At 46.9% G+C, this 72,089-nt stretch overlaps 2 long non-coding RNA genes and 1 pseudogene across 2 annotated transcripts; all 3 read left to right on the forward strand.

Moving 5' to 3' along the window:
- The first annotated feature begins 14,931 nt into the window (after positions 1-14,931).
- On the forward strand, positions 14,932-27,501 carry LOC124656990 (annotated as a pseudogene).
- Positions 27,502-27,648: 147 nt separating this feature from the next.
- LOC124651590 lies at positions 27,649-27,959 on the forward strand. Its single transcript, XR_006987459.1, has 2 exons — positions 27,649-27,685; positions 27,809-27,959. It is a non-coding gene; the product is annotated as an uncharacterized LOC124651590 (long non-coding RNA).
- A 74-nt stretch (positions 27,960-28,033) lies between these two features.
- LOC124651589 lies at positions 28,034-32,163 on the forward strand. Its single transcript, XR_006987458.1, has 3 exons — positions 28,034-28,290; positions 28,414-28,536; positions 30,357-32,163. It is a non-coding gene; the product is annotated as an uncharacterized LOC124651589 (long non-coding RNA).
- Positions 32,164-72,089: the final 39,926 nt, after the last annotated feature.

Here is a 72,089-nt window from a genome sequence, read left to right on the forward strand (position 1 = left end):
AAACCATGCACGATAAGATCGTGGCGCGCGTGAAGATCGTAATGGTGCGTTTCCATCCGCCGTTTCGGGTTGTGCCTTTTTTTAATAACATTTTTTCACTTTCATTATTGTTGCATATGGCATTTTGGTTGGTCCATGTTGGGCCAACGAAATTAAACAACAAAATTATAGTCTATATTTATCATGAACAATGTTGATATGTAAATATGGACAACATTAATAAAATATGTTTTAGGCCATGGTAGACCCATTTTGACCCTAAAACCCTAGTATCTGGCACCACCCAACCATGGGATCACCATGAATGCACAAACCAACGTACAAAGAGCAATTAAAAAAAGGGTGGGGCACACCACCATGCACAAGTGTGCCAAATATTGGCCCCATCCAAGGTGGTTGGGTATGTTTTAGGCCATGGTAGACCCATTTTGACCCTAAAACCCTAGTATCGGCACCTCCCAACCATGGGATCACCATGAATGCAAAAACCAACCTACAAAGAGCAATCCAAAAAGGGTGGGGCACACCACCATGCACAAGTGTGCCAAATATTGGCCCCATCCAAGGTGGTTGGATATGTTTTAGGCCATGGTAGACCCATTTTGACCCTAAAACCCTAGTATCGGCACCTCCCAACCATGGGATCACCATGAATGCAAAAACCAACCTACAAAGAGCAATTAAAAAAGGGTGGGGCACACCACCATGCACAAGTGTGCCAAATATTGGCCCTATCCAAGGTGGTTGGATATGTTTTAGGCCATGGTAGACCCATTTTGACCCTAAAACCCTTGTATCGGCACCTCCCAACCATGGGATCACCATGCATGCAAAAACCAACCTACAAAGAGCAATTAAAAAAGGGTGGGGCACACCACCATGCACAAGTGTGCCAAATATTGGCCCCATCCAAGGTGGTTGGGTATGTTTTAGGCCATGGTACACGCATTTTGACCCTAAAACCCTAGTATCGGCACCTCCCAACCATGGGATCACCATGCATGCAAAAACCAACCTACAAAGAGCAATCCAAAAAGGGTGGGTCACACCACCATGCACAAGTGTGCCAAATATTGGCCCTATCCAAGGTGGTTGGGTATGTTTTAGGCCATGGTAGACCCATTTTGACCCTAAAACCCTTGTATCGGCACCTCCCAACCATGGGATCACCATGAATGCAAAAACCAACCTACAAAGAGCAATCCAAAAAGGGCGGGGCACACCACCATGCACAAGTGTGCCAAATATTGGCACTATCCAAGGTGGTTGGATATGTTTTAGGCCATGGTAGACCCATTTTGACCCTAAAACCCTTGTATCGGCACCTCCCAACCATGGGATCACCATGAATGCACAAACCAACGTACAAAGAGCAATTAAAAAAGGGTGGGGAACACAACCATGCACAAGTGTGCCAAATATTGGCCCCATCCAAGGTGGTTGGGTATGTTTTAGGCCATGGTACACCCATTTTGACCCTAAAACCCTAGTATCGGCACCGCCCAACCATGGGATCACCATGAATGCAAAAACCAACCTACAAAGAGCAATCCAAAAAGGGTGGGGCACACCACCATGCACAAGTGTGCCAAATATTGGCCCTATCCAAGGTGGTTGGGTATGTTTTAGGCCATGTAGACCCTTTTTGACCCTAAAACCCTAGTATCGGCACCTCCCAACCATGGGATCACCATGAATGCAAAAACCAACCTACAAAGAGAAATTAAAAAAGGGTGGGGCACACCACCATGCACAAGTGTGCCAAATATTGGCCGTATCCAAGGTGGTTGGATATGTTTTAGGCCATGGTAGACCCATTTTGACCCAAAAACCCTAGTATCGGCACCTCCCAACCATGGGATCACCATGAATGCAAAAACCAACCTACAAAGAGCAATCCAAAAAGGGTGGGGCACACCACCATGCACAAGTGTGCCAAATATTGGCCCTATCCAAGGTGGTTGGGTATGTTTTAGGCCATGGTAGACCCATTTTGACCCTAAAACCCTAGTATCGGCACCTCCCAACCATGGGATCACCATGAATGCAAAAACCAACCTACAAAGAGCAATTAAAAAAGGGTGGGGCACACCACCATGCACAAGTGTGCCAAATATTGGCATTATCTAAGGTGGTTGGATATGTTTTAGGCCATGGTAGACCCATTTTGACCCTAAAACCCTTGTATCGGCACCTCCCAACCATGGGATCACCATGAATGCACAAACCAACGTACAAAGAGCAATTAAAAAAGGGTGGGGCACACCACCATGCACAAGTGTGCCAAATATTGGCCCCATCCAAGGTGGTTGGGTATGTTTTAGGCGATGGTACACCCATTTTGACCCTAAAACCCTAGTATCGGCACCTCCCAACCATGGGATCACAATGAATGCAAAAACCAACCTACAAAGAGCAATCCAAAAATGGTGGGGCACACCACCATGCACAAGTGTGCCAAATATTGGCCATATCCAAGGTGGTTGGGTATGTTTTAGGCCATGTAGACCCTTTTTGACCCTAAAACCCTAGTATCGGCACCTCCCAACCATGGGATCACCATGAATGCAAAAACCAACCTACAAAGAGCAATTAAAAAAGGGTGGGGCACACCACCATGCACAAATGTGCCAAATATTGGCCCTATCCAAGGTGGTTGGATATGTTTTAGGCCATGGTAGACCCATTTTGACCCTAAAACCCTTGTATCAGCACCTCCCAACCATGGGATCACCATGAATGCAAAAACCAACCTACAAAGAGCAATCCAAAAAGGGTGGGGCACACCACCATGCACAAGTGTGCCAAATATTGGCCCTATCCAAGGTGGTTGGGTATGTTTTAGGCCATGGTAGACCCATTTTGACCCTAAAACCCTAGTATCGGCACCTCCCAACCATGGGATCACCATGAATCCAAAAACCAACCTACAAAGAGCAATTAAAAAAGGGTGGGGCACACCACCATGCACAAATGTGCCAAATATTGGCCCTATCCAAGGTGGTTGGATATGTTTTAGGCCATGGTAGACCCATTTTGACCCTAAAACCCTTGTATCGGCACCTCCCAACCATGGGATCACCATGAATGCACAAACCAACGTACAAAGAGCAATTAAAAAGGGTGGGGCACACCACCATGCACAAGTGTGCCAAATATTGGCCCCATCCAAGGTGGTTGGGTATGTTTTAGGCCATGGTACACCCATTTTGACCCTAAAACCCTAGTATCGGCACCTCCCAACCATGGGATCACCATGAATGCAAAAACCAACCTACAAAGAGCAATCCAAAAATGGCGGGGCACACCACCATGCACAAGTGTGCCAAATATTGGCCCTATCCAAGGTGGTTGGGTATGTTTTAGGCCATGGTAGACCCTTTTTGACCCTAAAACCCTAGTATCGGCACCTCCCAACCATGGGATCACCATGAATGCAAAAACCAACCTACAAAGAGCAATTAAAAAAGGGTGGGGACACCACCATGCACAAGTGTGCCAAATATTGGCCCTATCCAAGGTGGTTGGATATGTTTTAGGCCATGGTAGACCCATTTTGACCCTAAAACCCTTGTATCGGCACCTCCCAACCATGGGATCACCATGAATGCAAAAACCAACCTACAAAGAGCAATCCAAAAAGGGTGGGGCACACCACCATGCACAAGTGTGCCAAATATTGGCCCCATCCAAGGTGGTTGGGTATGTTTTAGGCCATGGTACACCCATTTTGACCCTAAAACCCTAGTATCGGCACCTCCCAACCATGGGATCACCATGAATGCAAAAACCAACCTACAAAGAGCAATTAAAAAAGGGTGGGGCACACCACCATGCACAAGTGTGCCAAATATTGGCCCTATCCAAGGTGGTTGGATATGTTTTAGGCCATGGTAGACCCATTTTGACCCTAAAACCCTAGTATCGGCACCTCCCAACCATGGGATCACCATGAATGTAAAAACCAAAATAGAAACACCAAGCCAAAAAGGGTGGGGCACACCACCATGCACAAGTGTGCCAAATATTGACCCCATCCAAGGTGGTATGCTATTTTTTATGCCATGGTAGACCCATTTTGACGCTAAAAAACCCTAGTATCGGCACCACCCAACCATGGGATCACCATGAATGCACAAACCAACGTACAAAGAGCAATTAAAAAAGGGTGGGGCACACCACCATGCACATGTGTGCCAAATATTGGCCCCATCCAAGGTGGTTGGGTATGTTTTAGGCCATGGTAGACCCATTTTGACCCTAAAACCCTAGTATCGGCACCTCCCAACCATGGGATCACCATGAATGTAAAAACCAAAATAGAAACACCAAGCCAAAAAGGGTGGGGCACACCACCATGCACAAGTGTGCCAAATATTGACCCCATCCAAGGTGGTATGCTATTTTTTATGCCATGGTAGACCCATTTTGACCCTAAAACCCTAGTATCGGCACCTCCCAACATTGGGATCACCATGAATGTAAAAACCAAAATAGAAACACCAAGCCAAAAATGGTGGGGCACACCACCATGCACAAGTGTGCCAAATATTGGCCCCATCCAAGGTGGTTGGGTATGTTTTAGGCCATGGTAGACCCATTTTGACCCTAAAACCCTAGTATCGGCACCTCCCAACCATGGGATCACCATGAATGTATAAACCAAAATAGAAACACCAAGCCAAAAAGGGTGGGGCACACCACCATGCACAAGTGTGCCAAATATTGGCCCCATCCAAGGTGGTTTGATATGTTTTAGGCCATGGTAGACCCATTTTGACCCTAAAACCCTAGTATCGGCACCTCCCAACCATGGGATCACCATGCATGTGAAAACCAACCTACAAAGAGCAAGCCAAAAAGGGTGGGGCACACCACCATGCACAAGTGTGCCAAATATTGGCCCCACCCTAGGTGGTTTGCTATTTTTTAGGCCATGGTAGACCATTTTGACCCTAAAACCCTAGTATCGGCACCTCCCAACCATGGGATCACCATGAATGTAAAAACCAAAATAGAAACACCAAGCCAAAAAGGGTGGGGCACACCACCATGCACAAGTGTGCCAAATATTGGCCCAACCCAAGGTGGTTTGCTATTTTTTAGGCCATGGTAGACCATTTTGACCCTAAAACCCTAGTATCGGCACCTCCCAACCATGGGATCACCATGAATGTAAAAACCAAAATAGAAACACCAAGCCAAAAAGGGTGGGGCACACCACCATGCACAAGTGTGCCAAATATTGGCCCCACCCAAGGTGGTTTGATATGTTTTAGGCCATGGTAGACCCATTTTGACCCTAAAACCCTAGTATCGGCACCTCCCAACCATGGGATCACCATGCATGTGAAAACCAACCTACAAAGAGCAAGCCAAAAAGGGTGGGGCACACCACCATGCACAAGTGTGCCAAATATTGGCCCCATCCAAGGTGGTTGGGTATGTTTTAGGCCATGGTAGACCATTTTGACCCTAAAACCCTAGTATCGGCACCTCCCAACCATGGGATCACCATGCATGTGAAAACCAACCTACAAAGAGCAAGCCAAAAAGGGTGGGGCACACCACCATGCACAAGTGTGCCAAATATTTGCCCCACCCAAGGTGGTTTGCTATTTTTTAGGCCATGGTAGACCATTTTGACCCTAAAACCCTAGTATCGGCACCTCCCAACCATGGAGCATCCATTAGTAATTCAAAAAATTCAGAATGAAATAAAATCGTCACATTCCATGTTTTCTTGTGTTACATACAATGTGATAAAAATTTGAGGTGATTTGGAGGAGGCCGAAAAATCACTATACTTTCAAGTATATATTTTGATAAAGGACAATTCTAAAACAAATTAATGAAAACATACAAGGTTGGGTTGATCTGCCAACCTTCAATGCATCTTTTGTACATTTTCTGTATATGAACTTTTTACAAATTCGATTTTTTAAATTCACATGTGAAATATCAGATACAAATAACATATGAAATTGCTACTCTGTTTTATTCTCATGACATTGGTGGTTGCTATTCTCATCACATAGCGGCTTGCTATTCATTCATGTAACTTATCTACTATGTTTTTTAAACTATTGAATACATTATGACAGAGATCAAATTGGTACATAACTCAATATTACTGAACTATCAAATTTTCAAACAAGCAAAATTTTAGAATTACCATTTCCTTGCAAACAAGATAATATTTATGGACTACCATTTTTCCAACAGAACATGGATGGTAGATAAAAAGGCTGACAATACTTTGTAGCCATCCATAACTTCACTTATCTTATAACAAAGTGAAGAACCAGCAAAAGCAAACACAGTGTGCTACATACCATCTAGCACACTGGTACAGTGCATACATAGCTACCATAGCTAAAGTTCACATGCCTAGCAAGTCCATACATAGTTACCGCACCATAACAGAAGGTGCACACATAAACTAGCAGTTCTTAATAACATACATTACTTAACATCATCATATATACTGATGATGTACTTCTTCACTAACTTTTTCAGGCATTCAGTCAATCCTGACCATAGTACTCCAGTACTTTCCTCAGGGCAGCATGGTTCGCCTTGTCGCGGAGATCCTTCGGGTGCACATCCTTCACATGGCCAACAAGTCCTTCACGCATACCATCCCTAGGAACCTGCTTGGAGGGATGGAACTTGCAGTAGTACCTCCCATCAGGTTTCATGTAAGCACTGATTCCCTCAGCCCAGATCTTCTCCTCCACCTTCTTCTCATATGACAGCACATTGTACTTGCTGACTTCATTATCAGATGAAGCATCTGAGTTGTACTGCAAAACAACAATGTCACAATCATATGTCACAACTATTGTACAGCAATGAGTTCAATAAACTTGTCAACCATGCACAATCAATATTGAGAAAGCTATCTTACCGACACGGCGTCCCCGGACTCGACCTCGGAGGAAATGTAGGAGTGGCCAGAGTCCTCCGAGTCATCCAACTCCTCAAACTTCCTCTTGCGGACAGAGGAGGTCTCACCAACCTGATAAGAATAAATTTAATAACAATGGTCATATATACAGATTTCACATTGCCTAATTTAAAGACAAAAAGTGGGAAAACTAAGCAAATAATAAACTCAATGATGCATTGTTATAAATGAAGGAGTACACATTGCAATTAATTGTACAATGTTTATCAAATGGATAATGCTAGTACAAAACTTTGGGAACTAATAACTCAGCATATTTACAGTTTATAGTACCATATACAGGTGCTATCATTCCATTTCAATTAATATACTAGCAGGGAGCAAATTATTATGTCAATCTAAATTGCAATCATAGCAGCATAACACATATACTACAAATCCTTATTGCAATCATTACAATAATAGGCCAGTAACATTATATTTCTCCTACTATGTTAAGGTGAAACATCTTATGCACAAATGGGAATGCCCCTGGAGCAGCAGTACCATAAATTTAATAAGCAATAATTATCACCATAAGATGTTAAGTAAGCAGCATTTAGGGGTTTTTAGCTTCTAACACCCAGAAGTGGAGGTCCTGCCAAATCATACCATTTCAAATAATAGGTACACATGCTATTATTCATACTGTGGTGATGTACAATTATAGTAACTACATATTTTCCCATAGCAGGGAACAAATTATTATGTCAATGTTGTTGCCATCATAGCAAGATAACACTCCTGGAGCACAACAACATTACCATAGATTTACAAATCAATGTGAATCCCTAAAGCAATTATGCAATCATGTAATAAAAACATACTAATGAAGCTCTGTAGCAAACAATTGATGCTACTACTAACAAATAAATTGAGCACACAGTAATCAAACCAGATAAATTGTGCACACGGTATATAAATTGGGGTCACATGACAATAAAACCACCCTTAACTACGAATGCACACGGATGTCAAACCAGATTAAAAAAACCCTTGCCAACATACACAAACCACAGGACAGTCTGCTAGATCCATTTGGTCCACAGTAAGCCCTAATCACAAATCACATGATTCGTTTATTCTTCGGTTTCATCTAACCCTAATCACCATCAAATAAGGGCAAATAAGCTGAGGAGTTGAGAGGATAGCACATACCAGAGGGTCTTCCACCGTTGGCTGCACATTCAGATCCGGCACGATCTCGCCGCCCAATCCGTGCTCCTGCTCATCCGCCGCCGTCAGCACCAAGCCTCCGCCCGACGCGGCCGCACCACGACGGCTCCATCCACCCGGCACCACATCTGCCTCCGCCACGCCGGTGTTCTTGACCAAGGCTGCGGCGGCCGCCCTCGCGGTGGAGCTGCTACCCTCCATCGGCCTCCGATTCGACGGAAATGCGCGGAGAAGAAGGGATTAAAGAAGGAGAACTGGAGGTGGAGAGGGAGTGGAGAAGACGAAGTGGCCGAGGGAGGAGGAGAGGGTTTTCTCCGTACCTGATTTGGGGGGGAATGGTGGGGCGAGGGAGGCGGAGAAGGAAACGTCGGCGTTTTATATGGGATTCTATTTCGGTACACGCACGCTCGTACGCACGTGCTCTAGGCACGATGTAGATACGTACAGAATGACGTGCGCGGGCCATACGGGCTTGTACAGGGCTCTACGATCGGTCTACGCATAGCGAAATTACGATTTTACCCCCGCTGCCGAAGAGGTATCAGAAGATCTCAGCCGTCCATGTGTTTGGCTTGTCCAGACTTTTCCCAGGGGGGGAGCACCGGAGCAGAAGCGGCAGGATACTGCCTAAATAGGCTGTAACGATGCTAATGTGGTACACTAGACTAATACATACGTGACAAACTCTTCAATATTTACATTCTGCCAAAATGGCTATACCAAAACACGTCGATGGCAACACGTTTTCTGGTCTCTTACGTCGCATGCAAGTGTTTTACGTTTGCTTCTTGTTCTTATACGTCGTATGCAAAAGAGACACTGAGCAAGCGGGTCTGCTGCAACGGCTGGCTTCGTTGTTTTTTGGGAAGTGCTGAGCGTCCCCCGGGGGATCAAATCCCCGATCCCCCGGGTCCCTAGCCGTCCGATGAGACGTTAAAAGCCGTCCGATCCCGCACAGACCAGTCAACGCTCCTTTCCTCCGGTTCCCACGTGGGTGGACCCCCTCGCTCGCTTCGGAGATGGGCTTTCACGAGAAAAAAATCCCCACCACTAATTTCTCCACAAACTCCCAGACAAAAATGATGGCGCAGCTCCGGCGAGTTGGCTTCGCCGCAGCCCCGCCAGTGGCTAGCGTTTGCAGCAGCACCACCCGCCCCTTCTAGCAACGAGGTTCAACCCTCGCAGCAGCAGCAGCTGGTGGTCATCGGTCGCAGAAGCTTCGCCCGCGCCTTGTAGGCTGTAGCACCGCGACTTGGTGCTCCTAGCAAGCAGCTTTGTAGCGCCGGAAGTCTGCACTTTGTCTCCGGTCGCCAGCTGCCTGGCAATTGTAGCAGCCCCGACGGGCGGGCGTAGCAGCGCCACCAACAGCCTGTAGCAGCGCCGGTTGGCTATTGTAGCAGCAGCGCCGCCGGCCGACGGTAGTAGCACCGGCTAGCGATTGTAGCAGCAGCGCCGCCGGCGGACTGCAGCAGCAGCGCCGCCGGCCGACCGTAGCAGCGCCGGCTAGCGACTGTAGCAGCAGCGCCGGCTAGCGATTGTAGCAGCAGCGCCGCCTGCCAACGGTAGCAACGACGGTCATCTCTTGTAGCAAGGTCGGACGCCGCCCGTAGCAAGGCCGGACGCCCTTTGGAGCAACGCCGGACGCTCTTTGTAGCAGCGCCGGCCGTCCCCTGGAAGGCTGGCCGCCGCTGGCAGCAACCCCCTACCACCATGGGAGCAAGGCGTCCTCACGGAGGTAGCAGTGACGCCGTTCCATTGCAGCAACAAAAGGCAGCTTCGGCGACCCTTTCTGCAGCTTCGCGGCCAGCGGCAGTCGCTCCTTGGAGGAGCTCCGCCGTCCTCGTACCACCACAATCGTGGCCGCCTCCCCGCTTGAGAGCGGATCGAGGTGAGGAGCAAAGAGATACGAGCGCGGGGTTCCGGGAGGAGCAAGCATGACATGAGGCGGGGACGGGGCAAGGCGGAGAGTGTGGGCACCGGTGGCAGGGCATATGCAGGCAGGGAGGAGCGGCGGTGCGATACTGGGAACTGAGAGGTGGGCTTCGGGAGAGAGAAGGCAAAAAGAAAAATGAGTGGAGGAGGAGGACGGTAGAAGATAAGGCAGAGTCCACTGGTGGAAAAAGGGGCTTTGGTCGCGGTTGGCAACTGCCATTAGTCGCGGTGGCCCAACCGCGACCAAAGTAGCGCGACTAAAGGCCCCCCCCCTTTAGTCGCGGTTCCTTACGAACCGCGACTAAAGGCCCATCCACGTGGGCCGCAGGCGAGCGCCAGGGCGGAGGACCTTTAGTCGCGGTTCTTCCGGCCAACCGCGACTAAAGGCCTCCGCGAGGTTTAGGGTTTAGCCCCCCTCCCCCTAAATCTGGTTTCTTTTTAATTTGTATTATTTTATTTCTTTTGGGTTTTAATTTTGAAGGAGTTTCACATATTCTACGGTACTGTATACATACATGCATATGAATGTACAATTTCAAACAAATTTGAAATTAGAACCAAAAAGAATTCAAGAGTAATATACAATATATATTCAATATCGGATGACCATATACAATATATATTCAATATCGGATGACCATATACAATTTTGAACAAGTTAGTTACAAATTCCGGTGCGTATAAAGATCTACGTCATCGTAATAGTGTTCTCCTCTAGGATCGATGACTTCCCTCGCCAACCATCCAGCTAGTTCCTCTTGAAGTGGTCGGAAGCGAGCTTCGGACTAAGCGTCTTCCGGAGGTTATTCCTCAGGATGTTGTTCTCACACGTCTGGTCCCGCTCATTGCAGTATCTCGGGATCCTCTCACAAACATAGTATCCACATAGATTGGTCCCCGGTGGCTGAGTATCCCCAGGTCGTCGGCACTGCCATTTTAAAATGTAGCTCTTTTTTGAATTCACCGACCTTGGTATCTACGAACCGTCTCCAAACCCTACGAGGCAAAGAAAATTAAATAAACAAGAGAGTTATTAATTAGTTACTTGATATAAGGAAATGATGAACGAAATAGGCCGATCGATATAGAGCGCAAATGAATGAAAATAATTACTTTTGCATCATTTTTCTCATGTCGCCCCAAAGCGCCGGATCCATATTCGGAGAGTCGTGGACGAGAACCGAGGAGGTCTGAACTTTAATTACCATAAGAATCCGATGGAACCTGCGGACACGATACATGCACGATCATGCATAACTCATCGATTAGCCACATACCATGCATGGAGTAAACAAAAGAGAATGTGCTCAAGACAGAAACACTCACCCAAAATGGTAAGGAAATAGAATATCACTTTTCTCTTGCTGTTTTCTAATAAACCGCCACAGGTCTTCCTCCACGTCGGCGGGGTGGTATTCTAACACATATGAATTAACGATGTGTGGGTCAATGAACCCAACATCATGGATGTTCCTTATTCGCATTTCCCGCTTCTTCATTCCGCATAATATATAGCGTACACAACAAGATAGTTAGGACAATATATATATATATATAGTGCAGGCAATGAACGAGATGGGGTAGAAATTAATAAATCACTTACGTAACGTAGCAACCGATGATAGATTTGTCGAGCTCGCGCAGATTGAACAACTGGAACAATTCACTCGAGAGGAATTTGTACCCGAGTAACGTTTGAAGTGATGCACATATTTAACTTCCGCATAGATATAGTCTTTGGCGTTTTCATGTTTTATGTAACCCTTGTACCAATTTAGCAGACCTTTCATTTGTCGAGGTAGATCCTCTTCTCGCGCAGGCTCGATGAGAGGGCCATTCTTCACATATGAAAATACTACGTCCTTCATTGGCGCCTCATCAAGGCCTAACACCGCACGAAGAGTGATACCTAAGTCGGCCGCTTGTTTTCTGGCACTTTCTACAGTCAATCCATGTGCTGCCGCAGCTGCTATGATATCGGGGGCATCCGGACCGGCGGCTTGCACTATGAGCGGGGCGATCGATTGTTTACTTTGTTCCCCGAGCTGGGCAACTTCTTTCCCCCTTTCTAATTTTGACTCGGCCTCGTCCTTCAAGGCTTTCTTCTCCGCCAACTCTTTCCTGTTCTTGAACGCGAGTGCTTGCCTACGAAGTTCACGTAAATAGTCGTCGAGCGGATTCTTCGCGGCTTGGGACGGTGTGTTCAAAAATGACTTAGCCCACTCGCTTTTCCTTGTCGAATATACCGGCTTGGGCTCGCCCTCTATTTTCTTCCGGACGCTTGCCTTCCATTTCTCTAAATCAGCAGCCGCGCCCGCCTCGACTTCCTCGACACTACTTTCCCAAGACCTCCTGGGGAGAGGCTTCAGTGATACCTCCGGTACCTTTGTTTTCTTAGGTACGTAAGGGTCCGGGTTAATAACCCAGGACTGCTTACGCTTCTTCGCCGGAGGTGGATTGGGGGGCGGTACCGGTGTCTGATCACCCGCCGGACGAGGACTGGGGGGCGGCGTCAGCTGACGTGAATGAGGTGTATTAGGTGAAGCACCACCGCCACCGTCACCGCCACCGCCACCGTCACCGCCACCGCCACCGCCACCGTCACCGCCACCGCCACCACCACCACCGTACGGGGGTGGACTTGTTGGCGCCTCGCCTGGAAACTTGATAAATTTCTTCCGCCATAGAATGAGCTGGCGCTTGACATCTCCAAGTCTTTTCACCCCTTCGGGTGTAGCAATGTCAATGTCCAGGTCCTCAAACCCTTGGACTATCTCCTCCACCGTCACACGAGCATAGCCATCTTGAATGGGGTTGTTGTGGTGGAGTGCTCCAGGTGGTAAAGCACTGCCGATGGCTACCTTCATGGACATGTTCCCGATAGGATAATACAGATGACATGCTTTCATCTCCTTTATATCGTCCACGGGGTAGCGAGGAGGCTCCGGTGCAGTAACTTCGACCACCAGCTGAGGCTCCGGTGCAGTAATTTCGATCGTCGGTGCACCAGCCACGCTGAGGCCTCCGTGGAAGCCACGCTGCTTCTTCTCCGCTGCTGGCTTCCGAGATCCATTGGATGATCTTCATGCTGCGCCCGAGCTGCATCTCTTTCGGCGACTAGTACACTCACGGTTTTCTTCATCACATCCATTTCCGTTACCAACTTCGCCACAACATCTGCATCCCGATCCATCTTTCTCTTACGGCTTCTGTAACCGTACGGGTCATCTTTCTGGGGGAACCCTAGTTTCCACGAAATGTCCCCGGGCATGCCTCGTACACGTCCTCCGTGTTCCGGATTCCCGAGGGCTTTTGTCGTGGCGTCGTTCTCTCCGTTGAACCTGATCCTCCCTCTTGAGCATCCCTCATTGCCTCAATAAGGTTTTGGGTGGGTGTAATTATTTTGCCCTGGTAAACACACTCCCTCGTCTCCGGGTTCAGCGATCCCCCATGCCCGTACCACCAGCTTTTGGCCCTTGGGTCCCATCCCTCCGTACCTGGACGGATTCCTCGCGCCCTCAGCTCGTTCTCCATCTTCTCCCACTTAGGCTGCCAAAAGCGATACCCTCCTAGCCCCATTTTATGATTGTACTCCTTCTTGGCCGCATTTTCCTTATTTTTTTCGATAGTTCAAGGAACTGCTCCGATTTCTTTTGCTTCACAAATTCTGGCCAATCATGTTGCAGTTTCTCATATTGTCCTTTGAAATCCGGAGTCTTGCCCTGGTTGACAAAGTCATGGGCTAGATTTTGCTTGTATTTCCGGAATGCGTTGGCCATCCTAGAAAGAGCGAACTGTTTGACTAGCTTGCGCCTCTTCTTGTTTTCCGCAATCTTGTTACCCTCCTCATCGTATTTGCGGTATTCCGGAGGTAGAACGAAATGTTCCATAAGCTTGTTGAAGCAATCTTTTTTTCTCTCTGTTCTACAAAAGTGAAACCAACACGTGCCTTCTTTGGCTCATTCCACTCCTGGCGGGTGATCGAGACGTTGTCTCTAACAACGGCTCCGCATTGGCTGACAAACTTGGTGGCGTTCTTGCTGGGCTCCGCCGGCCTGCCGGTTGCTTCGTCGACAACATCGATGGTGCATGTTTCTCCTGCTTTCATCGTCTTGGTTGCGCCACGCTTTGACGACGACGTACTCGATTTTTTCGACGATCCGGCCGAGGGCTAAAATAAGAAAGAGAGTCGCGCGCGTTAGTACACACACATTTATTCAAATCAGTTAGTTGTATCACCAGACGCTCAATATGTATATATATATATATACCTCGGCGCCGGAGGTGGTTGCTACTTCCAATTGAAGATCGTCGTTTATCGACGTTTCTTCGACATCATCTGCTTGCTGACGGCGCCCTTCATCTTCACACTCAAGGTTCGGATAAGAAGCGATATCATCTTCTTCTTCTCCGGTCGGCACAAAAGGAATATCGCCTTTTATGATGCCGAACATATGGTCTTCAGCGTCCGGATCATAGTTGTCCGGAATCGGGTCAGCTCTATCGTCCGCCATATGTCAGTCCTGAAAACATGTAGTCAAAACAAATTAATTGTGTATATGCCAGCATTATCACATCTCTTCTACATATAAAGAGAGAGGGCGACGAGGGAGGCGAGAGAGGGGACGCGTGTATTAGATGTGTATATGCGGACGATCGACCTCGCAGTGACCGCGTGACCGAGAGACCGGTGGCGGTGGCGGTGGCGAAGTGGTGGCGAATTAAAGGGTGGTGGCGGTGCCGACAACACATAACCCTTGCCGCCCCCTCTCGATCCCAAAAAAACACCGCGCGTATAAGGAGGGGGCGACGAGCGCTGCCGGCCCCATCCGTATACGCGCGGTGGTAGCTGGTCACCGCGGCAGCGCGTTCCCATGCCGAGGTGGGCGCCGTCGGTGGGGAAGGACGACGGTACGGGGAAGAAAAGTCGACGAGCACGGCGGGTCCGCGTGTCGAGCACGTACGGTGGTTTTTTTAGTCAATTTTTAGTTTTTTTAAGTCAAATTTTAGTTCTTTTTTGAGACACCGGTCAATTTTGTGAGGGCCACCGGTCAATTTTGTTTAATTTTAAGTCACTTTTGTTTAACAAATTTTGTTTAACAAATTTTAAGGCAATTTTGTTTAACAAATTTTAAGGCAATTTTGTTTAATTTTAAGTCAATTTTGTTTAATAAATTTAATGCAATTTTGTTTAAGTAAAAAAAAAGGGCCGCCGCGGGCCGGCCGTCTCTCCTGCTCGCCTCTCCCTCTCCTCTCTGTAACGGCCGCGGCGGTGCGGGCGGCGGGCGAGGGCGGCGGGCGAGGGCGGCGCGGGCGGCATGCTTTGGGCCGCGAGGGCGGTGCGGGCGGCGGGCGAGGGCGGCGGCCGCGCGCGGCGCGAAGTGGCGCGCGGAAGCAGTGTACTGGCGACGACGTACGGCGACGGGGCGACGGTGAGCGACGGGGCGTCGGCGACGGGGCGACGGCGAGCGCGGCGCTCTCGGGCAGCCTAACGGCGACGAGGGCGACGACGAGCGCGGCGCGGCTGCAGGCGGAGAAGAAGCAGAGTGGCGCGGCGGAGAAGAAGAGTGGCGCGTCGATTCGCGTCGCGCGCATTTATAGGACCCCCCCTTTAGTCGCGGTTGGGGTCGTCAACCGCGACTAAAGGTACCTTTAGTCGCGGTTGGCGACCCCAACCGCGACTAAAGGCTTTTTCGCCGGGTTTTTCGTTCCGCGCGCACAGAGCTTTAGTCGCGGTTGGGGAGGCCAACCGCGACTAAAGACATTTTTAAATTACTTTTTGTTTTTCAAAATGTTAAAAATACGAAAAAACTCAGAAAAATAAAACTAATTCAATTCAAATTCTTAAAAATACAAATAATATATCAAAAAAATCAGAAAAATAAAACTAATTCAATTCAAAATTTTAAAAATACAAATTATATATCAAAAAAATCAGAAAAATAAAACTAATTCAATTCAAATTCTTAAAAATACAAATAATATATCAAAAAAATCAGAAAAATAAAACTAATTCAATTCAAAATTTTAAAAATACAAATTATATATCAAAAAAATCAGAAAAATAAAACTAATTCATTTCAATATGTTAAAAATACAAATAATTTATCAAAAAATTAAGAAAAATAAAACTAATTCAATTCAATATGTTAAAAATACATATAATATATCAAAAAATTCAGAAAAATAAAACTAATTCAATTCAAAAATTTAAAAATACAAATTATCAAAAATTCATAAAAATAAAACTAATTCAATTCAAAAGTTCGTTGGCCCCCTCTTCCCGCCTCTTTCCGCCGACCCCCTCTTCCCTCCTCGTCTTCCCGCCATTTCTTCCCTGTCTTCCCGCCTCTTTCTTCCCGCCAATTGTTTCCCGCCAATTTCTTCCGGCCTCTTTCTTCCCGCCAATTTTTTCCCGCCAATTTCTTCCCGCCACTTTCTCCCCGCCTCTTTCTTCCCGCCTCCCTGTCTTCCCGCTCCCATTTTTCCCGCCATTTGTCACTACATATAGGTAGCCCGGCTTGGCCAGCATCACATCTCTACAATCTCTCATCACTCTCTCATGGCTTCCACCGCACCCACTCTAACCTACCAGCAGGTGGAGGAGCTTTGCGCCTCGAACTACCCTTGCCCTCCGGGCTACCGCGTCCCTGCCGGCTGGAGCCTAAGCGCCGGCGGCGTGCCGGTCCCTCCCGTCCCTCGGGGTACTGCGCGCCGGGCGGCCATCACGAACCACTACTACCTCGACCTCACGCCGGAGCAGCGGATGAATCCCCGCTGGCATCCCGATAACCAGCATACTTGGGACGCCTTCTTCATCAATCGGCGTGAGAGGGCGCTCGCCAGGTATGAGGAGGACGGTCTGCCTCCTGGAAACTTCCACGAGGCCGGCCGTCGGCTATGGTGGTACGGCCGGACTCTCAGAGCGTCATGGACTACATCACGGCCGGCGATATCCCCGCCTGCGCTACCCTCGGTTCGAGCCACGAGCGCCGCCCGACGACGGCGACGACAGCGAGCGACGACGACGCCGACAACTTAGAAGGCGACGACTACCGAGTACAACGGCGGCGGCTATGAAGACTACGAGTATGCATATTATACGCCTAGGCAGGAGTATGACTAAATCACTCCAAATTTCATGTATGCAGGAGTATGACTTAGTCACTCCAAATTTCCTATATGCAGGAGTATGACTTAGTCACTCCAAATTTCATGTATGCAGGAGTATGACTTAGTCACTCCAAATTTCATGTATCATCAGTGCTATCTCGAGTCAATTGAATCATTCGAAAATGGACACCAAACACATCACGGGTAATATAATTCACATGATTCATTCAACAAAGTTTGGTACAATAAATTATTACACATCATTTCTTCCCTTGTGTCCTCGCTTGCTTACGATTGTGCCGTATCCATGGAGCATCCTCATCATTTAACTTAATGCTTGGGTCGGTGTTCACTTTGAAGGGCGGAATTTCAGCAAACATATTATAATCTTCCGACATGTCTGTCTTGTCCTCCACTCCCACGATGTTTCTTTTCCCCGAAAGAACAATGTGGCGCTTTGGATCATCGCATGATGTACTGATCGTTTTCTTATCTTTCCGTTTCCTCGGTTTGCTACTCATGTCCTTCACATAGAAAACCTGAGCGACATCTTTCGCTAGGACGAATGGTTCTTCAAGATAACCAAGATTGTTGAAATCCACCATTGTCATTCCGTATTGCTGGTCCACCTTTACCCCACCTCCTGTTAGCTTGAACCATTTGCACCGGAACAAAGGGACCCTAAAGGAGGGTCCATAGTCAAGTTCCCATATCTCCTCTATGTAACCATAATATGTGACCTTTTGCCCATTCTCGGTTGCTGCATCAAAGCGGACACCACTGTTTTGGTTGGTGCTCTTTTTTATCTTGGGCGATCATGTAAAATGTATTCCCATTTATCTCGTACCCTTGGAAAGTCGTTATAGTCGAAGATGGTGTCTTGGCCAACATGTACAGCTGATCTACAACCTTATTGTCACTCATTAAATGTTTTCTCAACCAACTGCCGAAAGTCTCCATGTGGGCCTTCCTAATCCAGGATTCAGGCTTCCCGGGGTTGTCCGAGCGTAAAATATTCTTGTGTTTCTCAAAGTACGGAGCCACCAAGCTGGAATTGGTCGGAACCGTGTGGTGTGCTTCAGTCGGAGAATGGCCGTCCATACATATCATTGATTTCCTTCCGATCGTGCCTTTTCCACTTAGTCTCCCCTCGTGCCGCCATTGAGGAAGACCAATCGGCTTAAGGTCGGGAACAAAGTCAACACAAAACTCAATTACCTCCTCATTTCCATAGCCCTTGGCGATGCTTCCTTCCGGCCTAGCACGGTTACGAACATATTTCTTTAATACTCCCATGAACCTCTCGAAGGGGAACATATTGTGTAGAAATACAGGACCGAGAATGGAAATCTCATCGACTAGGTGAACCAGGAGGTGCGTCATAATATTGAAGAAGGATGGCGGGAACACCAACTCGAAACTCGACAAGACATTGGATCACATCGTTACGTAACCGTGGTAGAACTTCTGGATTGATTACCTTCGAGAGATTGCATTGAGGAATGCACATAGCTTCACAATGGCTACTCGAACATTTTTCCGGCAGGAGCCCCTCAAAGCAATCGGAAGCAATTGCGTCATAATCACGTGGCAGTCGTGAGACTTCAGGTTTTGGAAATTTTTCTCCGCCATGTTTATTATTCCCTTTATATTGGACGAGAATCCTGACGGGACCTTCATACCGCTCGGCATTCAAAAAAGATGACCTTCTCTTCTTTGGTCGGAGCGTAGGCTGGCACGACCTTGAAACCGTTCCGGATGCGGGTCATCGGGGTCTTTCAAACTTTGCTGGTCCTGCCGTGCTTCCTTTGTATCATTTGACTTCCCGTACACGCCCAAGAAGCTTAGGATGTTCACGCAAATATTCTTCGTAACGTGCATCACGTCGATTGCGGAGCGGACTTCTAGGACTTTCCAATATTCTAGCTCCCTGAATATAGATTTCTTCTTCCACATGGCTACGTGCCCGTCAGCTCCCTTCGGAACCGATTGTCCGCCAGGACCCTTTCCAAAGATGACTTTCAAACCCTTGACCATATCAAATACCTCAGCACCAGTGTGTTCCGCAGGCTTCGGCCGGTGATCTGCCTTGCCGTTGTAATGCTTGCCTTTCTTTCTTCCTGGATGACCTTTCGGAAGAAATCGACGATGCCCAAGGTACACGTTCTTCTTACAATTTGGCAAATGTACACTTTCGAGTCTCATGTAAGCAGTGCGTGCATGCATTGTATCCCTTATTTGACAGTCCCGAAAGGTTACTAAGAGCAGGCCAATCGTTGATGGTTACGAAAAGCAACGCTCGTAGGTCAAATTCCTCTTCTTTGTGCTCATCCCACACACGGACACCAGGTCTGCCCCACAGCTGTAAAAGCTCATCAACTAATGGCCTTAGGTACACATCGATGTCGTTGCCGGGTTGCTTCGGACCTTGGATGAGCACCGGCATCATAATGAACTTCCGCTTCATGCACAACCAAGGAGGAAGGTTGTAGATGCATAGAGTCACGGGCCGGGTACTATGGCTGGAGCTCTGCTCGCCAAAAGGATTCATGCCATCCGTACTTAGACCAAATCTTATGTTCCTTGCGTCAGCCGCAAAATCTTTGAACTCTCTGTCGATCTTTCTCCATTGCGTTCCATCTGCGGGGTGTCTCAACTCCCCGTCCGACTTACGGTCCTCTTTGTGCCATCGCAACAACTTGGCATGCTCTTTGTTCTTGAACAGACGTTTCAACCGTGGTATTATAGGAGCATACCACATCACCTTGGCGGGAACCCTCTTCCTGGGTTTCTCACCCTCAACATCGTCACCAGGGTCATCGCCTCGATCTTATAACGCAATGCGAGTGCATACCGGGCATTCATTCAAATTCTCGTATTCACCGCGGTAGAGGATGCGATCGTTGATGCATGCATGTATCTTCAGAACCTCTAAACCTAGAGGGCAGACAACCTTCTTTGCTTCGTACGTAGTGGCGGGCAACTCGTTATTCTTTGGAAACATATTCTTCAACATTTTCAGCAAGTTTTCAAATGCCGAGTCAGCTACACCTGCCTGTGCCTTCCATCTCAGCAAATCCGAGTGTGCAGCCCAGCTTTTTCGGACCATCATCGCATCCGGGGTACAGCGCCTTCCTGTGATCCTCTAACATGCGATCCAAATTCTCCCTCTCTTTTTCAGTTTCGCAGCGTCTCCGTGCATCAGCAATGGTCCGACCAAGATCATCAACGGGATCATCACGTGCCTCTTCTTCACCTTCCCCTTCACCTTCGAGCATCCTCCATGAAAGTATCACCGAAATGAGAAAGATAGCTTTCATCATTGAAATCATCCCCTTCTTCATCTTCTTCCATTATAACCCCTCTTTCTCCATGCTTGGTCCAACAATTATAGCTTGGCATGAAACCGTGCCGAAGCAGGTGCATGTGAACATCTCTTGAGGAAGAGTAACCCTTCTGATTCTTACACTTAACACATGGACAGATAACAAAACCCCCCGCTTGTTCGCATTAGCCACTACGAGGAAATCTTTCAAACCCGTACTCGAACTCGCCGGAGAGTCGGTTACCGTACATCCATTGCCGATTCATCTGCATTATTATAATATAAAATATATAATTAACCATCATGCATTTGTTAAACTAACTAGCTACAAACAATATAAATTAAACAATGAACTACACACACATGCATATTTTATCAATGACACATCAAAGGTTCAAGTTGCTAACCGCGATCGAGGAGGAAAAAATAAATGAGAAAGCTCAAGTGTGACTCCAACACTTCATATCATGTTTGTTTCATGCTCTTGGGGCATTTCATCAAACACCTTATGTGCATAAGAGGAACCAAAAGCAAACCTAACACTCACTTGTGAAGTTTGTGAAGAGAATGGCTCCAAATGGCTAAGTGTTGGCTGCTGGATGGGTATATATAGGGGAGGGGCTTTAGTCCCGGTTGGCCTGGCCAACCGCGACTAAAGGCCTTCGGGCACCTTTAGTCGCGGTTGGGCTGGCCAACCGCGACTAAAGCCCCCCACGTGCACCAGCTGGCCACCGTGCGCCCGGGCCCGGAGCCTTTGGTCGCGGTTCGCCACACGAACCGCGACTAAAGACCCCATTAGTCGCGGTTCCTTTACCTTCGCGACTTATGGGGCTTCCCGGAAGCCTGTTTTTCCACCAGTGGTCGTTCTCACGCACACGGAGGCAAGCCACGCGTACGGACGCGTGTCACGCGGAGGAGCCGGGGGACGCGAGCGCGCGATCCCCCGGATGATAGCAAGCGTTTTCCTTATATTTTTACGTCGGATGGGAAGGAATCTTATGAGCAAGCGGGTCTGCTCCAGCGGTTGCCTTCGTTGGTTTTTTTACGTCGCATGGGAAGGAATCTTACGAAGCACTCCAAGTCTCGCGGGCCCTCGAGCTTGGATCTGGTTCGGCGCGTCGGATGGGCAGGGAGCAGAACACAGGGAGTCAAATAGCGCGTATATATATACGTCATGACTTACACTTGACATCGAGTAAGAAAAATTGAATGTGTACAACAAATCAGTAAGACTCTCATCTGTAGTTGTAAGGAAATAATATTAAATCACAGAAATGTTGCTCCGTTATAAACCTTAGTAGGTTTCCCCCCCGTTTCTTGGGCTTTATCCCTTACCGTGTCATGATGTACTTTATCTGGATCAACAAACCCAATATTGGTTATATTCTTTCTTCTGCATTCATCGATCTTCAGTCTGCATAAGAGAGCACATAAGATATAGTGAGTAAATGCAATGAATGGGAACAACTGAGCAACTCATGAGAGATTTGTCGAGGAACGTCTAAATTGAATAACTGCCAGAGTTCAGAAATCTCAATATGGAGATCCTCCCTTCGAAAGTAATATTCTTCTGGGATATTTGCCACTATGTATTTTTTGTTCTCCTTGCACGCATCAAGGTACCACTGATGCAAATTCCACGTATGCGTTGGCATTTGACGTAGCCCCTCTTTGCTGACCAAGTCGGACCCGTAGACAAATTTAGGGGCTATATCAGCAATTGGTAGTGCAGCATCTTGGGAACTCAGCAATTGCTCCACAGTACAACCCATTTGACCCGCTAGCGCCGCAGCTGCTTCCATATCGGCCTGGATCTTTTGTCCCGGTTTGTGGCTCAAACCGAGACAAAAGGGGTGCCAGCAGAACGCAGAAAGCCTCAGATCCTTTTCTCCCGGCCCGTGGCATGACCCGCGACAAAAGGGTCCTCACGGACCGGGACAAAAGACCCTGTGCCCTCCAGCTGGTTTCGGGGCAACGTGGCCAGGCCATTTGTCCCGGCTCCAGACTGAGTCGGGACAAAAGACCTGGACGAAAGCCCTGTTTTCTACTAGTGTAGTATCGTAGTATCACGATACTATGAAAAAATATTAAAAAACATGTATATATATATTAATAATATACCTCAAAAAGTTAAATTTAATATTTAATTTGAATTGTGATCATATTCTATGTATTTCATATAGTCTAATGATGTATTTGAATAATATAAATTTGGGCTAACTTTTCCAATGCATGATACAAACAAAAGTAATTATGAACCCACAAAGCAAAAGAATGCGTATGATTAATAGTCGGTACAGACAGATTGCTAGTTTACTACTTTTTTGCACATAAAAACTCCTTTTTAAACCCATCTCGACCAAACTTATTGAAGTGTATTGTTTAAATACTTAGTTAACCTTGAGACTACAAAATAACTGTAACTCTTCAGCTTGCCATACCATTGTTTCCATATATTTTAGCATATCCGTAGGATTGTACGATATCGCTTTTATATCAAAATACTAAATATACCATGATACGTATCGGGTTACGACTAAGATACTACCAAACTAAAATACCGTCATGATATGACTACAGTAGTATCATAAAATCGTAAGATACTATGATATATCTATCCGGATAAACCATGTGTGTCCATGCTGTGATTGCATCGTTCCCTTGATGCCTACGAGTGTCTACCTCTGACTTGCAAAGCAAAAGGAAGGAACGAGATCACATGTGAGGTACTGTAGCTATGGAGAGAGCTCGAGGACCTGGTTGAATAGGTGGAGGTAAATGTGTAACTGTTGTCAGCTTCTAGGGCTTGAAAACAGCTCACCGTATACTCTCCGCACACTGATCTCGTGCAGCTCTAGCACAATACAAGATTTAAATGTGCGCCTTGGCGCACGATCCCGTGAAATTCGAACTGATCTACAGACTATAGATAAATGGGAATATAGATTTAGAAAACAAAATGAATAAGATGAACACACGAAATCAGAATATAACAATAATTTTTATGCACAATCAGAAAAAAGCAAAATATAATACACTAAAAGGTAAGCTCGCTGCAGTTTGGTCTTTAGAGGCTACACCGCACATAAAATCTAAACCTAATTCTAATTCAATGCTTATGTTATGTTGATTTTATTTTATTTGAAGTGATATGAGTAGATAATATTATAGGATATAAACGTGCAGTATTGCACGTACTTTTCATGTGGAGATTTGAACTGTTTTTACTCCTTGAGCCAATCCAAGTGGTCTTTTGTCTGATGATACGAATGGAGTGGAGAAGAAGGACCAACTTGTCATTGTGGGCTTGGAGAGTGAGAGAATAGAAATACAGTTTAGCTGGCATGCGAGCGAGCATTTTCGGTGGAGGTATGGCCGCGCTGATAGTCGATGGAGCGGTGTACCGTCGATGGTGGTGGCGGAGATGGAACACATGCATGACGGCTGTCCGTCCGCTGGTGGTGACAGAGATTGAGTGTTGTCACATCAGCGGTCCATCTAACGCTGTTGGTGGAGATATAGTAATGCCACCTTGGTGCACGATCCCGTGTAATCCTCACTGATTTACAGTTTGTGTAGCAACGATAAATTTCAGGTAGTTGAATGATATACATTGCTTAGGTTTCACAAAACTAAGTTAATAGGATGAAATTAGGATAAAACACATGGAATCATAAAGGAAGCAGCACATTCTTATAAACAATCATGGAAATAGAGAAATATATATTACAATAACCAACACTCCAGTTTTATCAGGAGCATTAGAAGTAAGGAAGGAGAAGCAAAAGCAACATATACATAAGCTTGTTGCATCATTCATGGTTTGAGGGTAACTTATTGTTTGCAAAAAATAGCTCATTTTTCAATCTTATTAGTAAGCGTAAGCATAGGCCTCTTAATCTATATTATAAACATGTATTTCATATTTTCCTTCTTTTTATCAACTTTTTTATTTGGAGCCACTTAGATAGGTTTCATGGCCCGACGATGAAATCGTGTGTGTTACACAAAGATCCACACACGTGTTCACTCAAAATTGGCGATGTACAAACATATATCATATTTAGTTTAATACTCCCCCGTTCCATAAATATTTCGTAACTTTGTCTAATTTAAATGTATCTAGGTACTTAAATTTAGATAAATGTTTTTATGGGACGATGGAAGTATGTTTTTTCTTCTATTTTTGCTTTCAAAGATGATTAGGTTACCACTTTTGTATGCAAGTTTATTTTCTTGAAAGGATCACGTTGTGTTCCATTACAACGACATGCTGAGTGTTGACTAAGTCGCAATTAGAGCGTGTGTGTTGCATCGGTACTAACCAAGCAGTTTGCAAGCATGCTGAATCGAATATGGGTAAATGAGCTTAGGGCATCTCCAACGGGGCGACCCATCCCGCGCCCGCGCGTCCGGATGGGTCCAGCCGGACAAAAACCCGGCCCAGCGCGCGGACCCATCCCTAAAACGGATGCCCGCGGCGTCCGGATCGACGCAAACCCGGCCCAAATCTTGGCCGGGTTTGCGTGGCCGCGGACACGAAAGGCTGGTCGCTCGCGTCCGCCCCTTGTCCGCCCCTGGCCCGCGTGTCATAGGCATAAATAATATTTTTCATTAAATAGAACTCATTACAATTTTTTTAGCTACTACTTCTATCCTAAATACGAACGGGGCCGGCGGCCTCGCCGGCGACTCCTCGCCGACTCGCCGTCGTGGCCGTGGATTTCACTCGACGCGGGCGGCCTGTACGCGTGAGGATTCCACTCCAGCTTACTACGGGCTGGGTGGCGCGTCGGCGGCGGCGCGGGCGTCGGCGGCGGCGCGGGCCTCGGCAGCTTGGACGGAGGCCATCATCCTCCTCCTTTCCGTCCGCGCACCTCGGGCGCGCTCGCGCTCCGCCTCCTGCGGCGGAATCATCCGCTTCCCGCATAGCTCCACCTCCTGCAGAGCGGCGCGTTCCACAGCGGTGCGCGCCTCCAGGCGGACGCGGGCGGGTGCCTGGCCCTCGTGGATCTCCTGCCGCCGGCGCATGCGCTCTTGCCGGCCACGCTCCGCCGACGCAGCATCCTCCCGGGCGCGCCGCTCGGGCGACGGCATCTGGATGAGGTGACGGGCTGCTCGCATAGCGAGCAGCTCGTTCTTCTGGCCGAGGAGGTCGCCTAAGCGGCGGCGGCCGGCCCGCCAGATGCCCTCGTGCTCCTTCGTCACGCGCGTGAGGTCGGCGAGACGCTCCTCGATGGCGGCGTTGATGTTCGCCAGCGCGAGGTCCTCCGCGGCGACGGGCTCCTCCGCGGCGGCCGCCCCCTCCTCCGCGGCCTCGTACCAGCCGTCCGCGGTCTCGTGCCAGCCCTCCGCGGCCGCTTCCCCCATCTCCGCGTCACCGGCCTTCTTTGCCGCCGCCTCGGCAGCGACGCGGAGCGCCTCGTCGTCGGCGACCCACCGCGAGTCCGTGCGCTCCTCCTCGTCCGTCCGCGGGAACCTGGCCCGGGCGGCGAGGGAGAGCTTGGCCCATGTGGCTCGAAGGGTGCGCGGCATGGCGCCGGAGAAGGTGGAGGGGGAGAGAACGGTGATGCGGTCTGGGTGAGACCGCCGCCGTCTTTTATAACCGGCGGTCTGGCGGGAAACTTGGGCGCGAGCGCGCGCCAATGGCGTTTTCGCGCGCGGGAACTTTGGTGCGCGCGGGATCTTTCCCGCGCGTTCCACCGCCCACCATGGCTGTCCCGTCGAGGCCTGCCATGGCGCAGCGCCGCGCAACGAAGACGAACCACGTGGCGTCTCTTTGGGTCGCCGCGTTGGGCGCCGCGTGCGACCCAAACGGACACGCGGACGCGGGGCGCTGTCCGCGTGTCCGAGCGGCCACGCAAACGGCCCAAAACAGACGGCCCAGCGCGTCCGTTTGGGTCGCCCGGTTGGAGATGCCCTTATAGAAGAAAAAGGACAAGCCACGCTCTGTAGCTCTCTCTCTCCAGTCTCCTCCCCACCGCTCCCTATTGAGTGGTCGGCAGCTCACTCCCCACCGCTGCTCTCTCCCAACCACGTGAGGCCGCCCTTTCCCTTCGTCCCCATCGTCGGCAGGAGACTCACACGCCCCTGCTCTTCTCCGCTCTCCATCCACGCCGCGCTGGCGCTGCTCGGCGCGGGAGCCAAGGGCGACACGCTCGACCAGATCGTCGCCTTCCTCGGCCCCGGCTGGCGGCCGCGCCCACGCGTCGCTCGCGTCGCACGTCGCGCTGCCCGTCCTCTCCGACAGCGCCGGCGACGACGGGGAGCCCACGGTGCGGTTCGCCAACGGCGTGTGGGTCGACGACGCGATGCGCCTCAAGGCCGGCTACGCCGCCGTCGTCTCCGAGCACTACCGCTCCCAGACCCGCCCGGCGTCCTTCAAAGCCATGGTGAGTCCCAGTCCGCCCCTGTCGATCGTTGCAGCTTTTTCCCAGGAATTCGCCCCAATCTCTCACAATTAATCTGCTTCATGCCCGAGGAAGCGAGAGCCGAGATCAACCAGTGGTTCGAGAGCGTGACGGCAGGCCGGATCACGGAGCTCGTGCCCCAAGGCACCATCAACAGCTACATGGTGGCTGTCCTCGGGAATGCGATGTAGTTCAAGGGCGCCTGGCGCAGCAAGTTCGACCTTCTACATGCACGCCTTCGGCCACCACGTCCGCGCGGCCTTCATGTCGAGCGGCGAGCGGCAGCCTGCCGTTCCGGCTACAAGGTGCTCAGGCTCCCGCACGCGCTCGGTAGCCGCGGCGGCAAGAGCCGACGGTGATTCTCCTTGTACATCTACCTCCCGAACGAGTGCCATGGCCTGCGAGGCCCTGCTGCAGATGCTAGGGTCCCGCCCGGAGCTGCTCGACGACTCCTCGAGCCTCATGACCCAGGTCCCCGTGGGCGCCTTCAAGGTGCCCGTGGTTCGCCTCGTTGAATCTGGTCGCTGAAGTGCCCATGTGGGCGCTCGAGCTCGGCATGCTCGCGGGTGGACGCGGAGGCCCGGGACTCATCTCCACCAGATAGCGGCCGCAGGCATCCCACATCAGAGGGCTCCACAGAGTCGGCCTCCTCTTCCCGCGGGACACGCTGATAAATCGGAATAAGAGCCGAGGGACGCCGGTGAGGACGCCCGGCTTGGCATATTGGTCGTGTCGCAGGCCTCCCGAGGTGAATCGCCGACGGCCTCCCCACCTTATTGGGTAACTGAATTTATCTTCTGCATGAGTCTTAGAACTGAAATCTGGTTTATATTCGTAGCCCCCAACTCGAACATCAAATTTACTGGTTCCTCGGTGAGTAATTTGCTGCTTTATCTTTTGCAGGTTCCAGGAACATATTGGTCTTGTGATATTCCAAGTCTGTATTTTGGCATGTCTTCTTTGGTTTCACAAACTTGTATGATTCGCCTAAAATGACATGAACGCATCATTCAAAATGGTAGTGATGAAATGCAGTGACAATTCAAACTTCCTCATAACGTTACTGGGTCTAATTCAGCAAATTAGAAACATGCATGTAATCATAGTATCTAAAAGGAAGACAAGTAGAAGCACCATGTAATACAAGATCTTCCTTGGATTATTTGTTTTATGTGTGATTTCTTGATAAGAAACTCAGGCCCTGAGTTTTAGTGGTAGGTTGGGGCTGTGTCCTTGCATACCCTTTTTCCTACACATATTTTACATTGGGGCTTATTTTTATGAAAAGCTTTCAAAATTTCAGATGAAGTTCTTTCTTCCTAAGAAAGCAAGGTGATTATGATACGCTTGATCGGAGTAAGGGTCAAATCAGAACAATGGAGCAGGTAAATGGTGCGATGGCTAGCTGCCAGGTTTTGAAGTTTCTTGTATGCTACATGACATTTGTCAATTATTTAAAATAGAAGTATACATGATTTTAATCCTAAATCAGTGTACTTTCCTTGAAGGTGTCACACCGAATACATATGATGCTAAACTTACTGGGCCTTGGTTGCGGCAGTGAAGATGTCACACTGAATACATATGATGGCCAACCTGCTGGGTTTTGGCTGCAGCAGTGTGCAACAAAGGTATAACCGAAATCCTAAACCAGTGTACTTTCCTTGAAGGTGTCACATTTCCATGGTCATGGGTTTCAAAAACATGTCAAACAGCAAGGCCTTGTGAAATGAATAATTCACATATTTGGAAGTATCATCAACAATCAATACATTTATTGATTTACATAAGAAGCAGAACTCGCAAATTATGCAGTTTAGCAAGAAGTCCCTCGCCAAAGAAATTTTGCACACATGAAAGTAAAAAAATAGCTACTATTGAGTTGAGTAAACCATGAAGGAAAAATTCATATTGAGCACATATAACTATGAACAAACATGGATAATATGCAGGCAATTACCTGGCCAGACCGATCTTGAATAGTTTTGCCACATTTTGTGACTTGCAAAAGAACATACTGCTACCTACGAAGCACCGATACGGTGAGACAGATACGGCGATACGGATACGGGGATACGCGATACGGCAATTTCTAGAAACAACAATACGGCGATACGGCGAATATACATATAAAATTAATGAAATGCTATGCAATGACTTGTGAAGCCAAAGAATAATTGAGGCGGCGGAGGAGAGAACGATTCCAGGTTGCGGGGAGGCGATTCTAGACGGTGGCGAGCGACTCCAGACGGCGACGGTGGCGGTGCACTCACTCCTGAGGCCTCAATCCAAACCACTTCCATAGTTAATGAAGCAAATAGATATATAGAGCACTGACTATTAGGGTCACTAGTGGGCTTTGATTGGGCTTCCCAACATTCATGTGTCCTAGCCGTGTCGATGATGTCCCTGGCGGTGTATCGGCGGTGTATCGGTGGTGTATCGGTATTTTTTTCTTTCTTTTTAAAATCGGAAAAGACGATACTCCTGGGATACGTGTATCGCCCGTGTATCGGGGTATCGGAGTATCGGCGGAGTATTATACGCGGACACGGCAGACTTTGAAGTATCGGTGCTTCGGAGACTGCTACTATTTTAGTAGGTCTTCCATCCAATATAGCAGGTAAATAATAGATGCGGCAAAGGTTAAACTTCTCCGTATTGGCTACAATGGAATGTCAAACCAAATAAGTATATACATGCACTTATATATAAAATAACCAAAATATATTTGGGCTCAAAAACCCAGGTCAGTTAGAGAAGCCAAATAAAACACAACACAATGGCAAGAAAAGCATAGATTGCATATACTGACCTGAAATGAATAGCCACAACAACTGCATTTAAAGGTGCAAAAAATATTAGGAAGAACAGTTGTTACTTGCTGAAAATATTAGAAATAGTGTGTAATTTAGGAAGATGGAAATAATGCTGGATAAGCATTTGTAACATTTACTTGCTGATTAGAAGCTAAAAATAATTTGTATAGAGAGAAAAATATACAAGGCGAAGCAATGTATTGTTTTCATCAAAAGGGGAGTAAAAGTGATCTCAATGCATGAAATTGTAAGAGATCACCTCACTTATGTCATGTTTGCTAGTCTCTATTCTCCCAGATCTGGCCAATACATGCAAGGACTTCTCAAGGATGAGAATTAAGTGAGATATCCTGGACCAATGAAGTTTGCATGTTGCTTCTCTTTTGATCTTCAGAGAAGTAGAACTTTTTATGTAAATTTTAAACTATATTAGAAAGTGGACGGTGAAAAGGGTGGAATGTCTAGTTTCATGAGCCGGCCCAGCGACGATAATGTGGGGTTCTCTTACATAATGGACTGAGCCACACTCGGCCCATACGTGTTTTATTTATCAACTATGGCTCGTTTTTCTTTTATTTATTTATATTTTTATTATTAGTTCTTCCTGCCTAACCCATTTTCCTCATCACAAGCCTACACCGATAGAGAAAGAAGAGGCATATAATGAAGGTCATTGGATATTTGGTTCTTCGGATCCTGTCAATTAGACTGAAAGCCACGTTTGGAATCATCCATTTAAGTCAACAATGAGAGCCAACCTGCTGCTAAACGGTATGTTCCTCTTTCCTGAGTAAGAAAAATCATAATTTATTTACATGCACCAGTTGATTGTATCAGTTAACCCAAAATTCTTATTTTTGAGTTCAAGAAAATAAATGTGATGTTTCCAATTTGATCGCGGATGTTTTTATCTTTGACACAGTTTTCTAATACTCATATCGTCCTATCTCCCTGTAGAATTTACCCTATCCATATCAGCAAGAAATTTGAGCCAAAATACCCCCCACCCCCCTTCTAGCCTTGCTCTAGTATGGAATTTCTAAATATTTATATGAATCGTGGCATGGTGGTTTGACACGGGATTATCAGTTTCTGAATCCAAATTTACTTATGCATCAAAATCTTTGACATGTACAGTCTATAGCCTATGCAAACCTCTGTTCAATATTACCAACAGTCTTGGACGGAATAGTGGTATATCTGGAAACATCAGTAAATGCAAACTTGCGAGACGTCAATATCCAGGGTACCAAACACAAAACATTAACAGCTAAGAACAGAAGTTATGTATCCGCAGTGCTTGAAGAGCATCACAAAACAAGTTTTCTTCCCATGTAAGCACCCACATATTATTATTGGTATGGTCTATATGGACCTACTATAGTATGCAGTAAAAGGTTTAACATCATTACAATAGTATCATGACGTGGATGCTCCTGCCAGCATTGCAGGCTGGCAATGTGCCATAGACACAGCTATTTTTTTTAATCGAAACGAGTGCAAGTAGTCATAAGAGATGCGTCAAACTTCCTACAATAATAGGGACAATTCTAACTCAAAACATTCAAACCTGAACCCCTGACTTGAAAGTTTTGCCAGCATGTACTGAGAATCCAAAACCACTGACACAGTCGCACACCTGTAAAAATTTCATGTCCAACACATTACCATCACCAGCACACATCAATAATTAGTTTTAATATTTCTGATGATTCTGACAAAACATACACAAATTCAGGTTTCACTGGTTTGCTCAGAAGTAAATATAAATATGGTGGAGCAGTACACCCTGATACACATTTACTCCAATAAATAAATAGAATACAGAGGCAAGAAGTGATTTCATTTTTATTCAAACAAAATGTCCAGTGATATCACCCAGAGTATCTAACAGGGCAACTATGAATTTCTGGGAAGCAATAGCTTCTTAAAACCAAAAGTTATGTATGCCAACTGTGCAGTTAACAAATAAGAATTCAACAGTGGAAACTAACTTGATGCATTGAAATTTACTGGCTAGCAAGACAACATTCAAGAAACTTGACAACTGAAGTGCCCTTTTAGAAGAGAAACCCCAAAACATGGTTCTTACCTATTCTCATCTTGCTTCCATGCCTAAAAGTTACTAAAATTACAACTGAAAACCTTGGAGAAGACACCTAGTTATAGCAGCACAATCATAAATAAGAAAACACGAAAAGGGTTACTTTACTGTCCATACCCAGAAGCAACAATACATGAAGTCGATATGGTAGTTGGTAGATACCTGTATACAACACACAATAGAGCAGGCAGTGAATGAGGTGAAGGAGATATCGACGATGTGGCAGACTGCCCTATAGCTTCAGCCTATCAATTGGAGAGCAATAGAGATGAAATTAAAATACCTACATCCAAGAAGAAGACATGAACAATACAATTATTTTGCTGAAGAGAAAACATCAGTCTCCAAGAGAAGTAAATCGTATGCTCATGAGATTTTCTGTAAACCTAGCTATATACTCTTAGTAAATATGTCTCTGCCTTGATCTCAGTTGTTTGAAACAAAAGGTGGAAGAGCTCCACTACATGATAAAATTATAAGAGCATATGGATAATTCTGAGCTTAACCAAAGTACCAAACTGTCTGGATGCCTAAAGTTGCAAAATGAAGTACATACAAAATTCTACAGCTATTTCAGCACTGGTCTCAGCAATGCGCTAGTTTGGAAGGGAAATGCTATGAATCACATAGAACTTTTCTTCCAAGCAGGAGACAAAGGAGACAAAGGACAGAGACAAAATTTAATCATCCGTATAATAGAGGAAAGCAGCAACACCAAGTTAGATCCTACATAGGAAGCGCAACTCACCTATGTATGCAGGAGGGCGGCAAGGTTCAATTATAGTGGCACCGGCCATATGATGTTGCCACTGGCTTGGGACACCTGCATCGCATAACCATACACAGCTGTTTGAAAAACAATATGTACAAACTGAAAACTTATGTAAAGTTCCATTACAATTGTTTGGTAAAACAAATTAAAGGTTTTGAATCCACTGTGTTCACAAATAAACGTGGAAATGGTAAGTGAATTAAAGCTCTAAAATGATATCCTCTTGTGTACCAAAGGAATCTCAATTATTGATCTATTAAGAAGATTCATCAACAACTATCTGATAAAATAAAGCAATCAAAACCAGCAATGCCCAATACATGTATGTCTTGGAGCACCAAGCAGTTACGGATTTAAGTAAGGTTCAGTAGCTTTTCTGAGAGAGCGAAGTAAGATACATTAGCTGGGGCATGAGGTTGATTTATGTGGCTATTCAATAAATATCAAAGCACAACATATAGGAGCTGATGAACTTTCTCAGTTTGGTAGTAACAAAGAACTGAAACCATCTAACCTTGTGCCTCTCAGCATATAGGAGCTGATGAACTTTCTCGGCCCTATGATTTAGAACTATTGCATCTGAGTGAATACCAAGCCTCGTGAGCTCCACAGCCAACGACACTGCCCATAGGGTCCAAGATCTGATTCCAAACTTTGTGTCATAAGAGCGTATACAAGTAGTCTGAATATGTGAACAACCTCCGCGGACATAAACAAGCACCCAAAAACCCTTTTAGAAGACCATACGGTTGCAAAGTTGGCTTCTCAACCTCCATCACTGCACGACACATAACAAAAACAAGTAAATATAGAACGAAATACAATCCCATAAATAAACTAATGGAATGCTTATGACAAATAATAGGTAAGCATTCCAATGTGGGAAACATAATAGTTGTTTAGTAAAAGACAAGTTACCATGTGGAATAGAGTCTCGCCATCCAAATCGGATGTGACATTATGTTTGCATTATGGGAAAACTTGTTCAAAGAAGCTACTGCTCTTCCCTTAGAACTTATGAAATAAATCCAGATTTTCCATCCATACCATTAGACCCAATCTCATGGCCATTTTGGGACCATTCATCCCGAGACTTCGTTATTTTTGGCACCATAATTGTCTGCAATAATATCCTCCTCTTCAGCCTATAAGAAAACTGCTTTTAGGCAAAACAGTAGGCAATTAGCACAAATACAACTGAGCCATCAATAAGAAATGAAATCATTGAACTCTGTCTTCAACCATGTTTAGCTGTATACAAAGACTAAAGCAAAATCAGTAATCTCATGCTGTGAACCAAATAGAAACTAAATCCCTTTTACATGACAAGAAGTCACAAATCAGAGTTTTTTTCCCATTTATCTCATACTCCCAGCTGAATAGCCATTACGAGCTCGCAGTCAGATCTAATATACCCAAAAATAACTACTGGTGAGATTTTGTTTAAAAAAGGCACATGTACTTCACTAATCAACAACTACAATCAGTAGAGGAGATTGATAGATAGATCAAGGCTAGCCATATTGTTTAAGGAGAAAATGACCGGGAAAAGTGGGATTGGCCAGAAGTAATTATGTATATATTGCATAATCACAGAGCCTCCAGCTTATCATCAGTGGCAACATCATTTTTCTCCGCGACCATTTATGGCAGGGCCTTCCCTCTTGACCTCCCAAGCCTTGTAGTCCCAAATCCAATTCAGCTAGAGAAACGATTTGATGTTAAATCATACATACAAATACATAGAGCAAACAATTGAATAAATTACATAGTAAAAATAGCCAGGCAAGGAATTAGCACCACGGAAAATTGGATGTCTCACATACGTGACTTGATCTGACACACAGCGGCGGTTCGAACCATGGCGGCGCTTCTCCCGCCGGCGACCAACCGTTCCCCCAGCCATGGCTAGGTCGCTGTTGAGCCGGGGATGGAGGCGGCCGGTGGACTCCCGTTCTCCTCCCCATGAGCCTCCCGCCGGCGGCCAACCAGCCGGTGGTCTCCGGTGCTCCTCCCCATGGCGGCGGCCGGCGATGGCGGCGGCCGGCCATGACGGCGGCCGGCGGCCTCCCGTGCTCCTCCCCATGGGCCGGCCATTAAGGAGATCTGCTGCGTGAAGCTCGGGTCATCCATTGCCATTTGTGTCCATGGGAAGGAGGAAGAAGAGACGTACAGGGAGGAGGAGGAAGAGAGGGAGACGGGAGGAGGAGAGACGGGATTGGGGGAGGGTGAGAGAGGTGGGATTGGGGGAGAGACTGCAGGCGGCTAGGGTTTCTCACTTTGGGGTCCCTTTTTATACTGCTGCGGTGCAAACAATGGACGGCCAAGATCCAGCATCAGGTAAGATCCAACGGATGAGAAGCGCTAATCGCTGTGAATCCCCCTATGGGGGGCATCGTTTATACCTTTAGATGCTGCTACTCTTCTAGCTCTCTTCTCTATTTACAAGCAAATTCAATGGATAAATGTGTATGAACAGGGGTGCAACGCGGCAAAGACTGGACTGCAGCCAAGTCTCCTCTAGTGGACTGACTCCTAGTCAAGTCAAGTGCTTCCACACGAAGGAATTCCCTAGCGAGAGGTGCTAGGCGTTCGATTTTTTTTTTCCGATTCATGTACTCGCTCTGTCTAAATTAATTGGTAAAATGAACCTACAGCACGGTATTTGAATCATAGGTAGTACTATGTTGCACACAAACCATCCCTATGTAAAGAGTAAAGTCTATTTTAAACCTTAAGCTTGTAGACACGGTCGAAATCAAACAATAAACTTTAAATCCCTAAAATTAGCACCACAAACTCCCACTTCCCGGTGATTACTTGTCAGATGCCACCCGGGATTTGTTGATGTGGCATGTCAAAGCTGGGATTGTTGACTCTGACGAATCTGAAGAGAGCTAACCCTTCCACCCCCATGGTCTTCGGCTCTTCGCCAGGGCCGAGCAGTTCAGCCAATGTCTGCAAGATGGCTACGATGTGCACCACCTCCTCGTCTAGGTTAACGCCCGGTAGCTCGCAGCCGTGGTCACCGTGTCGGCTTCGTTGTTAAGCACCGCCAACACCGGAAGCAATGTCTCCCGTTGGCACTTGTGCCTGCTCAGCGACTTCGGGTGCCGCGCCGTGATAGTTTTCTCTTGGCCGAGTGGGTCTGCGGCGCGGACGCAGGGCTCAGAAAGCAGCCCCGTTTGATGTCTAGTATCTAGTCGATTGATCCGTCGCTAGCTGATTGATGGTCTACGCATTAGCCAAGCTCACATCAAGCAAGCCAGATTCAGTATGTGCGTGTCCTAGATGGGAGGCGCTACCGATGTTGCCCTTGACGCGGGCGTCGCTGCCGTTTGCGAGGGACGGGGAGCACCGCCTGCTGCTCAGTTGGGAAGCGCCTCCTTTTCTGTGTAGTACGAGTGAGACGAGACATCAAAATTTTAAAAATAAGAGTGACAAAGGGATGAAGAAGACAAATACTCCCTCGGTCCCACGAAACATTTCGAAGATTTGTCAAAATTTAGATGTATATATTACTATTTAGTGTCTAGATACATTCAAATTTTGATAAACTTTCGACATGTTTCGTGGGACGGAGGGAGTATGAAAAATGGGCCTTGGATGTCAACGAGAGAGATAAGAAGACGGAGCGATCCCACATTTGCCAACAACCAAATTGCCAACTCAAACCGAGAATACTAAGTATAGGGTGTTGATTTCTGGGATTGGGAGTTTAAGGTTTAATTTCAACACCCTCTATAGATTCTAGGTTTATTTCAGACTTTGCTCCTATGTAAAACAAATTTACAACAGGCCACTGGATCACTCATCGGACAAGGATCGGACTGAGAAAAGCACAATTAGTCCATTAATCATGATTAACCCTCTCTCGGCTAAGCAAAATCTAAAAGCCTAGAAGTTCATATATAACACTATCCTCTTCGTGTTGGACGCACTACCAACTGACCTGGTGTCCAATTTGGTTCCCAGCAGTGGCAGAACCATTGAGAGCTACGTGGTCAATTTATCACACAAATTTTTTTGGCAAATCCTTTATCTACAAGTATAAGAGATGCAAAAATATATTTAAAATCTAGTAAAAATACATGTATTTGACATCACAAATTTAAAATGACATCACATGCTTGATGTCCTGGCTCCGCCACTGGTTCACGGCTGTCCTCACGTGCTTAATAGGCTTAATCAACACATGGTAGCATCTAATCGATGTTGGTCACAGCCAGTAATCTAATTTGATGCCAAAAAAATTATTGTTGAGTTGTTCAATTTGTCTATATCTACCACAAGCTTTTATTTTTTATTACACCGGAAAAGGAATTTGCAGGAGCGACCTCTGCATGTGTAATGTGATTAATGTGTTAGCACTAATCTTTTTTTAGATGGTGTTAGCACTAATCTTAATTAGTTCGTCAGTGTCCGGTTTGGACATTGTGTTAGACTTGTTGTCCTAGTCAATTTCTAGTCCTAGTTGGCTAGTAGGTACTAGTTTAGGCAAAGAGTCGTGAGTCCAAAGTCGTAATAGACTGTTAGCCGTGTTGTACACACACATGAATCCACGTACCAGTAGGTCTAGGATAATAGTCGGTTGGTACTAGCCGGCCATGCATATATATATATGCACATCAGGCTGCGCAAGTTGTAACCACAAGTTTTGTAACCGCGAGAGTTGAGAAATAAACACAAAAAATGTAGACATGACACGGGCCTTTGACGATAATTTTATGTGCGTGACTTCCATTAGTTTAATACTCTGTATGATCGATCCGTGGACGAATTCTAACAAAATGCAGGAGTTCTGCGTGTTCTTGTACATCGGAGAAAACGTTGTGGGTCTTGGCCCTTAAATATTATATGCAACCCATCATGTAGCGTATTGCCATTTTCTTTTTTTGGACGAAGCTCTGCACCGGGAATCTTCACCGCACATTGCTCACCAAACGTGAGCTGCAGAAGGGGTCATTCTTTTAGGTCGTAGGAAAGCTACATCAACGTGCCGGCCGTTCCACATGCACAAATAGTTCAATAATTGTATGCATTTTTGCTCTGTGGAGAGACATGGTACATGTGAATTCTGGACAAGTCTTATGTTTTTTGAGACACGTTTTGGAAAAACTTTTGTTTATTGATACATTTTGGACAACACTGAACGGAGTCGTCCCACTTCTATAAAATTTGTCAAAATTTAGATGTATCTATATGCTATTTAGTATTTTGATACATCCGAATTTATACAAATTTCAGACAACTTTTATAAGCTGGGGAAAAAGAACCTTTTTACAGACGAAATTATAAGATATCTATGTTTCAGTGGAGGTTCCATCTCTCACCCTAATCAACTAGCTACGGATTGGAGTTTCCCAAACGGAAAAGCTAACCATCCCAGCTTTGGAGCATCGCTCTTGAACAGATCAGAGAGCTCTTTCATCTGAGTGACACATCGTATGCGGAGTGTCATTGGCATGACTCGGAAGCTTATCCTGGGAAAAGGAAAAAGGAAGGCGAGAAGACCCAACAATCACCAATGCATTCACTTCCAAAAACATAAATTCAAACGTTCGCTCATTAAAAATTGGATTTTCTAGAAATCAGGTGTCTCATTTTTATTATTTCTTAGTCGACTTCTTAGTTATTGGATTTGCCTGGTGATCTGTGTTGATATGACAATTGCAAGTCGGTTGCAATTGAGCTTTATCTATTTCTGGGTGTGTTGCAACTAATATTTTAGACATGCCCTTAAAAATTTCAAAAAATGTATGAAAATGTTCATGGTGATGTAAAACAAATTCACCCTACGTGAGAGCCACCAACCGCATACTTGTACCTTCCCACCCTTGTGTGCCTATGTGCCTTTCGTCGCGATTTGACCTTCTCCAGCCACCGAAACACCATGGATGGCAGAAAGCGGCAGACGGCGGCGACCATCGCCGAGAAGCTGAAAAAAGAAAAAGGTGGTTGTCACCATGGATCTAAGCTAAAAAAAAAACAGCCTGGGACGTCACCACCAACCAGGAGGAGCTCCTACAGTTGCCGGCAGAAGATGAGGCACCGTCAGTGTTTGCGCTCCCGGGCGTTCCCTATTATACATCATCGTGTGTGCCAATCGTGCCCTATTTTGCATCATCTTTTAAACAAAAAAAATGCACAAGTACCATATATTCCAGTTTTTGGTGATTTATAATATATAGGCCAGTAGTTTTGGGTGCTATATTATACATCATCTGTTAGAGATGCTCTTATTTATTTGGTCCCGAAAGAAAGAAAGAAAGAAAGAAAATGTCATGTGGGCCAGTGCCAATTTTTTTGGAGGTGCGCCCACCCTCTAGTTTATTCCTGGATCCACCACTGAGTTGAGCTATTAAGAATGAAGATACTCACTCTGTCTCATGAAACTTGTCCGAGATTTGTCAAATTTTAGATGTATTTAGTGTCTACATACATCCAAATTTAGATAAACCTCAGACAGCTTTCATGGGATGAGGGAGTAATCGTTCTGTGAAATGAATCGGAGTGGAATCTAACATCCCACGAATGGCATCCCGGTATCCCACCACTGCAACACGATAGAGAGATCGAGATGCATACAAATATGCATGCATGAGTATTATAGTTTCCGCACTAAGAAAATTAGGGGTCTAAACAGATTGGATTTTACCTTTACCATATCCTGGCTATACCATACTTTTCGAGCGAATCAGATAATGACCGGTTGTGGATTCGAATGTGGATATAGGAGACCACGGACTTGGAATGGAAATAGAGCGGATTCGGAGCGGAAAAAAATTAACCGGGTATGTTTAAGGCTGGGGTGATAATAACAACGCATGGTTTAATGGCCAAGCATCCTAGCAAATTTGGACTCCATAGTAGATAAAGAGACTATGTAAGTGAGGTATTTCTTAAGACACAAAATCGGCAACTCATTGTATACTAAACATGCTATTTCAGATTAAAATCAGATTATTCGGATAAAAACCATCGGATAATCAATCCTTAATAATTTTCTGATACGGATATTCTGATACTATTTCACATACCATATCATATACCGTATCCCGTATCCCGTATCCGGTGCCAGTTAAGTTTGTAATCGGGTATCCTTATCTGTCAGATTATATAAACCGGCCGGTAAGCAAAACAGGCTTCCGGGAAGCCCCATAAGTCGCGAAGGTAAAGGAACCGCGACTAATGGGGTCTTTAGTCGCGGTTCGTGTGGCGAACCGCGACCAAAGGCCTGGGCCCAGGGCGCACGGTGGCCAGCTGGTGCACGTGGGGGGCTTTAGTCACGGTTGGCCAGGCCAACCGCGACTAAAGGTGCCCGAAGGCCTTTAGTCGCGGTTGGCCAGGCCAACCGGGACTAAAGCCCCTCCCCTATATATATCCATCCAGCAGCCAACACTTAGCCATTTGGAGCCATTCTCTTCACAAACTTCACAAGTGAGTGTTAGGTTTGCTTTTGGTTCCTCTTATGCACATAAGGTGTTTGATGAAATGCCCCAAGAGCATGAAACAAACATGATATGAAGTGTTGGAGCCACACTTGAGCTTTCTCATTTATTTTTTCCTCCTCGATCGCGGTTAGCAACTTGAACCTTTGATGTGTCATTGATAAAATATGCATGTGTGTGTAGTTCATTGTTTAATTTATATTGTTTGTAGCTAGTTAGTTTAACAAATGCATGATGGTTAATTATATATTTTATATTATAATAATGCAGATGAATCGGCAATGGATGTACGGTAACCGACTCTCCGGCGAGTTCAAGTACGGGTTTGAAAGATTTCCTCGTAGTGGCTAATGCGAACAAGCAGGGGGGTTTTGTTATCTGTCCATGTGTTAACTGTAAGAATCAGAAGGGTTACTCTTCCTCAAGAGATGTTCACATGCATCTGCTTCGGTACGGTTTCATGCCAAGCTATAATTGTTGGACCAAGCATGGAGAAAGAGGGGTTATAATGGAAGAAGATGAAGAAGGGGATGATTTCATCGATGAAAGCTATCTTGCTCATTTCGGTGATACTTTCATAGAGGATGCTCGAAGGTGAAGGGGAAGGTGAAGGGGAAGGTGAAGAAGAGGCACGTGATGATCCCGTTGATGATCTTGGTCGGACCATTGCTGATGCACGGAGACGCTGCGAAACTGAAAAGGAGAGGGAGAATTTGGATCGCATGTTAGAGGATCACAGGAAGGCGCTGTACCCCGGATGCGATGATGGTCTGAAAAAGCTGGGCTGCACACCGGATTTGCTGAAATGGAAGGCACAGGCAGGTGTAGCTGACTCGGCATTTGAAAACTTGCTGAAAATGTTGAAGAATATGTTTCCAAAGAATAACGAGTTGCCCGCCAGTACGTACGAAGCAAAGAAGGTTGTCCGCCCTCTAGGTTTAGAGGTTCTGAAGATACATGCATGCATCAACGATTGCATCCTCTACCGCGGTGAATACGAGAATTTGAATGAATGTCCGGTATGCACTGCATTGCGTTATAAGATCAGAGGCGATGACCCCGGTGACGATGTTGAGGGCCGGAAACCCAGTTAAAGGGTTCCCGCCAAGGTGATGTGGTATGCTCCTATAATACCACGGTTGAAACGTCCGTTCGGGAACAAAGAGCATGCCAAGTTGTTGCGATGGCACAAAGAGGACCGTAAGTCGGACGGGGAGTTGAGACACCCCGCAGATGGAACGCAATGGAGAAAGATCGACAGAGAGTTCAAAGATTTTGCAGCCGACGCAAGGAACATAAGATTTGGTCTAAGTACGGATGGCATGAATCCTTTTGGCGAGCAGAGCTCCAGCCATAGCACCTGGCCCGTGACTCTATGCATCTACAACCTTCCTCCTTGGTTGTGCATGAAGCGGAAGTTCATTATGATGCCGTTGCTCATCCAAGGTCCGAAGCAACCCGGCAACGACATCGATGTGTACCTAAGGCCATTAGTTGATGAACTTTTACAGCTGTGGGGCAGACCCGGTGTCCGTGTGTGGGATGAGCACAAAGAAGAGGAATTTGACCTACGAGCGTTGCTTTTCGTAACCATCAACGATTGGCCTGCTCTTAGTAACCTTTCGGGACTCGTCAAATAAGGGATACAATGCATGCACGCACTGCTTACATGAGACTGAAAGTGTACATTTGCCAAATTGTAAGAAGAACGTGTACCTTGGGCATCGTCGGTTTCTTCCGAAAGGTCATCCAGTAAGAAAGAAAGGCAAGCATTACAACGGCAAGGCAGATCACCGGCCGAAGCCTGCGGAACACACTGGTGCTGAGGTATTTGATATGGTCAAGGATTTGAAAGTCATCTTTGGAAAGGGTCCTGGCGGACAATCAGTTCCGAAGGGAGCTGACGGGCACGCAGCCATGTGGAAGAAGAAATCTATATTCTGGGAGCTAGAATATTGGAAAGTCCTAGAAGTCCGCTCTGCAATCGACGTGATGCACGTTACGAAGAATATTTGCGTGAACCTCCTAAGCTTCTTGGGCGTGTATGGGAAGTCAAATGATACAAAGGAAGCACGGCAGGATCAAGCAAAGTTTGAAAGACCCCGATGACTCGCATCCGGAACGGTTTCAAGGTCGTGCCAGCCTACGCTCCGACCAAAGAAGAGAAGGTCATCTTTTTTGAATGCCCGAGCAAGATGAAGGTCCCGTCCGGATTCTCGTCCAATATAAAGGGAATAATAAACATGGCGGAGAAAAAGTTCCAAAACCTGAAGTCTCACGACCGCCACGTGATTATGACGCAATTGCTTCCGATTGCTTTGAGGGGCTCCTGCCGGAAAATGTTCGAGTAGCCATTGTGAAGCTATGTGCATTCCTCAATGCAATCTCTCGAAGGTAATCAATCCAGAAGTTCTACCACGGTTACATGAACGATGTGATCCAATGTCTTGTCGGCTTCGAGTTGGTGTTCCCGCCATCCTTCTTCAATATTATGACGCACCTCCTGGTTCACCTAGTCGATGAGATTTCCATTCTCGGTCCCGTATTTCTACACAATATGTTCCCCTTCGAGAGGTTCATGGGAATATTAAAGAAATATGTTCGTAACCGTGCTAGGCCGTAAGGAAGCATCGCCAAGGGCTATGGAAATGAGGAGGTAATTGAGTTTTGTGTTGACTTTGTTCCCGACCTTAAGCCGATTGGTCTTCCTCGATCGCGGCACGAGGGGAGACTAAGTGGAAAAGGCACGATCGGAAGGAAATCAACGATATGTATGGACGGCCATTCTCTCGACCGAAGCACACCACACAGCTTCCGACCAATTCCAGCTTGGTGGCTCCGTACTTTGAGAAACACAAGAATATTTTACGCTCGGACAACCCCCGGGAAGCCCGAATCCTGGATTAGGAAGGCCCACATGGAGACTTTCGGCAGTTGGTTGAGAAAACATTTAATGAGTGACGAAGATGTTGTAGATCAGCCGTACATGTTGGCCAAGACACCATCTTCGACTATAACGACTTTCCAAGGGTACGAGATAAATGGGAATACATTTTACACGATCGCCCAAGATAAAAAGAGCACCAACCAAAACAGTGGTGTCCGCTTTGATGCAAGCAACCGAGAATGGGCAAAAGGTCACATATTATGGTTACATAGAGGAGATATGGGAACTTGACTATGGACCCTCCTTTAGGGTCCCTTTGTTCCGTGCAAATGGTTCAAGCTAACAGGAGGTGGGGTAAAGGTGGACCAGCAATACGGAATGACAATGGTGGATTTCAACAATCTTGGTTACCTTGACGAACCATTCGTCCTAGCGAAAGATGTCGCTCAGGTTTTCTATGTGAAGGACATGAGTAGCAAACCGAGGAAACGGAAAGATAAGAAAACGATCAGTACATCATGCGATGATCCAAAGCGCCACATTGTTCTTTCAGGGAAAAGAAACATCGTGGGAGTGGAGGACAAGACAGACATGTCGAAGATTATAATATGTTTGCTGAAATTCCGCCCTTCAAAGTGAACACCGACCCAAGCATTAAGTTAAATGATGAGGATGCTCCATGGATACGGCACAATCGTAAGCAAGCAGGGACACAAGGAAAGAAATGATGTGTAATAATTTATTGTACCAAACTTTGTTGAATGGATCATGTGAATTATATTACCCGTGATGTGTTTGGTGTCCATTTTCGAATGATTCAATTGACTCGAGATAGCACCGATGATACATGAAATTTGGAGTGATTCGATCATACTCCCGCATACAGGAAATTTGGAGTGACTAAGTCATACTCCCGCATACAGGAAATTTGGAGTGACTAAGTCATACTCCCGCATACATTAATTTTGGAGTGATTTAGTCATACTCCTGCCTAGGCGTATAATATGCATACTCGTAGTCTTCATAGCCGCCGCCGTTGTACCGGTAGTCGTCGCCTTCTAAGTTGCCGGCGTCGTCGCCGCCGCCGTCGTCGCCGTCGTCGGGCGGTGCTCGTGGCTCGAACCGAGGGTAGCGCAGGCGGGGGATATCGCCGGCCGTGATGTAGTCCATGACGCTCTGCGAGTCCGGCCGTACCACCATAGCCGACGGCCGGCCTCGTGGAAGTTTCCGAGAGGCGGACCGTCCTCCTCATACCCGGCGAGCGCCCTCTCACGCCGATTGATGAAGAAGGCGTCCCAAGTATGCCGGTTATCGGGATGCCGCCGGGATTCATCCGCCGCTCCGGCGTGAGGTCGAGGTAGTAGTGGTTCGTGATGGCCGCCCGGCGCGCAGCACTCGAGGGACGGGAGGGACCGGCACGCCGCCGGCGCTTAGGCTCCGGCCGGCAGGGACGCGGTAGCCCGGTGGGCAAGGGTAGTTCGAGGCGCAAAGCTCCTCCACCCGCCGGTAGGTTAGAGTGGGTGCGGTGGAAGCCATGAGAGAGTGATGAGAGATTGTAGAGATGTGATAATGCCGGCCAAGCCGGGCTACCTATATGTAGTGACAAATGGCGGGAAAAATGGGAGCGGGAAGACAGGGAGGCGGGAAGAAAGAGGCGGGAAGAAAGTGGCGGGAAGAAAGAGGCGGGAAGAAAGTGGCGGGAAGAAAGTGGCGGGAAGAAAGAGGCGGGAAGAAAGTGGCGGGAAGAAAGTGGCGGGAAGTATTTTTTTGATTTTTTGATATATTATTTGTATTTTTAAGAATTTGAATTGAATTAGTTTTATTTTTCTGATTTTTTGGATATATTATTTGTATTTTTAAGAATTTGAATTGAATTAGTTGTATTTTTCTGATTTTTTGGATATATTATTTGTATTTTTAAGAATTTGAATTGAATTAGTTTTATTTTTCTGATTTTTTTGATATATTATTTGTATTTTTAAGAATTTGAATTGAATTAGTTTTATTTTTCTGATTTATTTGATATATTTTTTGTATTTTTAAGAATTTGAATTGAATTAGTTTTATTTTTCTGATTTATTTGATATATTTTTCGTATTTTTAAGAATTTGAATTGAATTAGTTTTATTTTTCTGATTTATTTGATATATTATTTGTATTTTTAAGAATTTGAATTGAATTAGTTTTATTTTTCTGATTTTTTTGATATATTATTTGTATTTTTAAGAATTTGAATTGAATTAGTTTTATTTTTCTGATTTTTTTGATATATTTTTTGTATTTTTAAGAATTTGAATTGAATTAGTTTTATTTATATCATTTATTTGATATATTTTTTGTATTTTTAAGAATTTGAATTGAATTAGTTTTATTTTTATGAATTTTTTGATATATTATTTGTATTTTTAAAATTTTGAATTGAATTAGTTTTATTTTTCTGAGTTTTTCTGTATTTTTAACATTTTTAAAAATAAAAGTAATTCGAAAAATACCTTTAGTCGCGGTTGGCCTCGCCAACCGCGACTAAAGGTCTGTGCGCGCGCGGGAACGAAAAACGGGCGAAAAAAGCCTTTAGTCGCGGTTGGGTTGGCCAACCGCTACTAAAGGGTACCCTTTAGTCGCGGCTCTCCTCCCCAACCGCGACTAAAGTGGGGGGGCTATAAATAGTTTTCCCGAACCGTCGCCAAACACATCGTCTTCTTCGCCGCTCTGCTCCGTCTCTCTGCCGATCGAGAGCTCGCCGCGCATCGCGCCTCGCCGTCACCGCGCCTCGCCGTCGCCGAGCCTCGCCGTCGCCGCAGACGCCGTCGCCGCGCAGACGCCGTCGCCGCCACCCTGTACGTCGCCGCCGCCCTCCGCGTACGTGTACCGCGCGCCCGTGTCGATCCGTACTGTAACGCCCGCGCGCGCGCGTCGCCGGCCGGCCGCCCCTCGTCATCACCGGCGCAGAGAAAGAGAGAGGAGAGGCGCCAGGCCGCCGCCGCCGCTCTGCTCGCCCCGGGGGCGCTCTGCTCGCCGGCGGCCGCCGCGTGTGCGCGCATGAGAGAGAGAGGGGAGGAGCGCGCGCAGACGAGAGCCCCGGCCTGCCTTTTTTTTCTTTTTTTTTTAGTTTTTTAGTTTTTTACTTTGTGTAACTATAAGTTTTTTTAATTAAAAACTAGTAAAAATGCAACTACAACTTTGACTTAATAAAAATTGAACTAAAATGGGTACTAAAAAAAGAACTAAAATTTTGACTTAATTAAAAACTTTGACTTAATTAAAAACTTTGTCTAAAAAAAGAACTAAAATTTTGACTTAATAAAAATTGACTTAATAAAAAATGAACTAAAATTGACGCCGTCAACGCGCCAACGCCGTCAACGCTACCTCTATTCAAACGCCGTCAACGCGCCAACGCCGTCAAGATGCGGAGTGTATTAAATGAGAAAGCTCAAGTGTGGCTTAATAAAAAATGAACTAAAATTTTGACTTAATAAAAAATGAACTAAAATTGTAACGCCATACCGTCGCCAAACGCCGTCAACGCGCCAACGCCGTCAACGCTACCTCTATTCAACGCGCCAACGCCAACGCTACCTCTATTCAACGCGCCAACGCCAACGCCGTCAACGCGCCAACGCCAACGCGCTCGTCCTCGCCTCCCTCTTCCGCGACACCCTCTCCCACCCCTTCCTCGCCCCCTCCTTTTGCCACCGCTATTTCACCACCGCCACCGGTCTCTCGGTCACTTTTAAAATAACTTAACAAAAGTTTGTCACTTTTAAAATAACAAAAATAACTTAACCACCGCACGTATACGGAGGGGCCAGCGCTCGTCGCCCCCTCCGTATACGCGCGGTGTTTTTTTGGGATCGAGAGTGGGCGGCGAGGGTTATGTGTCCTCGGCACCGCCACCGCCCTTTCGCCACCGCCACCGGTCTCTCGGTCACGCGGTCACTGCGTCCCCCCTCTCGCCTCCCTCGTCGCCCTCTCTGTTTATATGTAGAAGAGATGTGATAATGCATATACACAATTAATTTGTTTTTACTACATGTTTTCAGGACCGACATATGGCGGACGATAGAGCTGACCCGATTATGGACAACTATGATCCGGACGCCGAAGAACATATCTTCCGCATCATAAAAGGCGATGTTCTATATGTGCCGACCGGACAAGAAGAAGATGATATCTCTTCTTATCTCGAACTTTGAGGGTGAAGATGAAGGGCATGGTCAGCAAGATGGTGCCGAAGAAACGTCGATAAACGACGATCTTCGCTTGGAAGTAGCAACCACCTCCGGCGCCGAGGTATATATATATACATTGAGCCTCCGGTGATACAAACTCACCGATTTGAATAAATATGTGTGTACTAACGCGCGCGCCTCTCTTTCTTATTTTAGCCCTCGGCCGGATCGTCGAAACAATCGAGTACGTCGTCGTCAAAGCGTGGCGCAACCAAGACGATGAAAGCAGGAGAAACATGCACCATCGATGTTGTCGAGGAAGCAACCGGCAGGCCGCCGGAGCCCAGCAAGAACGCCACCAAGTTTGTCAGCCCAATGCGGAGCCGTTGTTAGAGACAACGTCTCGATCACCGTCCAGGAGTGGAATGAGCCAAAGAAGGCACGTGTTGGTTTCACTTTTGTCGATAAGAGAACAAAAAAAGATTGCTTCAAAAAGCTTATGGAACATTTCGTTCTACCTCCGGAATACCGCAAATACGATGAGGAGGGTAACAAGATTGCGGAAAACAAGGAGAGGTGCAAGCTAGTCAAACAGTTCGCTCTTTCTAGGATGGCCAACGCATTCCGGAAATACAAGCAAAATCTAGCCCATGACTTTGTCAAGCCGGGCAAGACTCCGGATTTCAAAGGACAATATGAGAAACCGCAACATGATTGGCCAGAATTTGTGAAGCAAAAGAAATCGGAGCAGTTCCTTGAAATATCGAAAAAAATAAGGATAATGCGGCCAAGAAGGAGTACAATCATAAAATGGGGCCAGGAGGGTATCGCTTTGGCAGCCTAGGTGGGAGAAGATGGAGAACGAGCGGAGGGCGCGAGGAATCCGTCCAGGTACGGAGGGATGGGACCCAAGGGCCAAAAGCTGGTGGTACGGGCATGGGGGATCGCTGAACCCGGAGACAGGGGAGTGTGTTTACCAGGGCAAAATAATTACACCCACCCAAAAGCTTATTGAGGCAATGAGGGATGCTCAAGAGGGGAGGATCAAGTTCAACGGAGAGAACGACGCCCCGACAAAAGCCCTCGGGAATCCCGAACACGGAGGACGTGTACGAGGCATGGGGCACATTCCGTGGAAAATAGGGTTCCCCGTAACGATGACCCGTACGGTTACATAAGCCGTAAGAGAAAGATGGATCGGGAAGCAGATGTTGTGGCGCGGTTGGCATCGGAAATGGATGTCATGAAGAAAACCGTGAGTGTACTAGTAGCCGAAAGAGATGCAGCTCGGGCGCAGCATGAAGATCATCCATTGGATCTCGGAAGCCAGCCGCGGAGAAGCAGCGTGGCTTCCACGGAGGCCCCATCGGCCGGTGCACCGACGATCGAAATTACTCGCACCGGAGCCTCCGGTGGTCGAAATTACTGCACCGGAGCCTCCTCGCTACCCCGTGGACGATATAAAGGAGATGAAAGCATGTCATCCGTATTATCCTATCGGGAACATGTCCATGAAGGTAGCCATCGGCAGTGCTTTACCACCTGGAGCACTCCACCACAACAACCCCATTCAAGATGGCTATGCTCGTGTCACGGTGGAGGATATAGTCCAAGGGTTTGAGGACCCGGACATTGACATTGCTACACCCGAAGGGGCGACAAGACTTGGAGATGTCAAGCGCCAGCTCATTCTATGGCAGAAGAAGTTTATCAAGTTTCCAGGCGAGGCGCCAACAAGTCCACCCCCCTACGGTGGTGGTGGTGGCGGCGGTGGCGGTGGTGGTGGTGGTGCTTCACCTACACCTCCTTCACGAGGGCCGACGCCGCCCCCAATTCACCTCCGGCGGGTAAGCAGCCGCCACCCCTAGTCCGCCCCGGCGGGTAAGCGCACGCCGCCCCCCAATCCACCTCCGGCGAAGAAGCGAAGCAGCAGTCCCGGATTATTAACCCGGACCCTTACGTACCTAAGAAAACAAAGGTACCGGAGGTATCACCGAAGCCTCTCCCCACGAGGCCTTGGAAATGTAGTGCCGAGGAAGTCGAGGCGGGCGCGGCTGCTGATTTAGAGAAATGGAAGGCGAGCTGCAAGAAGAAAATAGAGGGCGAGCCCAAGCCGTATTTTCCGATGAGCAAAAGAAGTGGGCTAAGTCATTTTTGAACACACCGTCCCAAGCCGCAAAGAATCTGCTCGACGACTATGCACGTGAACTTCGTAGGCAAGCACTCGCGTTCAAGAGGAACCAAGAGTTGGCGGAGAAGCAGGAGAAGAAAGCCTTGGAGGAGGCCGAGAAAAAATTAGAAAGGGGGAAAGAAGTTGCCCAGCTCGGGGAACAAAGTAAACAATCGATCGCCCCGCTCATAGTGCAAGCCGCCGGTCCGGATGCCCCCGATATCATAGCAGCTGCGGCAGCACATGGATTGACCGTAACGAGTGCCGGAGAACAAGCGGCCACCTTAGGTATCACTCTTCGTGCACTCGTTAGGCCTTGATGAGGCGCCAATGAAGGACGTAGTATTTACATATGTGAAGAATGGCCCTCTCGTCGAGCCTGCGCAGGAAGAGGATCTACCTCGACAAATGAAAGGTCTCGCTAAATTGGTACAAGAGTTACATAAAACTTAAAAACGCCAAAGACTATATTTATGCGGAAGTTAGACATGAGCATCACTTCAAACATTACTATATAACAATTCATCGGAGTGAATTGTTCCAGCTGTTCAATCTGCGCGACCTCGACAAATCTATCATCGGTTGCTACGTTCGTAAGTGATTTATTAATTTCTACCCCATCTCGTTCATTGCCTGCACTATATATTGTCCTAACTATCTTGTTGTGTACGCTATTATGCAGAATGAAGAAGCGGGAAATGCAAATAAGGAACATCCATGATGTTGGGCTCATTGACCCACACATCGTTAATTCATATGTGTTAGAACACCACCCCGCCGACGTGGAGGAAGACCTGTGGCGGTTTCTTAGAAAACAGGAACTCAAAAGTGATATTCTATTTCCTTACCATTTTGGGTGAGTGTTTCTGTCTTGAGCACATTCTCTTTTGTTTACTCCATGCATGGTATGTGGCTAATCGATGAGTTATATATGCATGATCGTGCATGTATCGTGTCCGCAGGTTCCACCGGATTCCGATGGTAATTCAATTTCACACCTCCACAGTTCTCGTCCACGACTCTCTGAATATGGATGCGGCGCTTTGGGCCGACATGAGAAAAATGATGCAAAAGTAATTGTTTTCATTCATTTGCGCTCTATATCGATCGGCCTATTTCGTTCATCATTTCCTAATATCAAGTAACTAATTAATAACTCTCTTGTTCATTTAATTTTCTTTGCCTCGTAGGGTTTGGAGACGGTTCGTAGATGAAAAGGTCGGTGAATTCAAAAAAGAGCTACATTTTAAAAGGGCAGTGCGGACGACCGGGGATATTCAGCCACCGGGGACCAATCTATGTGGATACTATGTTTGTGAGAGGATCCGGAGATACACCAATGAGCGGGACCAGTCGGATGAGATCAACATCAAGAGGAATAACCTCCGGAAGACGCTTAGTCCAGAAGCTCGCTTCCGACCACTTCAGGAGGAACTAGCTGGATGGTTCGCGAGGGAAGTCATCGATCCTACAGAACAACACTATGTAGAGGACGTAGAACTATACATGCATTAAATTATGTATGGAAACTTGTTCAAACTTGTATATGGTCATCCGATGATATTGAATATATATTGTATATTCCTCTTGAATTCTTTTTGGTTCTAATTTCAAATTTGTTTGAAATTGTACATTCATATGCATGCATGTATGTAGTACCGTAGAATATGTGAAACTCCTTCAAAATTACAATAAAGCACAAAAGAAATTAAACAATACAAATTAAACAGAAAACAGGTTTAGGGGGGCAGGTTTAGGGGGGCCTAAAACCCTAAACCTGCGGCGGCCTTTAGTCGCGGTCGGCCAGAAGAACCGCGACTAAAGGGCCTCCGCCCCGACGGTCGCCTGGCGCCCACGTGGACGGGCCTTTAGTCGCGGTTCGTAAGCAACCGCGACTAAAGGGGGGCCTTTAGTCGCGCTACTTTGGTCGCGGTTGCGCAACCGCGACTAATGGCAGTTGCGAACCGCGATTAAAGGCCCTTTTTCCACCAGTTCTGTCAAACGGATTACGGTGCGTAAATTATCCTAATAGATGCAAATATTCAACAACTGAACTAGCTGCTATTGCATGTTACAGTTGGAGCGGAACAAAATCTAGCTATAAAAGCCCGCGAATGTCATCCCAGAGACCACAACTCAAGAGAGATCGAGCTGCATAGAGCCATAGACACCCTAGCTAGCAGATACACAACAAACTGGTTGCCTCGGCGGTCACCATGTCTGCAACTGCAATCGTGAGCTCTCCAGCAAAAGAGAAGGATGCCACCGGCGACATCGCCGTCGACCTCTACCCATTCATCCGCGAGTACAAGGGTGGCCACGTCGAGCGTTTCCTCCGCAGCCCATTCGTGCCGGCGTCGGAGGACGTGGCGGGCAACCGTGGGGTGGCAACGAAGGATGTCGTCATCGACAAAAGCACCGGCGTGTCCGCACGCCTGTTTCTCGCCTCCCGTGCCGCCGCCCCGGCCGGCAGAAGACTGGTGTAAATCACCTTGTGTATATTGCATCAGCAGCGGAGCTTTATATAGCTCTGGAGTACATGTATGGATAACTACATACAACGACTAGATTACAACAGATCGTGAGATCGTGAGGCCTATGCGTGCGCAGTGCACGAGGATCGTGCGCTGAGGGCGCTCGTGGCGTGAGACGCGGGCCTGACTGGTGGAGAGCGTGTAGATGCCCGTGGCGAGGAACTCGGGCTGACAGGTTGCGGTGCAGTCCTGGAGGGTGCAGTCCAACACCCCCCCGCAGTCGCAACAGGGTTGTCGACGATGTTGAGACTGGTACGGAACTCATCGAACAGGACGCTGGGCAACCCTTTGGTGAAGATGTCTGCGTACTGCGACGTTGTGGGCACATGGAGAATGCGGACGTCGCCGAGACTTACGCGCTCCCGGACGAAGTGCAGGTCGATTTCGACGTGCTTGGTGCGCTGATGTTGAATGGGGTTGCTGGAGAGGTAGACCGCGCTGATGTTGTCACAGTAGACGACGGTGGCGCGGCGCGGCGGTCGGCGAAGCTCGGTGAGGAGCTGTCGAAGCCAACAGGATTCGGCGACGACGTTGGCGACGGCGCGGTACTCCGCCTCGGCGCTGGACCGAGAGACGGTGGTCTGGCGTTTGGATGACCAGGAGACGAGGTTGTTGCCGATGAAGACGCAAAACCCGGAGGTGGAACGCCGCGTGTCGGGGCAGCCCGCCCAGTCGGCGTCGGAGTAGCCGATGAGGTCGTGGTGCGGCGAATGGCGATGTATGTGAAGACCCAGCTGCGTCGTGCCCCGGACGTAACGCAGGATGCGTTTGATGAGCTGCAGATGGACGTCGCGCGGTGCGTGCATGAACTGGCACGCGTGCTGAACGGCGTAGGCGATGTCAGGCCGTGTCAGCGTGAGGTACTGGAGCGCGCCGGCCAAGCTCCTGTATTCGGAGGGGTTCGGAAGAAGGATGCCGTCCGCCGCAGAGAGTTTCGCCTTGGAGTCCACCGGCGTGCCGATGGGCTTGCAGCCGATCATGTTCGCGCGTTCCAGGAGTTCCAGCGCGTACTGCTGCTGGGAGAGGAACAGGCCGGCGTTAGATCGGTGCACGTTGATGCCGAGGAAGTGGTGCAGATCGCCAATGTCCGTCATGGAGAACTCGCCATGTAGGGACTGGATGATGGAGCGCAGGAGCGCGGTGGTGCTCGCCGTGAGTATAATGTCGTCCACGTACAAGAGCAGGTACGCGGTGGCGCCGCCGCGGTGCATGATGAAGAGCGACGAGTCGCAGCGCGAGGCCGTGAAGCCGAGGTGCAGGAGGTGCGAGGTGAATCGCTGGAACCAAGCGCGCGGGGCTTGCTTCAGGCCGTAGAGCGAGCGTTGGAGTTGGCAGACATGGTGAGGGCTGCCGGTGTCGACGAAGCCGGCCGGTTGCTGGCTGTAGACGTCCTCCTCGAGACGCCCGTGCAAAAAGGCGTTCTTCACGTCAAGTTGACGGATCGGCCAGTTGCTGGTGACGGCGAGGGAGAGCACGGTGCGGATCGTCGCCTGTTTGACGACGGGGCTGAAGGTTTCCCCGTAGTCGACGCCCTCCTTTTGCGTGAAGCCACGGAGGACCCACCGAGCTTTGTAGCGTGCGAGTGAGCCGTCGGGATGCAGTTTGTGCCGGAAAATCCATTTACCTGTCACAACATTAACACCAGAAGGGCGAGGTACCAATCGCCAAGTATTATTCTGAATCAAAGCATTAAACTCGTCTAGCATCGCGTTGTACCAGTTTGGGTCTTTGAGAGCAGATTTATACGTGGAAGGAATTGGTGAGATAGGTGTGGAGGAGGCCTCGGTGTGTAGGTTGAACAGGCGTTTTGGTTGGCAGAAACCGGATTTGGCACGTGTCTGCATTTTGTGGAGGTTATGAGGTGGGTTGACAGGCATAGAACTCGGTGGTAAGTTAGGGGGAGGAGTCTGCGGCTCAGGTGAGTTGGGTGCATGGGAGGAGCCTGGTAGGCTTGGGGTGCCCGTAGCAGAGGAGCTGGTGGAGCTGGGTGCGTGTAGCAGAGGAGGGGTGTGTGGGCCTGGCGCGGAGCGCGAGGCGGATACGCCGGGGCTGGCAGGTGCAGCGGCAGCACCTGGTCGGGGGTAGGTAGGATCGGACGAGGAGGAGGTGCGGGATCCGGAGTGGATCGTGTACGGAGTGATCAGGTGCGGAGGATTTTCTGCGGCTGAACGTGTATGTGGCCGATCTGCAGAAAAATTGGAGAAGGGAAAAGAGTTTTCGTTAAAGATAACATGGCGCGATATAATGACTTTGCGCGTTTGTAGGTCCATGCAGCGGTATCCTTTGTGTTCTAGGGGAACGCCAAGAAGAACACATGGGCTAGAACGTGGGGCTAATTTGTGAGAGGTGGTGGCCGAGGTGTTTGGGTAGCAGAGGCACCCAAAGGTGCGGAGGTGGTCATATGTGGGATGAACACCGTGGAGGAGGAGGTAAGGAGTGAGGTGGTTAATGGCGCGAGAGGGGCGTCGGTTTAAGAGGTGTGTAGCGGTGTTCATGGCTTCGACCCAAAAGGAGAAGGGCATAGATGCTTGGACAAGTAAAGTTCTAATGATATCGTTTGTGCTACGGATAGATCGCTCGGCTTTACCGTTTTGAGGAGAAGTATGGGGGCAGCAGGTGAGGGATGTATAGCCAGAGGCAGAGATGGGCAGGTGTGAGCCGTTTCCAACGATGATGCTATGCGAGTGAAGCTTTGAAGGAGAATAAATCTTGGAGAGGTTACCTGCGTTACCGGTGATGTGCGACGTGGGGAATCCATGTACCAATCTGCGTTCCCTGGCTGCTGCAGTTGGAGGTTGCTCATGGCGGCGCTGAGCATGCTCTGCTGGTCCCACGATGGCTGCGATGGGCTGGCCGGTGGAGGCTGCGACGGGCCGGGCTGGAACATCATGGGGTAGGCCTGGTTGGGGTTGCCGGGCGGGGACCGAGGATGCCGGCGGCGTTCGGTGGCACCCACTGGGAGCGCCATTGTTGAGGTAGAGGCGATCCCCACGGAGCGAAGTACCCCATCCAGGGCAGCTGTTGCGGCTGCTGGTGGTGCGGCGCTTGCTGCTGGCCACGCCCGCCGCCGCCGTTGTCATTGTTGACGTTGCCGTTGCCGCGTCCGCGGCCACGTCCACGACCGCGGAAGCCACGGCCGCCGCCGCGGTTGTTGTTGCCGTTGCCATGGCCGCCGCCCTGACCTCCATGGTCGCCTTGGCCGCCATGGGGAGCGTTCCCGGCATTGGCGTTGGCATTGCCATTGCCGTGGCCTGGGTTGTTGTGGGCGGCGAGGAGCGCGGTGCTCTTGGCGGTGCGGTCGCGTTCGGCGATGGAGATTTCCTCGAGGAGTAGGCGGGAGCGAGCCTGTACGAAGGTGGGGAAGGGGATCTGCATGGGAAGCACCGTGGCCATCACCTGGTAGCGCCGACTTAGCCCGCGGATCAGCTGCAGAGTGAGCGTGCGGTCGGTGACCGGTGAAGGCAATTAACCTAGTTGTTTTAGGATACGTAGCTATCCAAGTAGAGTCCTAGATGAATTAGCTTTAGGTAAGTTTAAATTCGTTTTAGGAAGTGGAGTCCAAACCGGAGTATGTCAAGTTGTAAACAGCTCCGGGTTGCGTCGTGTTGGTTTCCGGTACGGAGACGCGTTGGGCGCGGCAAGGTCGGTCTGTGCGTGTATATAAGCACGGCAAGGCTGCTGCTTGTAATACAACGAAAATCATCAGAAAAAGAAATAGTAAAGCAAGGCACGATACGTGCCTGTGGCAATCCAAAATAGTTCTTCGATTCTCCTGTTTCTGTTGTTCGCTGAGTTTGCGAAGTTCCGATCGTTCCGATCAAAGCAAGAGCTCCTTGCCATGTCCACGACGGTTCGATTGCGCCTTTCAACGACCCCGTTCTGCTGTGGCGTATATGGTGCCGTGAGGAACCTTTTTATGCCAATCTTCTCACAGTAGTCATTGAACTCGTTTGACGTAAATTCTCCGCCGCGGTCTGTCCGCAGAGCACGAATCTTGAGCTTGTGTTCCATCTCCGTTGCAGCCTTTAGCTTCTTGAATGCTTCAAGTGCTTCATCTTTGGATCGTAAGAGAACGACCCACATGTATCTGGAGTAGTCATCTACCACAAGGAAAAAATACTTCTTTCCTCCGTGAGTTGCTGGGGTGATAGGGCCACATAGATCACCGTGGAGCAGCTCAAGTGTAGCACTTGCACGATAGGTAGACACAGCAGGGAACGGTATACGGTGTTGTTTTCCAACCAAACACCCATCACATACTCGATTAACATGGTCTATCATTGGCATCCCTGATACCATCTCCATCTTGGACATCTTCTTCAAGGCATGGAAGTTAACATGTCCATATCTAGCATGCCATAACCATGAATCATCATCACTCCTGGCGAGCCAACACTCCGGTTGAGATTGATCAAGGTTAAGGATATAGAGCCTGTTTCGCGTGCGATATACACGCGCTAGGACGTCTCGAGTCTATCGTAGATTGTCATCACTCCGTCCTCGACTTTCACCTTGCATCCGTTCTCATCAAGTCGCCCAATAGAGATGATGTTGTTCCGAAGCTGTGGGATGTAGTATACTCCGGTGAGTATGCGGTGTTCGCACTGTGAGGCACTCGAATAGGATAGAGCCTTGCCCACAAACCTCGACTGTTGAACCATCACCAAATTTTACCGAGCCTTCAACACTAAGCTCTAGCTCGAGGAATTTCTCCTTGCATCCCGTCATGTGATTACTAGCGCCGGTGTCTAGATACCATGACATGTTTTGGTTCCCGGATAGCTTTGGTATGACCTTCTTCTCCTGAAGTCGCACCTTCCGGTTTGGTTTTGGAACAATCGTTTGGACGAGATCACAAACCTCGGCCATTAGAAGAGCTGGATCATCGTCTTCCCGCTTTGCCAAGTTTGCCCTCATCTCTCGCTTGTTTGGCTCCGGACATTGCTTTGCATAGTGACCCATCGTATTGCAGTTGTAGCACTTGACCTTGGACATATCCAAGTTCCGTGGCTTTTGCTCGTTAGATCGATCACCTTTGCCACGTCCTTGTGGCTTGCCTTTTCCTTTGCCCTTCTCATTGTGCCCGCCACGCTTTGAGTTACTTGATCCTTCGCCATCACGCTTTCCTTTGCTGCTTGGTGCCTCCCAATCAGCGCGTGTATAAAGCAGTTGATCAACACCTCCTCCCTTGCCTTTCCGACTGCCACGAGAATTTTCTTCCCACGTCCGCAAGCGTCCGATCGCCTCCGTCATGGTCATGTTCTCGATATCGGTAAGTTGCTCAAGCGTGCCAATGATATACGTGAACTTATCAGTTACCGAGCTGAAAAACTTTTCCACCACCTCGGCTTCATCAAGCTTTGCACCAAGTGTGCGGATCTCAGCCACCAAAGTGGTGATTCGCATGGCATAGTCGTTCACTGATTCTGTTTCCTCCATCTGCAACTTGTGAAGTTGGCGCTTCAGCACTTGTGCCCGAGCCTTGGTGACGCGATCTTCTCCGACCCTCATCTCCTTGAGTGCTTCCCACGCCTCTCTTGCTGTCTCGAACTCCGCCAATGTCATCAGCACGGAATCTGGAACAGACTGGGCTATGGCGGCCATGGCACCTTCGTCGACCTCGTCGTCAACCTCGTCGTCGGTGATTGCCTGCCACACTCGGAGTTGCCGGAGAATAATCTTCATCTTAACCGCCCAAACACCATAGTTGATGTCGGTCAGCTGCGGGTACTGCACAGGGATATTGCGAATCGAACCGTCGTGGACATGGCAAGGAGCTTACTCAAGAGCAAGAACATGCCGGGGTCCTTCTGGGGTGAAGCCGTCATGACGGCGGTCTATCTTCTCAACCGGGCTCCAACGAAGGCGGTGATCGGCAAGACTCCGTATGAAGCTATATACGGACGTAAGCCGCATGTGTCACATCTACGGACGTTCGGGTGCGTGAGTCATGTGAAGACGGCGGAGCCTCACCTCTCAAAGCTTGCTGATCGTAGCACCAAGATGGTGTTCATCGGCTACGAGAGGAATTCCGGCACCAAAGCATACCGCTTCTATGACCCACATACTAAACGTCTACGTGTTTCACGCGATGTTGTGTTTGAAGAAAAACAAGCGTGGAACTGGAGCGGCGAAGAAGACGAAGCTTCAAACGGTAACATATTCACGATTGATTTCCCAATTCGTGATGATGCAGGGAAGGATGTCCAGATTTCCGGCGATATGCCCAACCACGGTGACCGAGGTGATCAAGATCGCCACGATGCGGACACCGATGATGATGATGATGCGGACACAGGAGAGGATCTTGGCAGCGAAGGAGCACATGATGGGGCACACGATGATCATGCTCACCAGGAGGCGCAAAGTGACGATGACTATCATGGTCACGACGACTACGCCGACGACACGGATGCCGATGATCTGGCGCCAAGCATGCCTCTTTCTTCAAACGCATCAACACCGACACAATTTGTGTCTCCTCCTTCACAAGCCACAACGGACTCCTCGGGTCCACGTCGCTACAAGACCCTCAAGAAAGTCTACAAGGACACCAAGCCAGTCACGCTCGAGTACTCCGGACTGTGTTTGCTCGGTGTTGAGGAGCCAGCTAACTTTGTAGAGGCGAGCAAAGTTCCAAGTTGGAAGCACGCCATGGATGAGGAGTTGAAGGCGATTGAGCAGAATGGCACATGGACCTTGGTAACCCAACCTCCGAACCATAAGCCTATTGGTTTGAAGTGGGTTTACAAGTTAAAGAAGGACACGCAGGGTGCTGTTGTGAAGCACAAGGCAAGACTCGTTGCAAAGGGCTACGTACAACATCAAGGAGTTGACTATGAGGAGGTGTTTGCACCGGTTGCTCGACTCGAGACCGTGAGGCTGCTCCTAGCTTTAGCAGCACAAGGGGATTGGAAGGTTCATCACATGGATGTTAAATCCGCTTTCCTCAACGGTGATCTCACGGAAGAAGTGTACGTGGAACAGCCCATCGGCTATGAGAAGAAAGGTGAAGAAGAGAAAGTTTACAAGCTCAAGAAGGCACTATACGGGCTGAAGCAAGCGCCAAGAGATTGGAACTCAAAGTTGGACCAATGTTTGGTCTCTCTCGGATTTAAGAGATGTCCCCTCGAGCATGCAGTCTATACAAAGAGCTCCAAAGACTCAAACCTGCTAGTTGGAGTTTATGTCGATGATCTGATTATAACCGGAGACAACGCGCAAGATATTGAAGTTTTCAAGGCGCAAATGATGAAGAAGTTTAGCATGAGTGATCTTGGATTACTAAGCTACTACTTAGGCATTGAAGTGAAGCAAAACTCCGGAGAAATTTCCCTATGTCAATCGGCTTACGCGGTCAAGTTGTTGGACAAGTGCGGCATGGCAGATTGCAACGCAGTACAAGTTCCAATGGACCAACGTCACAAGTTGAGCAAGATCAGCTCAAACCCGCCGGTGGACACCACAACATATCGAAGCATTGTGGGCAGCCTAAGATATTTGGTGCATACCCGACCAGACTTGGCTTATTCAGTCGGGGTCGTGAGTCGTTTCATGGAGAACCCCACGACTGAACACATGAGCGCCGTCAAGCAAATCTTGCGCTATGTGAAAGGCACTATCAATCTTGGCTGCACGTACAAAAAGGGAAAAGAAGGATTGATCCTTCATGGCTATTCAGACAGCGACATGGCAGGTGATGTTGATGATCGAAAGAGCACGTCGGGCATGGTATTCTACCTAGGTCCGAATCCTATCAGCTGGAATTCTCAGAAGCAAAAAGTGGTGGCACTCGTCTTCATGTGAGGCAGAGTACATAGCGGCGAGCACAGCGGCTTGTCAAGGTGTGTGGCTGAGAAGACTCCTGGCTGATCTTGCAAAGAAGGAGGTGCAGAAGGTGTCACCGAAGATCGACAACCAAGCTGCCATCTCATTATGCAAGAACCCGGTTCATCACGAGAGGAGCAAGCACATAGACACCCGGTTTCACTACATCCGGGAGTGCATTGAGGAGGGGATGATTGAAGTTCAACATGTGAACACCAATGATCAGCTTGCCGACATTCTTACGAAGTCCCTCGGGAAGCAGAAGTTTATCGAGATGAGGAAGAAAGTCGGAGTGCATGAAGTGAAGTATAGCAACCAGGTTAAGGAGGTGAATGAAGGCAATTAACCTAGTTGTTTTAGGATACGTAGCTATCCAAGTAGAGTCCTAGATGAATTAGCTTTAGGTAAGTTTAAATTCGTTTTAGGAAGTGGAGTCCAAACCGGAGTATGTCAAGTTGTAAACAGCTCCGGGTTGCGTCGTGTTGGTTTCCGGTACGGAGACGCGTTGGGCGCGGCAAGGTCGGTCTGTGCGTGTATATAAGCACGGCAAGGCTGCTGCTTGTAATACAACGAAAATCATCAGAAAAAGAAATAGTAAAGCAAGGCACGATACGTGCCTGTGGCAATCCAAAATAGTTCTTCGATTCTCCTGTTTCTGTTGTTCGCTGAGTTTGCGAAGTTCCGATCGTTCCGATCAAAGCAAGAGCTAGCTAGCTTGTTCACGTACTAGTTCCGATCGTATCGTTCTAGTGCTTCAAAACCTACAACCGGTTCGTCGACGTCAGCGAGGGCGTCGGAGAGGTTCTTGAGGCGACGGCAGTAATCGGCGATGGAGAGGTCGCCTTGAACGATGCTGCGGAACTCAGCGCTCAGGTGGATGGCGCGTCCCGGCTGGTTGTCCCTGAAGAAGGTGTGGAGCGTGGTCCACACCTGGTACGCCGTGCTGAGCGGCGTCATCACCACGTCGTAGAGCTCATCGGTGATGGTGGCGTAGAACCAGAGCACGAGCGTGATGTCGATGTGATCCTGCATGGCGAACTTGCAGATGACGAAGAACATGATTTGACGCCACTTGGAGTAGTTACCGGCGGTGAGGTCCAGCTTGAACGGGACGTAGGAGGTGATGTTGATGTGGTGCATTGAAGGAGCGACCACAGCCGGCACTACTGTACGGTCCATATTTAGGGGCACTTCAAAGTGCCCCAATAGGTAGCCAAAGTGCCCCTAATTACTTTTAGGGGCACTATAAAAAGTGCCCCGGATGCTTGTGTCCCTAAATGTATTTGGGGCACTTTGAATGAAATGCCCCAAATACATTTAGGGGCAGTTTCGAAAGTGCCTCTAAATGTTTTTAGGGGCAGTTTCCAAAGTGCCTCTAAATGTTTTTAGGGGCAGTTTCCAAAGTGCCTCTAAATGTTTTTAGGGGCAGTTTCCAAAGTGCCTCTAAATGTTTTTAGGGGCAGTTTCCAAAGTGCCTCTAAATGTTTTTAGGGGCAGTTTCCAAAGTGCCTCTAAATGTTTTTAGGGGCAGTTTGAAAAGTGCCTCTAAAGGTTTTGAGGGGCAGTTTCCAAAGTGCCTCTAAATGTTTTTAGGGGCAGTTTCCAAAGTGCCTCTAAAGGTTTTCAGGGGCACTTAGTGTTTTGCCTCTAAAGTTTGTCAGAGGCAGTTTGAAAAGTGCCTCTAAATGTTTTTAGAGGCAGTTTGAAAAGTGCCTCTAAATGTCTTTACAAGCTAGTAAACAAAATGCCCCTAAAACTACAAGCATGACAGTGGTCATATTACAGTACTATTAACATTACAGTACTAACAGGCACAGATTTGGTCAAATTACAGTACTAACAGGCACAGACAGGTATAAGTCATATTACAGTACTAACAGCCACAGACAGGTATAAGTCATATTACAGTACTAACAGGCACAGACAGGTATAAGTCAATGTTGTTTTGGAGGCATTTGTAACACTGACAGTAACTATGCAGTAACTATGCAGTAATCTACTAATCCAGTAACTATGCAGTAACTATGCAGTAATCTGATGACAATATCTAAGCAGTGTCTTTCTGACTTGCACCCTTCCTCTTCTTAGCAGTAGATGCAATTGCTTTCAACTTCTTCTCAAATGTACACGCAATCTCGGCCGATGTTCTATCGATTGCCGGATCAGTTACCTACAAGGAACCAATCTTGAATGTGTCAAACAACAGATGTTGGAATAAATAATATTGAGCAATTAAGATGTAACAACTAATTACACTAACGGAGGAATAAATCATCAAGTACTGGCAAGAATAATTTCAGTAACGGAGGAATAAATCTTCAAGTATTGGCAAACACGGCCAAACCACGCCACCGATGGATCCGAAGCAGCACCGCGTTTTCGGCGACCAAAACATACTCACACAGATCCTGGCCAGGCCACACCAGCCACCACTAGATGCGCCCTAGCTAACACATGTATCATGGAGGAGATCAAACACCCGGATTTTGCAATAGCCTATTCCAAGATCCAAGATCCAGTTAACATATGGTTCTTCAGTAACATATGATCAAGTACTCGGCAAGAATAATTTCAGTAACGGAGGAATAAATCATCAAGTACCGGCAAAATGAGATCTCTCGCCGGGTTGACCGGCAAACTAAAGCAACTAGGTCGTGTTGCTTGCATGCTCTATAAGTCAGGCAGCAAAACATATATCTTGCAAAAGTACAAAAGCTGTTATGCGAGGTAGAAAACTAAAATCTAGCTGAATATATAATTGCACTACCATATACAGTAATTGTATTAAATCAAGTTGAACAAGAAACAATCAAGAAACAAATATAAGTCTCATATTTTAAGCAAGCACATCCTGTAAAATGTGAAACAGTTGTATGTATACTTTAACGAAGCACATCTCTGTGGTGCACATGCTTTGACACTCCATCCTAACAGTTTCTACTCTGCATAGTTTAGTTAAATTGCATATTTTACCTTGCTAATACTCTCTGTTTCTTTTATATGTTTGACATTTATTTTCTGTCTGTCTAGCACATTTTTCTACAAATAAAAGCATTACAACAAGGTGAACAAGAAAGATTCAAAGGTGACCTACATTTTTTCTTGGCCAGGTGATGCAATGTGCTTCAGTGTCTCCCATTTGAACCATTCTGCCTTTTGGTATTGGCAGGACAGTTGTTTTCTTGAAGACCACATTCACCAAAACTTTGACAAACTCCTCATTTTCAACTTCCTGAACTGTTCCCAGTGCCACTATTTGTAAGCTGTTTGGCGATGTCAACCCCACTTCAATGCCAGTTTTCATTTTATTTGCCTACATTATGCCAGAATATTAATTAGCAATATCATTTGCCATATTAGCTAACATACTAATTCAAGCAACCAATTGTACAGAGAACAGCAAATCATTGTGTGGTAAAATTGCTAACATACTAACCTTAAGTGGATTCCTTGCTCTAAGCCAATCATTATGATCATCGGTGCATCGTTTTGTACTATGCCAATCACCTTCCTTGTCAGCAATGTTCTCTTCCAGCTTCTCCTCTTTTACCTTGACTAAGATTGTGTTGTCTGTTAGCAGATTCCTGTAAGAGCATTTTGGCTTCTGCACTACATTAACTGAAGTAATGACCACATCATCACTAAGCTCTTCTAGCTTATCATCAATAAGTTCGTCTAGCTTCCTCTTCTTCGGTCTCTTACTTATTGTTCCTGTTGGTGTTGCAGCTGTTGTTGATTGGCTTTCTACATTGCCCTGTGATCCTTCGATGTAATCTCCCGACTTAGCATTTTTCCTTCTTTTACTTGTTCTTGGTGATCTCATTTCTTGACTGCCTTGTTCTGAGATAGCTGTTACTGGTTTCGGATTCGGCGGCAGCATTTGACTAAGACCAAGCAAAGATGCTTCCTTCAATGCTGAAGATGATGTGCCTTGGTTTGTTGTCGACTTTTTTGTTCTTGTCCTGGTTGATGTCTGGCTGCTCAATGTTCCTGCATGTGCTGTTGATCCCTTGGGTGGTGGTGCTGATATCCTGGGTTCGATCGTCTGCTGCTGCTGATCCAATGAGTACTTGTTGTTGATCCCTTGGCTGATCCAGTGCTTACGGTAACTTGTGTGCCATTGCTCCCGATCCCTTGGGTGCTTGCTTTTGATCCATTTAGTGTTGTTGATCCAGTGGATGCTCCAGTTGCTTCTTGTACCTTTCTTGCTGCTGCTGCTGCTGCTGAAGCCTTGAGGGCTATTGTTGATCCTTTGGCTGCTACAGCTGCTTCCGGTATCGTCGGAACTGATGCTGCTTCTGCCCCATTGCTTGCTGTTGTTGATCCCTTGGTTGATCCAGCTGCTTTTGCTACCTTGCCTGCTTCTGCTTCTGTTTCTGTTGTTGGGCACATGCTTCTGCTTCTACCCTGGACTGTTTCTGGTGCTCTTTTTTGGGCACATGCTGTTGCTGATCCCTGGACTGTTGCTGCTGCTGTTTTCACGGCATGTGCCGCTGCTTTTCCTGGTGCCTTGAAAGGTGATTTGAATGGAGCTGATGTTGACTTCAATGTTGTTGCTGTTGGTACCTTCAATGTATTATGACTTGATGATGGTGCACTTGTTATGCCAGATGCTATTGATGCTGATGCTGATATTGTTCTGCTCGGTGCACTTGGAAGCTTCCTTTGTTTTCTCTTGCTCGGAGTTGTGCTTGCTTATGCGTCGACAGCTCTGCTAGTGTTGACGCCGCTAATTCTTCTGCGACTCCTTCTTCTTGATCCTGGTTTCCATGCATTTCATCTGTATGTCCATCTCGTTGACGTGCCATCAGGTAATTTACCTTTTCTTCCAATAGTTGACTCCTTGACATGAGTGTTTCCACGTAGCCTCTGAGCTCAAGGTTCTCCTGCTTAGAATCCCTTAATGCTTCTACAGCTTCATCCAGTACCTTTGATGCTTTCCCTCCTACCAGTAGTCCAAATCCATGTCTTCTAGAATTCCTAGGTGGTGAGAACAATTCTGAGTAGAGGTCACCATCCGTGTGCTGCTCGGCAACTAATTCTGGGTTTTTTTGGAAACGTTCATTTATCAAAGCCTGCATTCAAATTTAAGCAACACATTCATTAGATGGTAGATGATAGATGATATAGTAATTTGTGAGTTGCATTTGCATTTATTTCAGGGAATATGACTTACAATTTTGGTTGCACAGAAACCATTCACCGGCAATCCATCTTTCTTTGTATGAACAATTCGGAAAAGTTCTGTCCTTGACACTGTTCTTCCCTGCCTCAGTTCCTACAGGAGTGCAAGTGCACATGTCAGTAGATCATATTTGAAATGATTCTGCAAAACTTATCATTGTGTACAACCATGCATTCAATTATACCTCCTGATCATGTACAACGAGCAAAACTACGTGTTCCAGTCTGTATGCGGACGATTAGCTTGATTTAATCTGGTGTTTCTGTTCTTAGATGCCAGTACCTGAATAAAATCCTTATTAGCTAAACAAGCACACCACATCTTTACTGTGACTAAAAAGTGCCTGAAGGAGAAAGTCAAAGTACTCAAAACTAGCACATAAGATGGGTTACTGACCATTGAACTTCTTTTCCTCCAGTTCTTGCACAGTTCTTTCCACTGTGCTCCATGAATTCTTTCCCCACAGCCATTTGCAACATTCTGGTCAACCGTCAATTCAGCTTTCCAGAAAGTTTTTTTCAGATAGCACTTAAAGGCTCTCCACTTCTTGCAGGCTGATTTCATCACCCACTCCTTGTGTGCTTCAGTTAGGTTGAAGAAAGCCTGTCAAAAAGAAACGTTTATGAGATACATTCTCCATTTGTGATGACATTAGCAGTAATCATTGAAAAAACCTAATTACCTTCACAGTCATCCATAACTTTTCTTTTTCTGCAGTTGGAACCTTTTTCCAACGCACATGACCCATTGATATGTCTTTTCCTTTGGCCAGATATGCTATGAAGTTTGTTAATTGTGAAGTATTTACTCCACATGGCTGTCCAAGATAGTTGAATTCAACTATCACTTTGTTATGCGGACCATGCCTTTCCCAAAACTTCTTCATATCAGTAGGCCCTCTTGTTCTTTTCGGCTTGACTGAAACATTGAAACAGTACAGCGAGTAAGAACCTACAACAGTTATAGCACATGGAATCCAGCAAGCCAGAGCCTACAACAGTTGTAGCAGCACATGGAATCCAGCGAACTGACGACCATACCTTGTTGTGCTTCAAGCTGTCCTCTCTCTTCAGGTTGTTCAATTTGCTCCTCCTCTTCTTCTTCAGCTTCCTCCTCTTCTTGTTCCTCCTCTTCTTGTTCCTCCTCTTCTTCGGTATCGTCACTGTCATTCTCTTTTTCCACTTGTGAATCATATATCCTTGCAGACTGCAATTTGAACAGTTTTTCAATTCAGTAATTACAGATTGCAAATTGAATGAGTTTTTCTAATCTAAAAATGATGCATGAATGAGAACTTACTTCTAGCATATCGTAGTAAACTCCCTTTGCCATGGCTTCCTTCATAAGAGCTATTCTTTCCATTTCATTGGAGATGAGTTCAGATGGTTGTACATCTCTTGTAGGCAGATTTAATTTCTTTAGTTTGTGATTGAGCATGCTCATCCTCCTTTCTTGGCTTTCCAGCATTTTTGTTCCTGCATGAATAATAAATGGCATTGTCAACGTATATAAAGAAATTCCTTGTTGACAAAACAAATGGTGCAAAAATCACTCACATTTTTCAACGTCCACACTATCCATATCAAAGAAATCTCTAATTGTTGGAGTGATTACAGCGTTCCATTCAACATCAACTGGGTCTTGCACATAGTAAACTTGTATGGCTTGGCTTGCAAGAATAAACGGTTCGCTATGTTCGTCTTGTGCATTGTAGGTATGGTTGAAATTGACTTCGGTTATTCCGAAACCATCCAACTCCCTAACTCCGTTACTTTTTACCCAATCACATTTGAATAACACTACGTGGCCTCCATTTGAGTAATTTAACTCAATTATTTGACTAATTCTACCATAATATGTGACATACCCTAAAGTAGGGTTTTTGTCCTTAGCACTTGCATAACTCGATGTTTGAGCAACATGTGAAACTCCATCACACTGTGTTGCTTTTCCTACACTATATGAGTGTGTGTGATAGGTGCAGCCATTTATACTATAGCTATTATAAGATTTCACCATCCTGTATGGTCTTTGAGATAACAGGAAAACTTCATCTGGTACATCAATTCCTTCATCTTTAAGAATTTGTACCTAGTAGAGAAATGAACCATGTTAATAATGCAATTTTTATTCACACAACCAGTCTACGAATGTGTTGTGGTGAGCATTACTTACATGGTTAGAAAACCAGATCTACGAATGTCTTTGTGGTGAGCATTCTCAATATCTCTCTTTGATTTCCTTTTTCCTCTGGCCAATAAATTTTTATGCTCTCTACAAGATTTAAATGGGGTTAGACACTGGTCTGATATCAAAATGATGTTGCAAATGGACTCACTACATGATTTTTATGGAATTAGTTTGGGAATGTACTCACTGCGCATATTTTTCAATATCTGGATAGTTCACAAGAACACATCGTTGTGCCTGCGACCAAGCAACGAAATCCAGCTGACTAGAAGCAAAACCTGATAATGGCCTGCCGATGATCCTCAAATAAGGTTGTCCAGCAGAATTAGGTTCAGTACTATCATGTCTACTAGGTCTATTAAACTTTGTAGCACAGCCATTCAGATATCTTGAGCAGAATGTCGGGCATTCATCGAACCGATAATTTTACGCCAACGACCCTTCCGGATAAGCCATGTTCCGCACAAAGTCCTTCAGTCTTCCTACGAACCTCTCAGTAGACCACATGTCTCTGAATTGAACAGGTCCGGCAATTCTTACTTCACTTGCTAGGTGGATAGTTACATGCACCATCATGTCAAAAAATGATGGAGGAAATATCATCTCTAGTCGACACAAGATTTCAGCAATCTCGGCTTCCCGGTGCTCCATCTCATCGACATCTATCACCTTACCATAAAGTACTTTGAAGTACTTGCAAAAACGTATCAGCGGCATAGCCACACTCCTAGGCAGCGATCTACATAGGGCCAACGGCATGAGATCCTGCATTATGATGTGGCAATCGTGGCTCTTGAGGCCAGTTAACCTTTTGTCTTCCAAGTTTACCTTGTGGTACAAGTTTGATGCATATCCATCTGGAAATCTTGCATACTTGATGACGGTGCAAAATATATTCTTGCCCTGAGGAAGCATCTGGTATATTGCCCTAGGTATGATAGGTTTTGGTGCCGTCATATCAGCATGGAGGGCAGTTCTAATATTCATATCCTGCAGATCCAATCTAGCATTCAAGTTGTCCTTCGATCTCTGATCAACATCCAGAATAGTATTCACTATGTTTTCAAAGACATTTTTCTGTACATGCATGATGTCTAAGTTATGTCGTACAAGGAGTGTCGGCCAGTATTCTAACTGGAAGAAGACACTTCTTTTTTTGAAAGTTTCCTCGACACTATGAATATAAATGTCCTCATTTTCCTCTAATTCCGCAGCACTCCTCTTTTTTCTCCTAGGTGGCTTCTTGTGTTTGTGTAACTTGCCATAATCTGTATGCAGAGTTGCAGTCATTTCAGATATTTGTTGACCTGTAATCTTAGGTGGGGGATCTCTGAATTCATCTTTTCCATTGAAAGATGCACCATCTGTTCGGTACGGGTGACCATCAACCAAAAATCTTCTATGACCCAGGAAAACTGTTTTCTTGCAATGCTTCAACCACCTACTGCATGTGTTTGTGAGACAATGTGCACAGACAACCAAGCTCTCACCACTTATGCAGCCTCTGCCTAGCCAATCAGTTATAGTCCACAGCAAAGCAGCACGTAGCATGAATTTCTCACCAGTAACTGCATCATGCGTCCAGATTCCAGGTTTCCACAATTCCTGAAGATCATCTATAGCCAGCTGCATGTAAACATCCAGTTCCTTCCCTGGACCTTTCCTCCCAGGAACAATAACACTTAGGATGAAATTTGATTGTTTCATGCACACCCAAGGAGGAAGGTTAAGTGGAATCAGAATAACTGGCCAGATGCTGTATGATATGCTCATGTTTTCAAATGGATTGAACCCATCAGTAGCTAATGCAAACCTAATATTTCTTGGGTCTTCACTGAACTTGCGATGCGTAAAATCAAAGTGTTTCCATGCTGGAGAGTCTGCTGGATGCCTCAATTTTGCATCCTTAGTTCTGCCTTTACTGTGCCAAGTCATATAAGGTGCTGTTTTAGAGCACATGAAAAGCCTTCTGACCCTTGGTTTCAGTTTGAAGTGCCTGATAACTTTCTGAGGAACCTTGTACATCCTTCTCCCACCAACTCCTGTGTTCTCACTCTTCCATCTGCTTGTTTTACATATTGGACACACTGTGTCGTCCTTGTGTGCTCCTCTGAACATGATACAGTCATTCTTGCATGCATGAATGCTTTCATAACCAATGCCGATGTCTTTTATGTACCTCTTTGAGGCATGCAAATTTTTAATTCCTGATAGTGCATGAGGTTGTGGAAGAGCTTCCTTAAATAATGACAGTATCTCATCATAGCATCCATTGGGCACTTTCCATGTATTCTTCAAGTTCAACAACCTAACTATGAACTGTAGCTTTGAAAAACTTGTGCAGCCTACATACAAATCCTGACTACCATCTTCCACTAGTTTTCTGTAGGCTTCAGCATCAGCAGTAACATCATCAGTGTTACTGTCCTCTTCATCTTCATCGTCTGCACTATCGCCATCTTCCTGGTTGCCTAAAACCCCAGTGTCATACATTCCAAAATTGTCCAACAACAGCTGGTCCATCTCATCACTGTCAGCTAATTCTTCAGGCTGAATTTGGCTTTCAGATCTTCCTACATGTTCAGGCTGGGGAGATAAATGCGGCGCAAGAGGTTCTACACTATCTTCTCCATGGAAAACCCAAGTATGGTATCCATGCATGAACCCATTGCAAATCAAATGCTCATTGACAATGCTACTGATTCTCCAAAACCTATTTGCACAACGGGTGCAAGGACACAAAACTCTACCTTGCATTCCAGCATTTTCAGCTGCATATAGCAGGAAATTGGTAACACCAATACCATATTCTGAACTAGACCTTGGTTCCTTCATCCAACTTTTATCCATTTTAACCAGTAATAATTGTCAGCAATAGAATTTAAGCAAACAAGAATTCAAGCAGTGCCTGCATGTAGAGTAGTTTTCATACATATTAGTGACTGCAGTCAAATTATGGTGTACTTTTGTGAGGTGGGTTCAATTCAATATAGTAACAACTGTTACTTGTAACAAGATTATTAGTAGCAATGAGTTGCTATGTATGGTTGCACATCATTACAGCTATAGCTACCAACTAAAGCTTAATCAGAACAACACATCACTTGTTGAGGCAATCATCCCTAGTAAGCAATTCAAGCAAGCAAGCCAACAATTGAAGCAAGCAAGCAGACAATTCAAGCAAGCAATTGTACAGAAAAACAACAATTCAAGCAAGCAATTCAAGCAGTTAACATTGGTAATACAGAGGTACTGCATTTGTGCTCACCACAGTAGCTTGCATCGGTCTGGTTCACCGTGGATGATGTACTGAGGAAGGATTGGCGCCAATCCATTGAGGAAGCTTGACGGGATGAAACACCGTGGACCAAGCGCCGGGATTCCTCGGCCTGCACTCCTCCAGGACACCTACCGTCAAACACCTCACGTGCACGAGCACACGGCTCCCAAATCATCTCAGCCAAACCAGGGGGAACGGGAGAGGGTGCTCACCGCGTTGACGCCGGCTAGTTCCTCTGTCGCTGGAGCTCCCCTTGTCGTGGCAACCAGCGGCGCGCCGGGACGCCCTCACGAGCTCGACGGAGAACACCTCCGCGACGTAGGGCTCGACGGAGGCCTTGACGGAGGGCTTGATGGAGGGCTCGACGGGAATCGCTCGATCTGCTCCGCGACCCCTCGATCTGCTCCGCGACCCCTCGATGTGCTCCGCGACGGAGATCACCTCCACGACGGCGGGCTTGACGGCGAGCTTGACGGCGAGCTTGACGGGTAGCTTGACGGCGAGCTTGACGGCGGGAATCGCCGCCGCGGAGCAGAATTTAGGGTTCGCCGCCGCGGAGCAGAATTGGGGATTTTTCGCTAAGGAAATGAAGAGACGAAGCGGTAGTTTTGGAAATGCAGAGACGAAGCGGTGGGGGGAGTTTTTCGTAATAACTTTTAGCGGTGGGGGGAGTTTTTCGTAATAACTTTTAGCGGTGGGGGGAGTTTTTCGCAAAAACGTTTGACAGCCTATTTAAAGGCAGCCGTCGCCCAAGCCGAAAAGTTTTCCCTCATTCTCCCCCCTTCAACCAGATTCGGAGAGATTCGGAGAGATTCTAGCGACCTCCTCGGAGAGATTCGGAGCCGCCACCGACGACCGTCTCCGACGACCGTCTCCGACGACCGTCGAAGCCGGAGGTACATGCAAGTCCCAATCTGTCGATCTCTTTGCAGATCCCAATCTATTGGTCATTTGCAGATCCAGTGTTCTTTTGACTGTTCCGGTCTGTTCCAAGATTTGATTTGATTTGGCTTCAATAGAAACGTGTTTTCCATGCTGGATTGGGGATTACAAGATACATGCAATGTACATTTCAGTGTGTAATATTTGTTTTTTTAAATAAAATAGATTCCTTGCATTCTCTCCAAGAAATGATTTGAATGTGTGGAGGATTTGGCTTCAATACAAACTAGTTTTTCATATCTGGATTAAACCATTAGGGTTCTTTTTTTTTCAATACAAAGTAGAACCCTGTATTAGGGTTCTGTTTGTCTGCATTGGTGAAGATAATACTAGTTATAAAATTGCATTACAAATAGGAAACCATTACTTGTATTTTCCTGCAGTGTCAAAGCATGTGCAGCACAGATATGTTCTTGGTTAAAATATACATACAATTGTTTCACATTTTACAGGATATTCTTGATTGTAAAGCATATATAGTATAAGTTAGGAAAGCACAAGAATAACAACTAGTGAAACTCCAAGTGAACCCTAGAAAATCAGAAGATATCGGTATCAACACATGGACTAGTATTAACTGGTTAATGCTGAGCAACAAAACATGTATCATGGTGTCCAGTAGTCAAGTTGTTTTAAGAATTCATATGACACACTACTGAACCCTATTTCCACTGTTTACTTGTGTCCCCATTTAACATGTGTGCACCACTACACAACAACATTCAACATTCAGAGGATACAAAGAGGGTGGTTAGCGAGATAAAATTGAGCATGGTAATTAAAAGAGTGGTTCAGTTTTGATTTATAAGAAAACTTGTACACAATTGTGTTTGTGTGGGCAGGAGAATTTG

Source organism: Lolium rigidum, chromosome 5, assembly GCF_022539505.1.
Source record: "Lolium rigidum isolate FL_2022 chromosome 5, APGP_CSIRO_Lrig_0.1, whole genome shotgun sequence".
Taxonomy (NCBI): domain Eukaryota; kingdom Viridiplantae; phylum Streptophyta; class Magnoliopsida; order Poales; family Poaceae; genus Lolium; species Lolium rigidum.